The 72089-nt window shown below is 41.4% G+C and overlaps 2 protein-coding genes across 3 annotated transcripts; one reads left to right on the top strand and one right to left on the bottom strand.

The window, feature by feature from the left end:
• Positions 1-44350: 44350 nt before the first annotated feature.
• Positions 44351-46418, bottom strand: LOC147888803 (mannan endo-1,4-beta-mannosidase 8-like). 2 transcript variants are annotated; one of them, XM_087392411.1, is made up of 5 exons: positions 46110-46418; positions 45804-45998; positions 45547-45669; positions 45223-45437; positions 44351-45102 (listed from the first exon to the last, which is right to left on the bottom strand). In XM_087392411.1, exons 1-5 carry the CDS (start codon positions 46371-46373, stop codon positions 44691-44693), a joined length of 1209 nt encoding a protein of 402 aa, XP_087248537.1. In that variant the 5' UTR covers positions 46374-46418; the 3' UTR covers positions 44351-44690. The 2 variants fall into 2 exon arrangements, with proteins under 2 accessions (XP_087248537.1, XP_087248538.1); XM_087392412.1 differs by having other exon boundaries at positions 45804-45978; positions 46110-46307.
• A 21133-nt stretch (positions 46419-67551) lies between these two features.
• Positions 67552-69597, top strand: EDL2 (EID1-like 2). Its single transcript, XM_087393007.1, has one exon. The coding sequence runs from the start codon at positions 68108-68110 to the stop codon at positions 68843-68845; it is 738 nt and encodes a 245-aa protein (XP_087249133.1). The 5' UTR covers positions 67552-68107; the 3' UTR covers positions 68846-69597.
• Positions 69598-72089: the final 2492 nt, after the last annotated feature.

Genomic DNA, 72089 nt, shown 5'->3' with positions numbered 1-72089 from the left:
TTGTGAATTGCCTTCATAACGGATGTTACAACTTGATTGCTATCGTGTAGATGCAAGGAATCAATCCATATGTCTGCAAAAAACTTAAATCCGTGCACTAACACTCCACATAGATGTGTCTTTAAAAAGTATTTGCCTTGTAGCTTAGGTGGAGTGTTAACGAATCGAGGTAATGTTGTTGTATTTTGATCCATACCATCTACAATAATGCACATGTACTCATTTGGGTGAGAAATAGCTTGCTCCTTCCAAAATGCATATTTTATTCTAGAATGTCGAACAAGTCCATGATGAAATTCTCTCTTTCTTTTGTAAGCTTCTTTTTGTTCTGGAGATGTTGCACTCTCAAGTGCTCGCTTTAGATCATCACAGTCGTTGCACTTTGACATTTTTTGCCTCTTTGGGATTTTAACATGTCCAAAGCTTTTTTTCCAAAGAGTATACAAAGTATGAAAAGATGCCGGTGCATGCCCTCTTTGCCTCTGTGTTTCTCCAATAGAGTTAAATACTTCTTTTTTGGTCAAACCTATCAGAAGATGCATTTCTGATAGGTGGGGTTGTGGTAAAGCATTTTCATAAATGTAATCTTTCAAAATTGCTGTTGCCGCAACCGTTGAGGCTCTTGTTTTGGGCCTTCCTATGTTTCCATGAATGTTAAATTTAACTCCATACTTTGCTTTATTAGCCAAATTCCAATATGTGCCATGTGATAATCCTGTAATAATGCGATATGCATTATTGCATATACTTTTTCCATTTATAAGAGGCCTTATTTGATGTCCTGAACTTCGCCTTCTCTTATCATTTACAAGAAAGCAAGACAATCTCGTGAGTAGGTATTCATTTCTTCTGCTTCCTTTCCTTTGCCATACATGTATGCTTACAGCATGTAGATCGCATTGCTTTTAGCATAACATCTTCATTCATTACTCTTATTCTCTTTGGTTGCTTTTCTGGATCTGCCTGCACTCGTTGTCTTTTCATGCATCTGTATGTCCGTTTTGGGACCTTCTGTTCATTCTTATTTGGATTTGTGTAGTTCTCCTTGTAAGATTTATTTGTCACGTTGTTTTCATGAGATGTTGCATCCTTGATCTTATCACTCTGACAGTCAAATACTAAATATTCCTTTGTTGATGTCATCCTTGCTTTTGATACATTCGTCAAACCATTTGTAACATTTACAAGTTCACAATCAAAGTCAAACACCGAATAGTCCTTTGTTGATCTCATCCCTACTTTTGATACAATCGTAGAACCACTTGTCACAATGGCATTAGAGTGTCCCGAATGATCTTCAAACTCATCTATTCCTGAGAGAACATCACTCATTGATGCACTTTCTATGGATTTCATAACTCCATAGTCAGTGGTGATAGACTGTCCAGAATGATCTTCAAACTCATCTATTCCTGAGAGAACATCGCTCATTGATGCACTTTCTATGGATTTCATAACTCCATAGTCTTGAAACTCCTCTACTCCAGAGAGAACATCACTCATTATACTATCGTGCATGATTTCCATAATTCCATAGTTACCTGCTTTGACTCCAAGAACTTTATCAATATCCATGAAGCCATCCATGCTTGAAGATATAACACTTTTCACATCTTTGCCCAAGTTCTCAATGTGCATGAACTCATCCACCCCGGATAAGGCATCACTTGTGAAATATTTTTCTTTCTCGGTACCAATGAACTCATCGACTTCTGATAAGACGTCAGTGCTATAGTTGAGTGCATTGGAATCATCCATCTCTGAAGGAATAGAGCTTGGTACATTGGCATATTCTTTCAATTCTTTGATGTTGTAGTATACATTATGTTTATCATTAAAAACCACATGCCGAGTCTTTCCAATCTTTAAAAATTGCATGCTCCATCTCAAATCCTTACCTACCACATAATAGGGACCATCCAATGACATTGAGTTATCATCCATACCATCATCAGTAACTTTTTGAATTCTCATCTGCGCAAATGTCCAGTGTTCAACTTGTTCAAATCCCAAGACTTGACCTTCTGCTACATACTTATTTGTAAATGATAACATTTGTAAAATATCTCCCACTCTAAAATCCAAAGATATGCACTTTGTATTCCTGATGACATGTGTTGGATAAGTCTCATCTCTGTCCCATGCAATAAATGCTTTGTTGGAAGTATTATAGGGCATAACATCTCCAAGGATTTCCATATCCCCACACTTATGCTTTAGCTCAACATGTGCACTAAGAATCCTTGATACGATAACCGCTACCTTATCTTCGCCAAGTCTTCTAAAGTGACAAATAGAATTTGGATCACTTTCATGGATTGTAGCAAATGCAACTACTTCTCTTTTGCAACATAAAATCACCTCCATCCCCGGAATAAATTTTGTAGCCATCTCCTTTGTGAGTTTCCTCTGCAAACAAGCTGTAACAACCATTATAAAGAACATTAGTCTCTTCTCAATAATCTACTTTATTAATGATTTAAAAATCCAGAACGTGTTTGAAAATTTAATTAGACACTAACCAATAACAACCATAAACCCTAAACCCTAAACCGTAAACCAAAACAACCCTAAATCCTAACCAATAACAACCCTAAACCCTAAACCCTAAACCCTAAACCCTAACCCCCAAACCCCAAACCCTAAACCCTAACCCCCAAACCCCAAACCCTAACTCCCAAACCCTAAACCCTAAACCCCAAACCCTAAACCCTAACTCCTAAACCCTAAACCCTAAACCCTAACTCCCAAACCCTAAACCCTAAACCCTAAACCCTAAACCCTAACTCCCAAACCCCAAACCCCAAACCCTAACTCCCAAACCCAAAACCCTAAACCCAAAACCCTTAACCCTAACCCCCAAACCCTAAACTCTAAACCCTAACTCCTAAACCCTAAGCCCTTAACCCTAACCCCCAAACCCCAAACCCTAACCCCCAAACCTTAAACCCTAAACCCTAAACCCTAACTCCCAAACCCTAAACCCTAAACCCTAAATCCCAAACCCTAAACCCTAAACCCTAACTCCCAAAACCCAAACCCTAAATCCCAAACCCTGAACCCTAAACCCTAAACCCTAACTCCCAAACCCTAAACCCTAACTCCCAAACCCTAAACCCCAAACCCTAAACCCTAAACCCCAAACCCTAAACCCTAACCCCCAAACCCTAAATCCTAAACCCTAACCCCTAAACCCTAAACCCTAAACCACCAAACTCTAAACCCTAACCCCCAAACCCTAACCCTCAAACCTTGAACCCTAAACCCTAAACCCTAACTCACCAAACCCCAAATCCTAAACCCAAACCACGAAATCCTAAACCTTAAATCCTATGAGTGTTTTCAAGTAATATCATTTATTTAAGTAATAGTTTTAATTAGAATTTATAAGTAATAGTGGAATTGATAGTTGGGAGGGTGGTAGTGGGAGAAAGGGAGAGTGGGAAAGTGGAGAAAGGGAGTGTGGGAGGGTGGTAGTGGGAGAAAGGGAGAGTGGGAGAGGGAGTGGGAATGGGGGCGGTGGGGGTGGGGGTGGGAGAGTGGGAGTGGGAGTGGGAGAGGGAGTGGGAATGGGGGAGGTGGGGGTGGGAGAATGGGAGTGGGAGTGGGAGTGGGAGTGGGAATGGGGGAGGTGGGGGTGGGGTGAGGGTGGGAGGATGGGAGGATGGGAGTGGGAGTGGAAGGGGTGGGGTGGGGAGTGGGAGTGGGAGGATGGGAGTGGGAGAGGGAGTGGGAATGGGGGAGGTGGGGGTGGAAGTGGGAGGGGTGAGGTGGGAGGATGGGAGTGGGAATGGGGGAGGTGGGGGTGGAAGTGGGAGGGGTGGGGTGGGAGGATGGGGGAGGGAGTGGGAGTGGGGGAGGTGGGGGGGGTGGGAAAATGGGAGTGGGAGTGGGAATGGGGGAGGTGGGGGGGTGGGAGGATGGGAGTGGGAGGATGGGAGTGGGAGGGGTGAGGTGGGAGGATAAGGGTGGGAGTGGGAATGGGGGGGGAGGGGTGGGGGTGGGAGGATGGGAGTGGGAGTGAGACGTGTAGGTGGGAGGATGTGAGTGGGTGGGAGAATGGGAGTGGGAGTGGGAGTGGGAGTGGGAGTGGGAATGGGGGAGGTGGGGGTGGAGTGAGGGTGGGAGTGGGAGGGGTGGGGTGGGAGGATGGGAGTGGGAGAGGGAGTGGAAATGGGGAAGGTGAAAGAATGGGCGTGGGCGTGGGAGTGATAATGGGGGAGGTGGGGTGGGAGGATGGGAGTGAGAGTGGGGTGGGAGGATGGGAGTGGGTGGGAGAGAGAGAGAAGATAATCTAATAGAGAGGCCAATGGGAGAGGAGATAATGTTATAGAAGGACCAATGAGAGAGAAGCACTCAAAACCCTAGTTTTTCTTATATATACTCTCCTTCTCTCATTGTTTCTCTCATTTCAACAAGGAAGAGCAAGAGGAGAAGCAAAAAGAGGAGGAAGAGCAAAAGCAAGCACAAGCAAGCACAAGCATCGATTTCAACTTTTTTCCAGGTACTGTTTTTAAAATTTGTATTCTTTGAAATTTTTGAAGGATAGATTTTTAGAGAGAGAAAAGAAGAGAGAGAGTCTTGCTGCCTCGGCAGCAAAAGAGAGAAAGAAAGAGAGAGGGAGAGAGACGAGAGAAGGGGGGGGAAAGAGAGGGGAGAGAAAGGGAGGGGGGAGAGAAGGGGGAAGGGGGAAAGAGAGGGGAGAGAGGGGAGAAGCAGCGAGGGGGGGGAGAGAGAGAGGGGAGGGGGAGGCCGCTGCCGCGAGGGGGGGAGGGAGGGGAGGGGAGAGGGAGGGGGGGCGGCGAGAGAGGGAGGGGGGGCGGGGATAGAGAGGGGGAAGAGGGAGGGGAGGCGAGGGTGGAGAGGGAGGGGAGGGGGCCGCTGCCGCGGCAGCGGCAGCGAGAGAGGGGGAGGGGGGGGAGAGGGAGAGGAAGGGGGGGGGGGGGGGCAAGGGGGGGGAGGAGGGAGAGGGAGGGGAGGGGGCCGCTGCCGCTGCCGCGGCAGTGAGAGAGGGGGAGGGGGGAGAGGGGAGGGAGGGGGCCGCTGCCGCGGCAGCGGCAGCGAGAGAGGGGGAGGGGGGCGAGAGGGAAGGGGGGAGAGAGGGGGCAGCGAGAGGGAAGGGGGGGGAAGAGAGAGAGAAGGGGGGGGGGCCGCTGCCGCGGCAGCGGCAGCGAGAGAGGGAGGGGAGGGGAGAGAGAAGGGGGGGGGGGGAAAGGGAGGGGAGGAGAGAGGGAAGGGGGGGGAAGAGAGAGAGAGGGGGAGGGCCGCTGCCGCTGCCGCGGCAGCGAGAGAGGGAGGGGAGGGGAGAGAAGGAGGGGGGGGGGAAAGGGAGGCGAGGAGAGAGAGAAAGGGGGGGGCCGCGGCCGCTGCCGCGGCAGCGAGAGAGGGGGAGGGGGGGGAGAGGGAGCAGCGAGAGGGAAGGGGCGGGAAGAGAGAGAGAGGGGGGGGGCCGCTGCCGCGGTAGCGGCAACGAGAGAGGGAGGGGAGGGAGAGAGAAGGGGGGGGGGAAAGGGAGGGGAGGAGAGAGGGAAGGGGGGGGAAGAGAGAGAGAGAGGGGGGGGGCCGCTGCCGCGGCAGCGGCAGCGAGAGAGGGAGGGGAGGGGGAGAGAGAAGGGGGGGGGAAAAGGGAGGCGAGGAGAGAGAGAAAGGGGGGGGCCCGCGGCCGCTACCGCGGCAGCGAGAGAGGGGGAGGGGGGGGAGAGGGAAGGGGGGAGCGAGAGAGGGGGGAGAGGGAAGGGGGGGGGGCCGCGGCCGCTGCCGCGCAGCAGCGAGAGAGGGGGAGGGGGGGTGAGGGAAGGGGGGGAGCGAAGAGGGGGGAGAGGGAAAGGGGGGGGCCGCGGCCGCTGCCGCGGCAGCGAGAGAGGGAGAGGGGGGGGAGAGGGAAGGGGGGAGCGAGAGGGAAGGGGGGGCCGGCCGCGGCCGCTGCCGCGGCAGCGAGAGAGGGGGAGGGGGGGAGAGGGAAGGGGGAGGGGCCGGGGGCAGCGAGAGAGAGGGAAGGGGGAGAGAGAGAGAAGGGGGAGGGGCCGCGGCCGCTGCTGCGGCAGCGAGATAGGGGGAGGGGGGGGAGAGGGAAGGGGGGAGGGGGCGGAGGGAGCGAGAGAGTGGAGGGAGAGAGAGAGAGAAGGGGGGGGGCCGCGGCCGCTGCCGCGGCAGCGAGAGAGGGAGGGGGGGGGAGAGAGAGAAGGGGGGTAGCGAGAGAGAGGGGAGGGAGAGAGAGAGGGGGAGAGGGGGAGAGGGAAGGGGTGGGGAGAGGGAAGAGAGAGAGGGGGAGCCGCTGCCGCGGCAGCGAGAGAGGAGGGGGGGGGAGAGAGAGTAGGGGGGAGATGCGAGAGAGGGGGGGAGGGAGAGAGAGAGAGGAGGGGAGGGGCCGCTGCCCGCGGCAGCGAAAGAGAGGGAGGGGTGGAGAGAGAGAGAGAGAGAGGGGGAGGAGAGAGAGAGAGGGGATGGGGGGGGAGATCGCGGCAAGTGAGAGAGAGTGGAGAGGAGAGTGGGGAGCGCAAGTGAGAGAGAGGAAAAAGGTGAGGAGAAAGGAAGAGAGAGAGAGAGAGGGGAAATGAAGAGGAGGGGGAGAGAGCAGACTAAGATGAGAGGAAACGTAGACTAGAGCGGAGAGGAAAGAGAGAGAGAGAAGAGTGAGAGAGATGAAAATTTGAGAGGGAGGACACGAGAAAGTACCGGATAGAAAATCTTACCAATGAAGAGGAGAAATGAGGGGCGACGATCGAGACAAGATGAAGAGATCGAGATAGAAAATCTTACCAATGAAAAGGAGAAATGAGTGGGCGACGATCTAGACAAGATGAAGAAGCTAGTGTTTTGATGAAAATTTAGAGAGGAAGGGCACAAGAGAGTACGATCGAGATAAAAAATCTTACCAATGAGGAGAAAAAATGTGGGCGACGATCAAGAAGAGATAAAGGAGAGATGTTTTGATGGAAGAATTTGGGAGCTACGATCAATGAGGCATATTAGAGAAGATTGGTGTGTGATTTAGTCGAAACTTAAACAAACAAAACTATAAACCTTGGTGTTTGAAAAAGAAAACGTGTGGAAACTAGAATTTCAAAATTTCCCGCCTTTTTTTAAACTATGAATCCTTGTGTTTGAAAAGACAAACCTTGGTGTTTGAAAAAGAGAAACGTGTGGAAACTAGAATTTCAAAATTTCTCACTTGAATCCTTGTGTTTGAAAAGACAAACGTGTGAAAACTTGAAAATTGTGATAAAAGACAACCTTGTGTTTCAAAAGACAAAAGCGTGGATGTGAAAATTGTGATAAAAGACAACCTTGTGTTTCAAAAGACAAACGCGTGGATGTGAAAATTGTGATAAAAGACAACCTTGTGTTTCAAAAGACAAACCCCTGGATGTGAAAAGACAAATGTATGCTAAAAGCAAAACTTGTAGAAACTTCAATTTTAAATTTTTCTTTGTTTTTGAATTTAAAATGAGTTTCACTTTCATTTTTAATTTACTAGTTTAATTTAGACTATAATGCATTTTGTTTTGGAATATAAAGAGTATAATTTTAATTTTATTACATTTTAAATTAAAATTTTAAAAGTAGTTTAACTTACATTCGTTATTATTACTTTAATTTATTTCTTTTTAGGGAGAATATTCGTTATTATTACTTTAATTTATTTCTTTTTAGGGAGAATTAATATATTCTTCTAGGTAAATATTAAATTTTTAATTTTAAGTCTTGTTTTCTTTATTTTACGTTATTTTTTCATAAACTTTAAGTTAAACTACTTTATAGTTTTTATTATATAAATTCAAATTTATTAAGATTTTAACTTCTTATTAATGTGAATGTTCAATTCTTATGAGTTGTAAGTAAATTAAATATAAATTTTATCTTTTTTAAAATGAGAAGGAGAAGAGAGAGAGAGAGAAGGGGGGGTCGCTGCCGCGGCAGCGAGAGAGAATGGGGGGGGAGAGAGAGAGAAAGGGGTGGGAGGATAATGTGAATGTTCAATTCTTATGAGTTGTAAGTAAATTAGTTTTTGAAAATATAAATTTTATCTTTTTTAAAATGAGAAGGAGAAGAGAGAGAGAGAGAAGGGGGGGTCGCTGCCGCGGCAGCGAGAGAGAATGGGGGGGGAGAGAGAGAGAAAGTGGTGGGAGGATGGGAGTGGGAGAGGGAGTGGGAATGGGGAAGGTGAAAGAATGGACGTGGGCGTGGGAGTGAGAATGGGGAAGGTGGGGTGGGAGGATGAGGGCGGCAGCGAGAGAGAAGGGGGGGAGAGAAGGGGGGGAGAGAGAGAGAGAAAGGGGTGTGAGTTTAAAAAAGATAAAATATAAATTTTATCTTTTTTAAACTCACAACCTTAGTGTATTAAAAAGAATAATGGAAAGATTATTTTTTGCTTTTAATTCGCAACCTAAGGATATTAAAAAGAACAATGGAAAAGAAATTATTTCTTGCTTTTCTTCGCTTCGACGGTTGGTGTAGTCTAGATTAGCATAGATTAGTTTGTCCTTAGAGGAGAGAACTCCAAAAAAACCAATCAAAGCCATGCTCAAAATTTCCCGACTAGTTCCTAATCGGAGTCAGTCCATTCGTTCACATTCACATTCGGTTTCACAGACACAACAACCCTACCATTTAAGCAACGATTAAGGTTTTTAAACTTTCAAGATGATTGAAAGTTGTATCAGTGGACATGACAGATTACAGTTGTGGAAGTTGACAGAGCATTTTACACTTATATCAGTTGCGGGAGTTGACAGAGCATTTTGTACTTATATATGACAAACTTCAAATTTGTATTCAGAGATTATTGTAAATCCTTATTTTTTTTCACATTTATGCTCTAAGCCTTGTAAAGCCTTTTAGGCTATTCCCAAAGCATTTATGCTCTAAGCCTTGTAAAGCCTTTTAGGCTATTCCCAAAGCATTTATGCTCTAAGCCTTGTAAAGCCTTTTAGGCTATTCCCAAAGCATGAAATTGATACTTATATGATTGGGAAGAATACAAACTGGAGGTGTATTAATGGGACTCATTGTACTTTTGATTTTTCAAAGTAATTGTAGTTTGTCAAAGTACTTAAAATTTGTGTTGTGCTTGAATACAGGATGGATCTTGAGGCTACAGCATTTGTCAATGGTATGTCACTGAAATACAATGGAAGAATTTATGCCCCAAAGGACTTCACAAACTAGACAGTTGTTGACACAACAAAGAAAGCATGGTTCTTGGTCTTAAGTAAAGGAAATCTCATTCTAGTGATGACAAAGAGAGAGTTGGAGAAAGATGAGTGCGCATCAAATGTATCTTTCTCCAAGAGCAATTTGATTCAAGGGGGCACCTTAGTAGGAATAAAAATTGAAAAAGACAGCACTACAATGATGATTTACACAAAGTCAAGAATGAGCAACAGATCGTTTCTTCTTTCTAAGAAAGATGCAATGCACTTTGTGATGCCGCCGCCAAAAGCACCTAGATTTCCTGAATTGGTTCCTGCATTGGAGATCCTTCAACATGTGTGGGAGGAATTTCCCATTGAGGAAGCAAGAAAAATGCAGTCAAAGATTATCCTTGAATACTTTCAGGGTGTCATCCAACAAGGTTCAACTTCATTGGAGGGACCTAAGGTGCAAGAATCCACACATGAGAAAGGAAGTGATGAGACACGCCATGTAGATTTGGTTCATGGTAATACAAATGAGAGAGGAAGTGGAGTGGATGAGACAGAACACATTGTAGCAATGGATGAGGGTCTTGTACACGTGGATGCTTACAAGGGATCTACATCTGAGACAGGAATTGAATTGGTGGAGACCGGACATGCACATGCATCTCAGACAGAAATTGAATTGAGTGAGACACGACATGCATCAGATAAGACAGGACATGCACACACATCTCTTGTTCATGGTATTACTCACTTAGATGGTGTAACTCATGAAGTTGATGGAATAACAGAACAAGTGAAGCCCTTAAGTATACCTGAAGTTGAGGCAATAGAAGAAGAAGTAGGGCGATCTAAAGCAGTTCACATTGAGCCCCTAAAAAATAAACCTCGACGTCAAATGCAAAAGGCAAGTACTTCACGAGCTACAGTTCCAAGTCCTATAACTGGAAAAAGAGGTCGTTCATATACAAAGAAAGGGCAAGAGAAGAGGAAGAACATGAAGAGGATGCGGAGGGTCTTGAAATGGAGTCAGATCTAGAAGCAGAAATGTTATCAATGAAGAACCTAAATCTTCGCTTGAATGAGGCTGTGACAGATGAGGATCCAGGATATATATGGGGCCAGAAGACTCAAGTTATACATGCTTCATCAGTGGTCAAAGCAAGTGTCTTCACCAACAGCAGGACCTTAGATACAGCCTATGCTGAAAAGATTTTTCAGGCTTTGATTGATGGAAAAAAACCAGTTGTTTCTAATTTGGTACTCCGTCCAAGAACATTTTGGCCAGTCATGGGAGATTATAGTCAATCCATCAATTTCTCTCAGCCTATAGATTTTGAGATGCAATTCACTAAGTTCCTCGGAAAACAAGTTCCCTCACTTCAAGAAGGACAGAGTTCAGTGAATGATCCAGAACGACATATAAGGGATGCCAAGAGAAATTTCTTAGCTCATTGTACATTTGAGGCAATAGATGGTCAGCACTATGCCTATGCTTGTAATGAGCGCTCTAGAGATGCATACAAGAAAGGAGAAATTACTTATCAAACTTTCGCGAGTGTGCCTCAATTTCACTACTATTCTGCATGCATCTGTATCTTCAAGAACGAGAAGAAATATTTGATTGAGTCGGAAAGACTTAATCATGACATTTATGCACTACGAAAAATCACCTCCACTTCAGAGATGTTGCTCAAAGCTAGGACCATATGGAAAACTTTTAATTCTCCTTTGACCACTCTCAAAAGAACTGCAACTAAAGTGGAAGCGGATAATCTTGTTGACTTCTACACATGCTTGAGTGCCATTGTACCAAGGGGAAAGCAGGAAAGAGATGAGGTGATTACAAGCTTCAAGACAGTAAGGGATAGGTATCAAGACTACACAAGCATACTTTTCCGTAGTGATGAAGTTTTTCATCAGATCAAAGACGTGTGTCTTGCATGTGAGAAAGGAGATGTTACATATGAGGCTCCATCATTGATTAAAGAGAAGGAAAAGAAGATTGAGAAAAAAGAGATGACAGCTCAGATGTGGAGGCCTTTAAGAAACCTACCAGATAAATACGCAAGTCTTGCTGCAGAGAAATTAATGTCAAAAGAATGGTTTTTTGGCAAAAAGGATAAAGATCATTGCATGGAAGATAACATCATCCAACAGGTGAAGCGTGATGCAGTAAAGAGTGCAATTGAATATTTATTGGGAGAAAAAAATATTCCAATCAGCCAATGTAAAATTGATCATAACATTGTGAGGCAGATGGCATCAGCTTTACCGTCAGCTAAACAGAAGGCTTGGGCGCATAAATGGGTGAAGGTAGAAGATGATGGATCTGAAATTACTCCCTCTATGAGAAATGACATTCCGGAAAATGTGTATGCATATGCACAAAAAGTCATCAATAACCACACTCTCAGAAAAGAAAAGACTTTGAACAAGGGCTTTTATTTCATACATGAAATCATTTCAGAGTCTGGAAAGAGTGTTGAGTGCAAGGGAGTTTCATTGAGTGATTTTTTGTCCGACGACACTGCTTGGGAGAGACCTCAGCTTTTCTTTGTCTATGAAATATCAGCGGATGACATCCGTCCAGTCCTTGACAGAATATTACATACCACCATTGGTAGAGTGGGACAATGTAATATAGTCATATTTGCTGATAAAGATGACAAGGAACAAATGTCTGCTACCCTAGAAAAACAATATGGCAATGAGCTCAAGATTTACAATGGGATATACTCAAGAAAAAGGGACAAGAGAGAATGCGGTCTCAAGATACAGAGTCTGGAAACCTTTTTCTTGTGCATGAAGAGCCCTTATAATGATCACTCCTTACAAAACAATATAAGAGGGAATGCAAAGAGATTGCAACTACTGCTGGAAGAGCATGAAGCTCCAAGTCCCCTCCATCGCAATGCAAATCACTATGAAAGGCCAGCAAAAAGTGCTGATCTTTTAATTAGTATGATGGAATTTTTGCTACCGCCTGGATGGGAAGTCACATTGTGCCGAATGGGACATCTGTTCGAAGCTCTTATCAGAAAAGGACACAATGTAAATATTATTGAGAGCCCTGCTTGCTTGGAATACCTTGATACCGTGGCTTCTCTCACAATAAAGTTTGATAAGAAAGGTCCGATCTCACATGAAGAGGATGACATAGAGCAGATCATGTACGATGAGAGCAAGAAAGATGATGAAAATGATCAAAGCTCTGGATATAATAGTGAGGATACCAGCAATAGCAAGGAAGCAGAGGAAGATGGATATGACACTGACCTTGCCTCTGAAGGTTACATAAAAAGACCACGAAGATATGTAGAGGTATGAAGACTTATGTTTAATTTTCTTTATTCATTTAAAGGTCTTTTTAAATTTATAATTAATTTAAAATTTTGAATCTCATAATTATTTTATCCTTTTATAGGAGAAGGGAGAGGAGGAGGATGAGGACATAGTTGGAGCAGAGAATCATGAAAGCTCATCTCAAGAAAGCAAAGCTGCTCTGGCTATCCATCGGATGACTCTAGAAAATAATCATACATTGCAGCAAATGGAGAAGTCATTTCAAGTTAGGTTTCAAGTTCGAGAACAACCTCTTACTTTTATATTCGATGAAGAGGATATTTCAATCCTCATAAACTTCAAGAAAGAGGTCAATGACAAGGTTATAATAGCCATCCTCAGGTTTGACACAAACTTTTTACTGACTTTATGCTTTTGTATTTCCATTGGATCAAATGAACTAATATTCTTTTCTTTTTATTGCAGTATGGTTTTACAACAGCTTCCGCTATATATACAAAGATGTGCATATATGGTCGATCCTCTTGTTTCTAGTGTACTTAGCAATAAGGAGAAACAAGTTAGTTTCTGCGATTATGAAAATCAGGGAGCATCAAGACCAACCAAATTTCCAGACACGCCTCGCAGTGGACCAAAAGGACATGTTTAGTAGTGGGTGGAGAATTGCGTACAACTTCATGTTGTATCTCAATGACATTTTTGAACATGTCTCCATAGAAGCATATACCAAGCTCGAGCTACAAGATTTTGTGGCTAAGACTGTTCACTATCTAACTGCTATCATTGGGAAACAACATGATGGACTCAATGAAGAACCACTTGAATTAGAGACTCAATGCATTCTTCCTACACAAGAAGTGGAGACTCAATGTGCATCTACAACATCACATCTTGTAAAGGAGGAAGAGATTAAGTCTATCCCGATTGCACCAGAAGTAGAATCTCAATGTACACCATCCACACAAGTAGAGACTCAATGTACTCTTAGAGAATCACAGCCTCAAGAGAACTCATCAGACTCTATTCAGTTGTAAAACATGTAGAAAGAAACATGAGTCCTTGAAGATTTTTATCTTGTTTGTATCGATTCATGATAGTGTTTTTAAAACTTATGTTAAATGTTGCAATACATTAGGATATTTTATGATATTTTTTCATTACAATACATTAGGTTTTACTTTTTTGAAAGTCTAATTTATTATGTACAATACATTAGGTTTTACTTTTTTGAAAGTCTAATTCATTCTTATGTTCCATCACTTTATTTTATAGATTTCAATGTACTCAAAATCTATCATTTATTATGTACAGCAAGTATCTCATGATGAGATTCTATTAATTATATCATTCTTGTGTTCCATCATTTTACTTTATAGATTTCAATGTACTATCACTATCTTATATGTCTCAAATGACTCCCATTACGGTCTTGCATCCCATCATTTTATTTTATAATGTCTCGCATTACAATCTTGCATCTAGTCATCTCGCATTACGGTCTTGCATCTGTAGTTCTATAAATTCCCTAGTAGTCGTTCATCTTCTATATCTCACCCGCAGCAGACACTTCTTGCACTTTGCTCTTCATGATGAGATTCTATTAATTATATCATTCCTGTGTTCCATCATTTTACTTTATAGATTTCAATGTACTATCACTATCTTATATGTCTCAAATGTCTCCCATTACGGTCTTGCATCCCATCATTTTATTTTATAATGTCTCGCATTACGATCTTGCATCTAGTCATCTCGCATTACGGTCTTGCATCTGTAGTTCTATAAATTCCCTAGTAGTCGTTCATCTTCTATATCTCACCCGCTCCTCTCCTCAAGCTTGCTCCTTCCTCTCCTCAAGCTTGCTCCTTCCATTTTGCCCGCTAGTAGTCGTTCATCTTCTATATCTCACCCGCAGCAGACACTTCTTCCACTTTGCTCTTCTTACCTTACTCCTCTCCTCAAGCTTGCTCCTTCCTCTCCTCAAGCTTGCTCCTTCCATCTTGCCCGCAGCCTTGCCTCCTCTTCTCAAGCATACTCCTTTCATCTTGCCTTATCTCCTCTAGTTACCTTCCTCACTCTCGTTACCTTCCTCACCTCGTTCGTCTTCTATATCTTTCCTCACTCTCTTCCTCACTCTCGTTACCTTCCTCACCTCGTTAGTCTTTTATATCTTTCCTCACTCTCGTTACCTTCCTCACCTCGTTCATCTTCTATATCTCACCCGCAGCAAAAACTTCTTCCACTTTACTCTTCTTACCTTACTCCTCTCCACACTTCTTCCACTTTACTCTTCTTACCTTACTCCTCTCCTCAAGCTTGCTCCTTCCATCTTGCCCGCAGCCTTACCTCCTCTTCTCAAGCATACTCCTTTCATCTTGCAGCCATTATGGATCTTTTTAAGGTAATCGATTCTGTCGAGCAAGCCATTAGCAGCCTCAAAGAATGGATTGCCGAGAACCAAGGAAAGAGAGAGGAGAGAAAGCAAAATCCAGCTCCATTAACCCAGTACGAGAAGGATGACTTTGCTTGTCAGAAGGGCCTAGAGAAGGAAGAGGAAAGAAAAATAAGTATGGCTACTACTGAAATAGATAAATTGCAGTCATATAGGAGAGAGTTGATAGACTTTCAAAGTGAGATATCTTCGCGTGTGGCTCGTTATGGAAGATTTTCCCCCGAGGAAGCGCAAGCCATTCGGAATAAACAAAGTGTTATGCAAGAGAAAATTCATCAATCATTACTTCTCTTCTATAATTTTAACTACATCGATGAGGATGAGATGAGCTCAGCTCTTGAATGGGTTGAATTTAGGCTAAGGACTTGAAAATAGAAAATTCATCAAATTGAATGGCTGTAGTCTTGAAAATAAATTTGCCTTCCACTGAGAGTCTTATTGTAACTTTTGGTGTAATTTGCCTTCCAATGAGAGTCTTATTGTAACTTTTGGTGTTTTTAAACACCTAAATTATAAATATTGTGAGAGTTTGCTACTTCCACTTGTAACTTTTGAAAGTGTTTCCTAAACACTATTATAAATATAAAGTGAGTTTACAATTACTCTTTTTTGTGTAACTTATCTCAGGCTTAACTTTTGAAGGTGTTTATTAACACCATTAAATATTAAGAGAGTTTACAACAACCTAATCTTATTTTTTCATGTAACTTATCTAGATTGCGTTAAATTTTATAATTTTAGTTTCATGTCCTTAAAAAATATATAAAAAAATGCTTGTTTTTATGTTTTTATATGTGCTTTGAAGATTGGGTTTTTCTTAAATTTTATCTGAAAACTAGTCCAAAAGTATATGTAAAAATGAATTTGTACATTGACAAGTCCAAAATTAATGAAATAAGTGTTTCTAGTTCTTCCCCCTCCACTCATTTGCCATCTTCGGATGTTCCTCTTGTCCCACCTCGCCCCTATGATGGATAATGACATGACTTGCCCAGGACTACCATTCATCGTCATGCTAGTAGGATAGTGGAGTCATTATTTAGTGACATTATGCTAGCTTCATAGTCAGCTCTACTATCTTGTTGATAGATCCCCTTGCCTTGGTGGAGTGTAGGAGGTTTGCTGTGGTCTTGGTGCATCTAGAGATAAGGCAATATGTAGAGAGTTCCTTTCTAGTGTTCATCGGTCCTATGCATCCATCAAGCATAGGAACACTGCAGATGCTAAGCAGCATGTTGTGCCATTAAGGCTTTCATTAGTAGATCCCAGATGGCTGGCCAAGTACATACCACATTGTGTCTCCTTAACATTGCACCGTGCACATTGCGAGCAAGTATGATTAGGAGGCAGAGTCTAAAGGACCATGATGTTGATGGTCTTTGGGCTTCGAGTGGTCGTGTACCCCGTAGCGTGAATGATCACACTAGGTCCATCATACATAAGTTTTGGGAGGAGCATTGCAGGGCATCTCCAGTGTTCAAGAAGGTAGTGCAAAAGAGGGTGTCAGGTGTGTGTGCATTGAGCATGGTACATGTTTTTTGGAGTGTACCCAAACTGAGTTTTATACTCAGTTTGTTCAGGATTGGATAGAGGTTGTTTGAGCAGTGTAGGCCATGGTTTGTGCGGTGCTCTAGAGAGCGTGATACATGTTGTTGTCACTATCATGTTGATTTTGGATTGATGTATGACGTATTTTGTTCCCTTGATAGTGATAGGGGAGTGGTTCCTACTAGCCCTTGTGACTTCCTACCACTCCCTTGATTGTGTAGAGGGGAGGTGTACGGTGTGTGGTCACTTTGCTAGAGTGCCGTGAGTTCTTCTAGATGTCAGTGATGTGGAGATTGTGCGCATTGGTAGCAGTATGAGTACATCACATTGACATTATATGGTGGTGCACAATCCAGGAGGTTGCAGCTTGTGGAGCAACAGACTCGACCTATAGCTTTCATTGGCTAGTTATTGCCCAAAAGCACTCTAGTAACAACACTACACTGCTAGCTTCGACAAACTCTACATTGACATGATGGTGGCTATTCCCAACGATTTTCTCTAGAGCATGAAAATGCATGCTACAATGTCTTGGGCCGAAAGCATGCTCTTTGCAAGTCATCGTGAGTTCATTTATGGCTATAGGGCATAAATGAACATGGCATCAAATTCGTTATAGACATTAGTATGGTGTCATCACTGAAGGTTAGATGACAATGCATGCTAGTACAATGTCTTGGGCCAAAATCAATCTATTTGCATGCTTTTGGATTGCGTGGTAACACATGGTCCAAAAGAATGCAAAGAGCATGCTTTTGGCTAATTATTTCCCCAAAGCGCTGTGGCAACATCGCTGCACTATTATCTTTGGAAAACTATGGCATTGACATCATGATGGCTATTCCCAATGATTTGCTCTATGATAATGTATGCTACAATGTCTCGGGCCAAAAGCATACTCTTTTCAAATCATGGTGGCTTCATTTATGGCTCAGGGCATAAATGAATATGGCCTCAATTTTGGTCCAGACATTAATATGTTGTCATTACAAAAGGTTAGGTGACAATGTATGCTACAATGTCTTGGGCCAAAAGCATGCTCTTTGCATGCTTTTGGGCCATGTGTTAACATGCATCCAAAAGTATGTAAAGAGCATGATTTTGGTTGGTTATTTCCCAAAATCACTCTAGGAACAACACTTCACTGTTATCTTTGGCAATAACCAGAAGGTTCTCACATAAACTTCTCTAGTGACACATGTTATAGGCCATAAACAACTGTTGACGTAAACTTCTAGGCCATAGGGCATTAACATGATGGTGGCTATTCCCAACAATTTGCTCTAAAGCATGACAATGTATGCTACAATGTCTTGGGCCAAAGCATGCTTTTGGCTGGATATTTCCTAAGCCACCTGGTAGTTTTGTTTGCAGACAATTTATCCAATGGATCAAACAACAACATGACAATTTTCTAGACTATGCTTTGGGGATGTTATTATTTGGGAAAAAGAGGATGCATAGGCAATGAGTACATGTGCCTGCACATCAGTGAGGAGTTTCCATTTTGACATTTTCCCCCATTGGAATAGTGTTTTTTAAACGTTCTTGCTAATGCCATAACTCTATAGGCATTCAATCTTAATCGACCAACCTTGTGTTAGACAATGGGGCTAGTCCTATTAGGGAGGTAACACCTACCTTGTTAGAGTGCACAAGTTCCAATGGCACTCTAGCTTTGTTGAGCTACTTAAGGCATCCTATTCATGTTATCCTTAAATGTTTTGTAACCGATATGCCAAATAGTTCGAGTTCATTATTACAAGCAACAACTTTTCCATCAAGCTAATATGGCTAACGGTCCACCATATTTTGTACCAATGGCAACCATTGTCATTAATAGAGCTTGTTTTTTAAAAGCCACCTGGAATTTTTTTTTGCAAAAACTTTATCCATTTATATATTCCTTAAAGGTAGATCAAATGCCATTGTGACAATTTGGTAGACTACTTTGTTTCTAGCTCCTTGCTTGCCCCTAACTTGCACAAATAAAACTGAATCATATGCTAAAATTTAAAATATTCAAGAAAGAGGAGAAAAACATACCACAATCTTGTTATCATATCATCATGTTGACTGGTGCTTTGCAATCATGAAGCCAAGTTATGCTTTATCACAAACATAATCATAACATCCTTTTTGGATCTCAAGCCATCCTGGATTAAGAAAGTATTGAATATGCAATTGCATGCTTGAAGCTAATGTCATGGCCATCTACTTGACTAGAGGGTAGCCTCAAAGGCTACCAAACTCTCAATAGATTTAGCCACAAGAGACATGGTAGAAGATGAGAAACAGCAAGAGATCCATGGGGTAGCTGCGACATCATCCACAGATTATGTAGTAGCAAACATGCTAGGTCAATCTTCTAGGAAGACCATGCAAGTAGGCAAATACTCGCAGATGTGCAACAACCTTTTATGGGCTTAGATTTATTTGTAAACTTGCCATTCCCCTAGACTCAATCAATCTAACAACATATCCAACTTGGTCTATAGTTATGGTAGCCACTAGTGTAGGACTTCAGCCCACGACCAGCCTCAGTAGCCATTTCACCCACTATACCCTCTCCATCTCTAGTGCTTATGTGGGATGAGCTCTTAGCCATTAAAAATGGCTAGGTTCAGCCTTGAACAACAAACCTTGGCCTCCATAGTCAAGAATCAACCTCTCCATCGAGGAACCAAATGTTATATTTAGCCCCCTTCATTGAGCTAAGCCTTCAATTGTATTTAGTGGCTCATTGGGCATTGTCAAGGCCAACAGAATAAAGATAGTAGCTAGCATAAACTTTAGTCAAGAGAATATTCTATATTCTTGGTAAGCTGGCCACTAGTAGAATAAGGATGTAGTAGTAATATGTGCATTATTATTTGAAGATAAGTGCACCAAACTTGTAAATAAGGAGTGAGGCCCTATTCTCAAATGAACACCCCAAGATGCTCCACCTTGTGACACTAGGGACAAGGAACTAGTCATTGAGGTTTCTCTTCTAGGTAGAAATCTCAACTTTATTTTCTTAAAAATGTACCAAGCTTATGTCTAGGTTTATTATTGAAGCATTTGAATTAATTGTAGGGAAAAAGAAAATGGTGAAATATTTCATATCACCCCCCATCACCTTTGGATGGCCATGGAGACAGTCTATCTTTGGTTCAGTAGTAGGTGATTACATTACCATGGGACTATATTTTGCTACTACTAAGAAGAATGATGCTGACACAAAGGTACATGAGTTCTTTCTTTGGAGTTTCTATAGCAAGGGGAGGGATTATACTAGGATGAGACATAGCAATTGAATCTAATGTTTTGAGGCCATAAATCATCTACCAGAGAAGCCAAAAGTTAATAGCCACCTATGAAATTATCTTATCTGGTCAATGCTTTGAGAGTGCTCTCAACGGAAGCAAGAACAAAAGAGGAAGAGAGAGAAACAGAGAGCCACACAAGTTTTTGGTGGGTGCAAAACACCCTAATCTTCTTTTTCATTCATTTATATATGTGTTTGAGTATTGTACATAACCGGGGTAAAGGCACAGTGACCTTTAACCCCCACAACCTCCCACTTTAAAGGACAATGTGCCTTTAAGGGAGAACAACCAGTGAGCATACTATCCAATGCCCATCAATACATGACAATACTCAAACCGCTGACTAGGTAGACTCTTCGTCAGCATATCTGCAGGGTTATCATCTGTATGAACCTTGACAAGCTCTATGCGCTTGTCCTCAAGTACCTCCCTGATGAAATGGTACCTGACCTCAATGTGTTTGGTCTTTGCATGAAAGACCAGATTCCGTGCTAGCTGAATAGCACTCATGGAATCACTATGCAATGTCGGTACACCTGTATAAATCCCCAAATCTCCCACTAGCTGATCAAGCCATATAGCCTCCTTGCAACCCTCTCTGGCTGCAACATACTCAGCCTCTGTGGTAGACAAAGCAACGCACTTTTGGGCATGAGACATCCATGACACATAACCAGAAGTGGATCTCCTACTATCCACATGCCCTGCATAGTCTGAATCTGTGTACCCAAGTACATGCATGCCTCCTCTACCAAAGTAGATGCACATCTCCTTGGTACCCTTCATGTACCTCATGATGCACTTAACTGCCTCCCAATGCCTCTTTCCTGGATTAGCCATATACCGGCTAACAATTCCCACTGCAAATGCAATGTTTGGTCTAGTAGCTATCATAGCATACATAAGACTCCCAACTGCTGATGCATAAGGAACGTTGGCCATCATGGCCCTTTCCTCATCTGATTTGAGACTATCTGTATGACTCAGTTTCACATATGGAGGCAATGGAGTACTCACTACCTTCCCCCCCTCCATATTGAAATGTTGCAATACTTTTGTAACATACTCCTTCTGTGAAAGCCAAAGGAGTTTCCTACTCCGATCACGCGTGATGCGCATACCAAGAATATGACCTGCAAGTCCCAAATCCTTCATATCAAAGGCCTCATGCAACTTGGCCTTTAATGCATCTAGCTCATAAGTATTCTTGCTAGCCAATAGCATATCATCCACATATAGTGTCAGGAGTATTAGGCTATTATCCCTAGCCCTTTTAGTGTAGAGACAATGATCAATTTCACTCCTAAAACCCTGGGACCGAATGAAAGCATCAAAGTTCTGATACCATTCTCTAGGCGCTTGCTTAAGACCATAGAGACTCTTCTTCAGCTTGCAAACTAAATGCTCTTTGCCCTTTTCTTCAAAGCCTTCCGGCTGCACCATGTAAATTTCCTCATGCAAATCCCCATGCAAGAAAGCTGTCTTGACATCTATCTGCATAAGCTCCATATCCTCTGTTGCCACTAGTCCAAGCATGCATCTAAGTGTGGTCATCTTCACAACCGGAGAGAATATCTCATCAAATTCCACACCCTTCTCTTGCTTGAACCCTTTAGCGACCAAACGGGCCTTGTACCTAGGCACATCATCACCTGTGACCTTCATCTTGTAGACCCATTTACATGGCAATGCTTTCTTTCCATGTGGCAAAGAAACCAAGTCCCAAGTCTTGTTCTTCATAAGTGAACTCATCTCTGATTGCATAGCATACTCCCACTTGCATTGATCCTCGCGCATCATAGCCTCTCTATAGCAAGAAGGCTCCACGCAATCAGTAAGCATCACATAGTCTACCCCTGGAACAAACCTATCAGGCGGTCTAGACACTCTAGATGATCTTCTCAAGGGTGATCTTCTTTACTTCTGGATCCCAGAGACGATAGCCCATCTCTCCACTTTCACCATAACCCAAAAAGATGCATTTCCTAGACTTATGATCTAGCTTCTTTTGAAGCTCTTTTGGCACATGTGCATATGCCTCACACCCAAATATATGCAAATGAGAGTAAGAGGGCTTCTTGCCACTCCATGCCTCTTTAGGAATACCACCATCCAAACTCTTATTAGGTGACTATGTCACATGCATAGTCATTTCCAAGATGCACACAACCTGTCTTTCCACTGTCATAAGTGGAGAACCATTCCCTATGGGGAGTAACATGGAATGAAGCACCAAAATCCAAAATCCAATCCTTGGAATATGCATCATCTGAAGTGGTAAGCAACTCTGCAGATAAACTAGACATGAAGAGAATGTCATTGTCACTATCACATGTGACTGCATTGATCTCCTCGATCTTCACTTTTCCTTTGTCCTCCCTTGGACTCTCTTCCTTTTGATTTGCACCCCAATTTGCATTCTTTTTCTTATCCTTTTGCTCTCTTTTTAGCTTGTAGCAATCCTTTTTCATATGGCCCTTCTTGCCACAGTGGTAACACTCAATGTTCCGTGCCCTGGATTTGCTACGAGACTTCCCTCTTTCTTGGGACTTCCCCCTGAACTGTGATCTGCCCCTTTGCACATTTAAGGCTGCATCCTGCTTGTTGCCATCCATAGACTTCCATCTAATCTCCTCGGCCAACAAGCTACCCACAACATCATCAAATTTTAGTACTCCACCAGGTGCAGAGTTACTGACAGCTGTACAGAAGGTATCCCATGAGGATGGCAATGAACATAAGAGAAATATTGCCTTAGTCTCTGCATCAAAATTCATCTTCTGAGCCTAAAGGTGGCTGAAAATAATATTGAATTCATTCAAGTGAGAAGCAATGGAGACCCCTTCCTTTATCTGCAGCTCAAACAACCTCTTCATGAGGTAAACTTTATTAGAGGCAGTTTCCTTCTCATAAGTGGCACACAGTTTCTTCCACAAATCTTCCGTAGTCTTCTCATTTACTACTGTGAAATAAACTGACTCTGCAAGATGAAGTCTAATAGTAGACTTTGCTAATGCATCCAACTCATTCCAATCATCCTTAGACATATTTGCAGGCTTAGCTTCAATCCCTACCAAGGGTTTAATCTGCTTCTTTTGAATAAGCACATCCCTTATCTATTCTTTCCACAAAGAAAAGTTTGTCCCATCAAACTTTTTAATGCTGAAAACTCCTTTTCAGACATGGAAGAGGATGCCATGATGCAAATAAAGCAAAATCCCAAATGCTAGTGCCTGCAAGAGAGAATCACACCAAATACCAGGTGCACCCAAATGTGTATGCCACAATAGACTGAAATATCACCAAAACTCAAAAGCATCAAAAGATGCAGTTGACTCATGTGCATGTACTATGCATCCATATGAGCAAATCTGGCCCAAAAGAAAATGCCAACTGCAATGGCAATCCAAAATGCTAATAAGTGCCAAATGGCTCAAGCGTAAACACTGTCCATGGGCATATGCATCAATAATATCTCATCCAAGAGAGCATAGCACTATCAGTGCATCACCTGCAATGTGTCAAAGCTGTCCCTCAGCATAAAATAGCATCCATGTGCAAAGCGTCCATAAAAATAGCATCCCACAAGACAATTTGGGCCTATCAGCGCATCCAATAAGGACCACAATGCATCCAAATGGCCTATAAATCATCCAATGCAACCCAATGCACACCACGAATGAGTGCACACTACTCAAACTACAACCAGAGTGATCTACATAAGGTATGCTCAAGAAATCATAGTCCCACGGTAATCATGGCTACTGAAAATAGAACCTGAGATGCCTCAAAACATGGGCGCCATTGCATAATCGGACTCAGCAAGAAAATTTGCAAATATCTCTCTTCTGCCGGAACTCCAAAATCCCAACCGATGAGTGAGAAATGGGAGTCAACACTTATCCACTGCCATGTGGCATAAATCTAAGGTTTCAAAACCTTAGAATGTAAAATGCATAACAGAGAGATGAAATCAAATACACAGAGATCTATAACTCTGAAAATCCTCCATTGAATCGCGTAAGAAATAACAAGTAGGGGTTTTTGGGCATCCGGAATGCAATGGGACAGACGGCGGTTTTGGAAACCGTGGTCTCAATCACTGGGTCCAACACATGGACTGAAAAACGTTTTTGGAAATAGAGCTGTTTGTAAACTCCATCGGAGTGCAAATGATGAGCAACATAGAAGTTTTAGGACCTCCTGAGTCCACCGGAAGTGATAGATTTGCAAATGGTTGCTCGAAACTTGAGTTCCAACACCCGGGCAAAAAAACGCAGAAATTGACACAGTGAGTCATAAATCCAATGAAATGATCCCAGATTCAAGAATGAAGGTGTTTCCAAGCTCTTGAAGTGAAGTGGACACCAAAAGCAAGCAATAGTTGCCTCTACAAGTCAATACGGAGTCTCTGTCATCGAACGGAACAGGAAAAAGCTCAAAAAAATGACTTTTTCTTTGAAAATGCTTAACAGGCTCTCAAAACCACTTCGCAAAGCCAAAGTGACTTTTCCAAAGGTTCCTCCAAGGTCTCTATACAATCGGATGCAAGTAAAGTCACCCACAAAGCTTCCCACAGAGCTTCTCCTTCCTCCCACATAGCTGCTGAGCTTCAAGCATTCACGCATGCTCAGCTAGATCACCTGGGCTCTGATACTAGTTGAGAGTGCTCTCAACGGAAGCAAGAACGGAAGAGGGAGAGAGAGAAATAGAGAGCCACACAAGTTTTTGGTGGGTAGAGAACACCCTAATCTTCTTTTTCATTCATTTATATATGTGTTTGAGTATTGCACATAACTAGGGTAAAGGCACAATGACCTTTAAGCCCCACACACGATGCATTCAACTCTAGGGTGAAGGTGATTACAGCAATATGGGTTTGGATGAGTTTCTTGTGACCGTCAAAGTTTTTTTCACATTCCTTTACTAACATCACCATTAACTATCTAACTTCTACCTAGGAAGATTGATAAAAATTTGCATGAAGTCACCCGTGAGAGTTGCGCCTATCTCGATTAGTCTTTTGTATATTTCTCCTTGCCTAGTGGACCATATCTACTCAAATTTGAGCACAAGGTAGGTCTTGATGTTTCCCAATAGTAGCTAGGAGAATTGCTTGAAATTTGGAGTCTACAGGCCAAATTCATTGAAAGGTCATCGGACAAAGAATATGTCAGCACGGGCTATGGTGGGACAATTTTTGGGAATGCTTGGAGGGTCGCCTATAGCAGAGGAGTCTATGGATGAAAGGCTCTGGGAAATGATGCATTGAGGGAGGAGAATCAGTCTAATCAAAAATCGAGCAAAGAGGAGGAAAATGAGAGAGAAGATGGAGGGTGAAGAAGAAGGTGATGAGGTGGCAATAGGAAGCTAGGGAGTTCACTAGAACCTAGTGCTCTGATAGCATGTGTTGGGAATTGGTGGAAGAGAATAGATGCATAATGACTCAACATGTGAGAACACAAGATGAAGGCAAAATGGTGTTCTATTCATTGTGAGAGAGGTAATTCTCTTTTCTAGAGTGTGTGGGAGGTTGGCCTAAATTAAAGGCACCTGTCTTGCATCAAAGGAGATCACTCTATATCATAGGAATTCCTATATCATAGGCACCTCCTTAAGAGGGGGCCTTGCATTACATCATCACCCTCTCATCACCTGTGTCATGGTCCAAACACCCCATAGCACTAAGTGTGCTTCACTACACACACACACACACACACACACACACACACACATTTGTGTCTACTACTAGATGCACACATGCACCTTAGAGCAAGCCCTTGATCACAAATATCCCAACATTTTCACTATTCTCAAATTCTTGCTATTAATTGTACTTCTTGCCAAATTTATTAACATCTTTGATTGAATTACTAGCATGAGTGACTTAAATTACATTATTGACTTCATTACCATATAATGAACTTCAATGACTTAACAAATTACTTGAGTGACATTATAACAAATTTCATGTGTGACTTATATGCCATAACATGGAATATACAACCATAATATACTCAACAAGGAGAATAATGTGAGACCAAAAAAGTCATCCAATAGGACTATTTTAAATATTCATCAAATCAAAATTTTGTACAACATCCTTTGGAAATAAAAGCTATGGAGTTATTTTGAAGAAGCCAAAATGAGATGATTCCTCATAGGTGGAAGGTGAGGCATGTGCTACACCTCAGGGCATGCATCATCGACAAACAAAAGAGAACCACTTGTCATTCCAAGTGTGAAATCAAATTCAAGACCCTAATGACTTAGGCATAAGTAAGTGCCATGTTCTATTTTGGCTCTGTTGAAGGGATGTGTTGTTGATGTTGATTGGTGTATTGACTTTTTGTAGTGTTTGTAGCTTATCTTCTCGACCAAGGAGCCCTTGGGCTGATGTACTTGTGGTTTGTTGAGTGTGCTGTGTTGAGAACCTAAAGAGGACTAACAACCTATTTTCACCTAGTCCTATTTTCACCTAGGACTTCCACATGTGACGTATTGACCAATTGTGACCCAGACCTAGCGAGAACATCATTTTGTAGACCACCAAAGGAATAGAAATTGTATAGCTATACGGGACCTCATGTAAGTCTAATAATCACCTCAAAGAAGAGTCACTAAGACATCACTAGAGATCTTTGTTGGCGAGTAGTTGATAGCAATGTTGCTTGAAGTTCTTCGAGATCCTTGATTGCAGCAGTAGGTTCTTATGGAGCTACTCCATTTTTAGGAGTAGGTTCTTGTGGATCTACTATTGGCATGTTTCTTGTTTTTGGTGTTGCACCATTGAACATTGTGATGTGATTTGATAGACAGTGGCAAGTCCATAGAGAGCTAGGATTGTGTGTCTTGGAGCCAGATGGGCCCAAGAGGGTGGTAAAAGAATGAGAAGAGAGAGTGGTATAAAAAGATTAGGGTTGGCCCTCTGTTCAAAAGGTGACTTGCATAAAAGGCCAAATGGTTGACTTTGGTCTTGATTGTTGTATGCACAAGTTTGGAATACAAGCTCCCTCTTGTCTTTCAAGAGTGTCTTTGGGTGTTATCTTGTCTCCTTTGTAGTGCCTTTGTGTTTGCCACTCCATCCCCCTTCACTCTCTCTCTTCCCCTTCTCCTTCTCCCTCCCTTGTCCCCCCTCCCCTTCCCTCTTTCTCTCGTGAAAACACACTGCAACGAAAGCCAGTTGGGTGACACAAGTGGATGGCTCATGCTTGCATTGCTCTCACAAGGAAGTAGCTTGGAGTGGAGGCTCCATCATCATTCTTTCAAGATCCCCATGACATGTGAGTCACTGTCGAGACCACATTTTTGGCATCACTGTCGGGAAATGGAGGTATGCTTTTGCATTGCACTTGCTTTCTTTCGTAACCTACCCATTGCACAAGGCTTCCAGCTTAACTTGGAGCTTTGTTAGTGGAGTTGTAGGAGAGAAAAGAGTGAGGAAGTGTGAGTTTGGACAAAAAAGTGAGGAAAACTGTCATTTTCTGTTGGAAAGTCTTTTTGATAATTTGAAGTTTGTTTTTTATGTTTTTTAGTGTTTTGAGTTGGTAGGAAGATGGTTTGAAAGATTGCTAAGGAGTTTATGGTGTCAAAACTCACAAAAAACAACCAAGAATGAGGAATCAAGTTGAAATCAAAGTGGTTTTGAGTGTCGACTGTCACATCTTAAAGAAATCTCTCATTTTGCATTCAAATGTTGTTTTTCTTTCTTTTTTTTTTGCATTGGGTAGGTAGGTAGTTTAGCATCCCCCTATCACAAAAAAACATGAACAGAAACTTCCAAATCATCAAGAATCATAAAAAACCAATCGACAAAACTGCGTGTTCCTATCCCCACGGGTCGTCACTATCCTATCAGTCAAACTTGCGTTGACCCATCACCTTAGCGCTATCCCACCGATTTGACACATGTCAGTACCTAACCCATCATCCTAATTAAATAATGTCAATCAACTATCCCACCTATCAAATATGCATTGATCGGGTGCCATAAGCTATCCCGCCGGTCGTCGCCATAGCCCTATCCCCACGGGTCGTCGCCATAGCTCTATCCCACCAGTCAAACATGTGTTGACTCATTGCCATAGCTCTATCCTGCTAGTCATTGCCTTAGCTCTATCCCCACGAGTCGTCGCCATAGCTCTATCCCCACGAGCCGTCGCCATAGCTCTGTCCCGTTGGTCAAATAGGCATTGACTCGTTGCCATAGCTCTATCCCATCGGTCGTTGCCTTAGCTCTAACCCACGGGTCATCGCCATAGCTGTATCCCACCGGTTAAATAGCCATTGACTCATTGCTTTAAGTCTATCCCGCTAGCCGTTGCTTTAACTCTATTCTGCCGACTTGCTATCCCCACCATCGGTCATTACCATAGCCCTATCCCCACGGGTCATCACCATAGCTCTATCCCGCCGACTTGTTATCCCATGGGCCGTTGCCATAGCTCTATCCCCATGGGTCAGGACAGAGACATGGGTGAACCCTCTAATGTTAGAGCCTCAGTGGCTGTGAACTCCATCCCCACTGATCTCCACTCTCCTACCAAATCTACCGTAGCAACTGCATTAAGGGAAACCTTTTCCAATATCATGGGAAGGTTTGGATTGACAGACCCAGTAAAGTGGCTAAACCCATTTGCTAGATAGACTAGGGCAATGTTAGAGGCTCAAATGCTGACCCAACCACCAATGTCAAAAGCAATACTTAAGGAGCCAAGACCCACGATACGTAATGGCAATCAACCCCCATCATACCAATTCTTTGATGGCTATGAGAATCCTAGTGCAACCGCTAGGAAGGGGGGGCACCGCTCCACCACCAATTTTTCCAGGAAGGGATACCAACCCCTCAAGGAGCAAGCCTATCACAATCTCCAAGCTAATCACCAAGTTTCTAGGAGAAGGAGACCCAGTCTCCCATGTTGAGAGATTTGAACAAATCTATGAGACCTTTGGTGATACTGGGGATCTAGACAAGGTCAATGCTTTTAGCTTGAGTCTTGATGGCAAGGCTGGACAATGGTTTAGAGCCTTAAAACCTGAGGAGAAAATAAATTGGGACACATTGCATAAACGTTTCATTGTGGGGTTTGCCCCCAATGGTCCCAAGTGGAGCCCGCTTAACCAACTTTATGAGGTGAAGCAGGACATTGACTCCTTAAGAGACTACATTACTAGGATTAAACATCTGAACTCACGATATGAACCCCATGAGAGGATGAGCGATGTGCAGCTTCTGCCACACTTCCTCATAGGGCTACAAGATGCTAAGCTGCATGATCATTTGTTTGCTATGAATCCCACATCGTTTGAGCTATGCAGCAACATGGCAATACAGGGATAACATGAGGGAGAAGCCCGAAAAGGATAAATCCTTAAGTTCCTCTGATATGTCTCAAATAGCATAGGATTCAACCTCAGAAGCAACTAAGGATGCAAGCATGACACCCAAGGTGCTCGACATGGAAGAGTTGGCCATAGATCTATTAAACAAGCTGAGCCAACAATGGAAGATAGAAGCACCAAAAGATGCTCCTAGCAATCCCCATCTATTTCCACAAAGAGATAACATATGGTGTGGGGTATGCACTGGAAATCATCCCACTAAGGAATGCCCTCATCTTAGAGCCAAGCCAACACTCTACTGTGGCCATTGTGTTTGTTGGTGGGGAAAGCATGACACATCCCAATGTCATTATACTAGGGTGATTCCTCAACCCATTTATCAATAAAGGCTGCATCTACCATTGCCTGCACTACCCAATCCATCCAATCAGGCACAATTGGTAATACAAGGAGCCACATCAACAAATCAAGGGCAATTTAGGGCTCAAAATATTGCATTACCCCCGTTAGTAGTGGGACCTCAACCACCACTAGCATGAATTACTCCTTTGAATCAAGTATTGGTGGAAGAGATACCTAGTGATTGGGGAGACCCCAGACCTACCTTCAATGGACATAACTATCCCCAAAATGGTGACAATGCAAATTGGTCTAGCATTATAAGTCAATGCATTATACAAGGTGACCAATACATTCTGGTCTACCAGATGGCACCAATTCCTCAAAAAAAGGGATATATGAACTTGACCAAGACACAATCCATTCAATGCCATATGTGTCAAGGGCCACACCCTGCCAATGAGTGTCCATATAAGGGGCAATCTAAGCACCCAATCACATGTGCACCAAAATCTAATACACCACCACCATTGTGCATTGGGTGTGGTGTGGACCATCTTTTTAAGGATTGCTTGATGAGAAGGCCATCTAAGTCCACAAGCCTTAACTTGCGAAGAATTGAGAGAGGCCAAGTATCATCAATATCTTGAATGTAATCATGAGGTTGCAAGCTAAAGCCCTTAATAAAGAGCTTCACAAACAAGCTAAAAGGTCATTACACCTTTTTACACCATAAGTGTTGGGGTAAAGGGCAGTGTGCCCACCCACTTGTATAGTGCCCATGTATACTCATATATATATGATAGAGGAATAAGCTGGAGTAGCTTTTGCTCCACCACTTTTGGTGTCTCCTATCCCTTTGTGTGTGCTCTCCTCTCTCACAACTGGTATCAGAGCCCATGGTGTTCGATCTACGAGGAGCTCGGTGAGAGGAGAAGACGGGGCAGCCATAGCTATGCTTATCTGCTGATCTGAGCTCCGAGAGCTCGAGGAGAAGAGCCTGAGGAGAGAGTTAAATGGAGCCATCGAGGGAGCCCAGGCTGTTGAGGCACCCATGAGTGTGTGTTGCAGAACACTGTTGTAGAGCAGTGAGTAGGAGTGGTTGGAGAAGACATCATTTGGGAGCTTCGTTGCCTCGTTGATGGAGGCATTGCTTCGTAGATACTTGCTGGAGATCGTTGATGGTCGTAGGCTTGGGCTTGCTTGTGAAGTGTTTGGAGACTCGGAGATCCGATCGTAGGAGCGTCATTTAGGCTTGCTACTACTGCTAAGGCTAGAGCTTTGAGCGATGCGTTGTTGTTAGGACGTTGACTGGAGAGGTGTGATGCCGCGCGACTGGCGTTGTAGGAGTTGCTCAATGCAGAGGTTTCTACGTTGGGGTGTGCTGCAGGCTGGAGTTGAGGTTGAGCCTTCATTGGAGAGCGTTGTTTGGAGAGGGCTGTAGGGAAGCTCTTTGTAGCTGCAGCTGCTGTAGATGGCTCGTGAGCCACTGCGAGCTCTTAGATGGAGTAGATAGGAGTCTCTTTCTCTCCATACCCTTCTCCTTCCCATGAGCAAAGGAAGAGCAGCCCAGTGATAGCAACAACATCCACTTTGGAGAAAAAGAGAGTTCTTTGTTTTTAGTCTAGAAATCTGACAGTATTTCAGACAGTAAAAGTGAGCAGAATGCCATTTTCGACAGCAAGTATTTGCAAATCCATAAGGATTTAGGCTCGGTGCCCAACAGAGGAGTCGGAGAACTTAGAAGGGCTACGTTTTCTCTGTTGACAGCTTGGTCATCTGAGTTTACAGTACAGAGTTATTTACTGTCCAAAATAGGGACAGTTCGTGATCAGTGTGCAGACAGCCATTTTGCAGACTGTATATCTTTTCACCTGTGCAGAATCTGCCACTGCGTTCAACTAGAGAGTTGTAGATCCTTCAAAACACTACAACTTTGCTGTTGGATGCAAGTTGATCCAATTTTTGGATTAAAAGATATTGCTGTTTAAAGACAGTGACAGCACAAGTACAATGCCATTTTTCTTTTTGCAGATGTCACAAGGGTACAACGGATGCATGATATTGTCGCTTACTTGGATGCACAAATGATATAGTGGTACATGCCATTTGGATGCCATTTTGGTTGTCAATTGACACATTCTGGATGCATCATTCCTCACATGCTATGAGAGGTCTCAAGGGTGAGCAGAAAATACAGCCTTGGTAACATTTGTGAGGTGTCTTGATGCTGAGTTCAATGACATTGATAGTCACTTTGCACTGATTTGGTTGGGCATTGTACTTGCCATTTTGCTGGTGTTGCAATTGACATACGGGGTGATCTGCTGGATGCATTTTGACCATTTTTGGGGCTGTTTTTTTGCTGGAGCAGATGAGTGCTGTAAAGGGCAGCAAACATTCAAGGAAGCTGCTGTTGCTGTTTTTATGACAAAACAGTCATTTTTAGGACTGAATATCTCTTTCCTGGTGCGGAATTGCACTTCGTGCCGAACTGGAAAGTTGTAGTTCACAGAACACACTACAACTTTGCTTCGGAAGCAAGTTGATCCGGTATAAGCTACAGGAGTTACAGCCTCTGCAAAACCACAAAAAGTTGCAGTCTACTGTCTATCTGTGACCAATGTGCAGGAAACTATTTTTCAGGTGAGAATATCTGAGAATCCACAAGGATTTTGCTCTTGAGATCAACTGACAAGTTGTAGATCTTTCTACCAACTACAACTTTGCTGTTTACAGCTTTGGCATCCGGTCTTTCAGTGAAAAGATATCGCTGTTCATAAACAGGGACAGTGTGTTATTTTGCCCAAAGTGGCTGTGAGGTATTGTTGTAGGGATTTCTCTTGCACAACAGTGAATTGGGAACTCACAGTAAATTATATGAAGTGATTGGGATCTCACTTCAGTCCAAGGGCATTATTGGCATTTTGGCAAGTCACTTTGGCACATTTGGCAAGTGGTGAATGCTTGATTTTGTTGCCAAAGGATTGCGCGCTTGAGGTGATGCATTGGTGATGCAGTAAATGCCATTTCGATGCATTATGGATTTGCATTGGTGGATGCCGCACTGATGTTTATGGATAGTTGAGCTGGGCTCCTATTGCCATTGGTTGAGCAGGCATTGCTCATTTGGTTTAGTGCATTTCTTACCTGGATTGCCAGGCATTGGCAGGCTGCATATATTCTTATTTATGCCTCTTTATGGCTGAGTGCTTTTGAGCATTGGATCAGCCAATTTATTTGGAGACCTAATTGGTCTGGACAACACTATATTTTTTGGTCATTTGGGTTGCCTATTGCACTATACTGCTCTTTGGTTGTGACCTATTGTGCCACAGATATGGCATCTACAGTTGGTAGTGCCCTCTTTGATATTGAGAGGTTGGATGGATCAAACTTTCAGTATTGGAAAGAGCAAATTTATGATGTGTTAGTGCAAAAGAGGCAGCATAAGCCCATTCAATGCAAAGGTGTCAAGCCTAATAGCATTAAACAGAGTGATTGGGATGACATGGATGAGCAAGCATGCTCTATCATTCAAGCATCACTCTCGAAGTCAATCTACTTGCAGGTACAGGATGGTGTACAGGGTGTAGACTACCATGCATATGAGTTTTATACTCGTATATGCCGGATGTATGACCATGATAGTGTTATGTTACAGCATGATGGGCTGAAATGTCCTGATGGGCTGAATTATAGCCTTGATATGCACTCCAAAGGTCGATCAATTGGTAGAAACAGGTCATGTTCAAGGGGGAATTCCAAGAGCAAGTCTAGCTCTCGGACTTGTGTTAGATGTTTCTATTGTGGAAAGTATGGCCACATGAAAAAGTACTGCTGGAAATGGCTAAGAAAATGCAAGAAGAAGAGCAAGGTTAAGAATGACAGGAAGAAGGAGAAGAAGCATGTTGAGCTTCAAGGCGTGGATGCCAGGGTTTCCACTAACATTAGCAGTGATGAAGGCATTCTTTTGTCTATGTCTGACACCTCCTTCTTGGCCATTGATGTACCCATTCTTGATGATTGGATGTTAGATCCATGTGCTTCATGTCATATGACCCCTCATAGGTCATGGTTCAGTGCATATCAGGAATGCATTGTGGAGAGTGGTTTGATGGGCATTGATCATTCTATGGATGTCTATGGTTATGGGGATATCCACCTTATTATGCCTAGTGGCTCTATTCTTGTTCTACAAAGGGTTAGACATATACCAGGACTTGCCACGAGCAAGATCAGTACTGGACAGTTGGTTGAGGTAGGTTATCATGTCTCTTTGGGTGATCATACATGGAAGATTGCTAGAGGCAATCTGGTTATGGCTAGGGGATCACGGGTTGGATTCTCTTATGCATTGCATGTATCAGGTGTCCAGGATAAGATGCTTATGATTAGTAAGCAGCCATCAGCTAGTTTATGGTATGTTAGACTTGGACATATGTCTACTGCAGGTATGGAAGCCCTTACAACATTGAGATACATTCCTATTATGGATGTCTCTCAAATTTTATGTCATGATTGTGATGATGGTCAGTAGTCAGGATCCTCCTTTGTGAGGAAGACAGTCAGTGAGAGGTATCTTGAGCCATTGCAGTTGGTTCATAGTGCAGTTTGTGGGCCTATGCCTATCGTTTCACTGGGTGGTGCCTCTTACTTTGTGACATCTATTGATGCTGCTACAAAGTACATATGGGTCTATCCGATTCGGCAGAAGCATGATGTATATGATACATTTTAGCGCTTCTTGGGTAATGCTAAAAATCAGTCAAGAAAGAAGCTATTGAGCTTGATGACTGATGGTGATGCAGAGTTTACCTCTTCTAGATTTCAGCATCTATGTGATACACTTGGTATCAGGAGGGTGTTGACCACTCATCTTTCTGCTCACGATGCCTTAGCAGAACGCATAAATCGGATTCTATTGGACAGGATGGGTAGCATGCTACGGTATGCAGGTCTTACCGAATGCTATTGGGCTGAGGCATGTAAGACAGTTGCATACTTGCTTAACAGGTCATCCAGGAGATCTTTGAATGGTAGAGTGCCATTTGACTTCTTGGCAGGCAAGGCACCATGTTATGAGCATTTACGTGTGTTTGGCTGCGAGGCTTATGTTCATGGTTCCCGATCGAGGAGGTGTATCTTCCTTGGATATAGTGAGTCCAGTAAGGACTACAAGTTATGGGATTCTTCAACTAGAGAGTTGATACGCAGCCATAATGTCTATTTCAGAGAGGATGCTATGTTTGGACAGCCCAAGACTGTGGATAGCAGGAGAGTGGTGTTCCAGGAGGGTGTAAGTGCACTGATACCTCCGAATTCTATGCAAGGGCAGCCCATATCCCTTGGAGTGGGAGGTTTTTCCCACGGTGAACAGGTTATAAAGTTGGGACAGCCACGATTACTTCCAGATTTTGGTCAAAGACGATCAGATGTCTCGAGTATTCCACAGGTTTATACTCCTATGGAGATTGTTGATGCATCTTCTATGGACAGTTACAGTTTACTCCCAGGATGCGGAGTGCCTCTTGCAGATGAGGATGAGGCTATGCATGGTGAGGAGGATACCTTGGCTAATGATGCCTGGTATGATCCATTGGCTGGTTATGCTAGGACAGATGTGGTTTCTGCAGTTATTGACTCGGGTCATATTGCGCATGGGCAGGAATCATTGATATGTTTACTTCGTAAGTGCCTCCATGGCCAGAAGCAATCCCCTCGAGCTTGGCTTCATAGGTTTGATACCGTTATGAGAGCTCAGGATGTGATGCGCAGTGAGACAGGTTATGGTCTCAGTATTCAGGAGGTTGCTATCCTTCTAAGGTTACTTGCCATATGGTTCCTTATGGACAGGGATGCTTTGCAGTGGGAGCTGCATGATCTTGATGATGTTTGTCAGATACTTGGTTATTTTAGTATGGACAGGGGGAAGTTACTGAGTACTCCATTGCCTGTATTGGCTCCATACTTGAAACACAGCAGGTTTGATGATCACAGATCAGTTGAGCAGCAAGTTATGGTTGATATGGCAGCCATAGTACTTCATGCATCCATGACTGTGTTGAGACTTGGTTCTCACATGTTTGCCATTGGGGCTACACTTCCAGTTCTTGCTTCCGTTGCAGTGGGAGTTGGTAGCATGATTATGGTAGATTTTGGCAGTAGGGAAGCAGTTGTGGACATCAGGTCCTTATGCTTCCAGGAGCAGCATGTAGGTGATGCAGGTTGGGTAGACCAGCAGAGGTCTATTGTAGGGCATGTGCTTATGGTCACAGGTGGTACAAAGACATTTTCTTTACACAGTGACAGTTCAGGTGCTATGGACTTAGCACAGGAGCACGTGGTGGTGAGAGTTCACTCTCCAAGTGAGATCTGGCATGAGATCTTGGTTGACAGGCATCTACAGCTTGTCATTTTCTATCCTGCAAACCTGATGTCTGCTAGCAGCTTATCCTCTATGCACTTTGCACATTGTAAAGTGCCGATGGGCATAGGATGACGGTGTGGTCATCTTGTTTTTCAGCCTATGGCTGATTGTATTATATGTGTACTATACTCCCTTAAAGGCACACTGCCTTTAAGTGGGAGGTTGTTGGGGTAAAGGGCAGTGTGCCCACCCACTTGTACAATGCCCATTTATACTCAAATATATATGATACAGGAATAAGCTGGAGTAGCTTTTGCTCCACCACTTTTGGTGTCTCCTATCCCTTTGGGTGTGCTCTCCTCTCTCACAATAAGGGCAGTACTACCTAATGAAGTTGAGCCTGCAATTGATAATGTTATTGATCCTAATGAGATAGATACAACTCCATCTTAACTTTGGGTAGAGGTGACATCAGCAGGTGCAACATGCCAGATATAGACCATGGTAGATGGGCGAGTAGGCCACAACCTCATCTCCTAGGAGACATTAAAGCATCTTGGCCAGGTATGCCTTCAAGTATGTGATTCTGAAATTAAGTCCACAGATGGTACCTCTATTAAGGTTATTGGTTCTTTAATGTTGAATGTTTCCTTGGACAATTATATTGTGCCTTGCAAGTTTTTTGTAGCTCCTATAGGTACCTTAACAAAAGCTGCCATTCTTGGTGGTAAAAGCTGGATCCAAGACACTTACAAGTATGCTCTCTCTCTCCATTGCTCTTCGACATAGCAGCTGATTCACTAGGATGGCTAATTCAAAGAGAAATCGAAAAAGGGAGCAGCATGGGCATTCAACTAGAAGGGAACAAACAAATTGTGTGCCAGCAATTTAATTTGTTGATGACATGAACCTCACCTCGGTAAATGACCCCCCAAGTCAGTAGAATCAGTGCTAAATCGCCTCGATACCTTTTGTAGGTCAAAGGTCAGCCACAACAAGACTGTAATTTTTGGCACACGAAATTCTCTTCTGGCAATGGGGTGCAAAGTAATTAAAGAAGGTGAGGTTTTTAGGTTTCTTAGAATCCCAATGGGCTTCAGATGCTCAAACAAAAATAGGTGGGAATGGCTCACAAAATATGTGGGACAAGGAAATCCCAAAAAAACAATTGTGCTTGGGATGGCTCATCGTGCACAAGGGAGTCTGGACAGCGAGTAAAGCCCAAAGAATTGGGCGAGGGGTTAGAAAGTGTGCACATTATGGACTCAGAGATGCTCTGTTCATTTTTGAAATGATTTTATTGATGTTGCTCTCATGTTACTAACGTGGTGGCTGAACGTAGGAACGAAGAAAAAATTGGGAGGCACTTGACAGGATGACAAAGGAGGTAAAGGCGGGCTTTGAAAAGGAACAGCCACATGCAGACCAATAGGACTAGCTCATGCAAAAGGTGTAGGAATCATGGTGACCTACACACATGAACTTCGGGAGAAAGAGAAGGCATAGGAAAGTGCCCAAAGGCAGCAGATGTCTCCCCTCCCCATAGAACCAACGGTGACCCCTCAATCAACGACACCAAGTGCAACAATCCCCTCTCCTATCTCACCGAAAGGAAGCATCCTATATGTGCAATGGTCTGTGGCCCAAACCAAATCCAAGAAGTGCTACCTATAGAGTTTGGAATGAGAGTATAGCTGGCAGAGTCAGCAATGGCTCAACGCTTTAACTCAGGAAACACTGCAGAGATAGGTTGAATCCCCAGCGCAATGCGGGGCTAAGAAACACAGAGTAGACACACCAAGCTTTTGATGCTATTGTTGTATCTTTTACCTTTCATACTAGCATGTCTGTCCCAAAGGAAGAATATTATATTCTCTAAGCAGTGATGGTCGCAGTTCCTGAAAGGAACAATTGTATTTACTATAACAGTTCACTTTTTACTTTTTAATATAAAACCCTCCTTTTTGGGGGAAAAAAATAACCATTGTCAAAAATGTATTCTTATATGATATCTTTATGTGTGCGATGGTCATGAAACTTTTCAACTTGTAATTTGAAAGTTTTATAAGAACCAAACATGACCTATATGGTGGGACATGCACATTTCCTCATTTGGGCCTTGGATGGTGGTGCATAATCGCTAAAAAGATTTCACATTGGAAATCTTATGCCATATCTCTATGCATATGATGGTCATGAAACTTTAAGGATTGAACATACTTTGATGTTCGGACACGTACATTGTCTCATTTTCAACCATGCATTGATGCATAATTGTAAAAAAATATGCAACAGTATGCTTCTACTATACCTCCATGTGTGAAATCATCATGAGACTTCTCAAAGACCTTTTAATGAGTTGAAGTACCTTATATTCACAAAGTTTCATAAGGATGAGATGTCACCTGTATGGTGGAACATGCACGTTTTTTGAATTTTTAAGCACGCATGGTGCATAAATGCCAATCTATGTGTGTGATGGTCAATACAAAGAACTTTCAATGGATAAGTAACTTATATCATCAATGCTTCATATGGATAGGACATAACTTGTATGGCGTGACATGTGCATAATTGTCAAAAATTTGTGCATCAATATGCTTATACCATACCTCTATGGGTGGCCATGGTCACCTTACGCTCAATAAGTATTAGCTTACACTCATAAATTTTCATAAAGATCATACATCACTTGTATGGTAGGACATGCACATTTTCTCATTTTCGACCACACATGGTACATAATTGTGGAAAAATTATCCATTGGTGTTCTTATGTCATACCTTTATGTATGAAATGGTCATGAAACTTGGAAAAGACCTTTGAGTGTGATTTCCTAACACTCTCAAATTTTCATAAGGATCATGCATCACTTGTATGGTGGGACATGCATATTTCTAAATTTTGACCATGCATGGTGTATAATTACTAAAAATTTGTGCATCGATATGCTTGTACCATACCTTTATGTGTGCCATGGTCATGAAAATTTACAAAGACTTTTCAATTGTTAATAACCCTATACTTGAAAGTTTTCATAAGGATTGTGCATACTTGTACGGTGGGACATTTCTTGTTTTTTACCATTGATTGTGCATAATTGCAAAAAATTATGCATCGATATGCTTATACCATATCTCTATGTGTTTTATGGTCATGAAACATTGCAAAGACCTTAAAATAAAACGTCTTATTATATTTAAAAAATACATAAAGATCAAACATTACTTCTAATGGTGGAACGTACACATGTCGTCATTTTCAACCATGCATAGTAGATAATTGCCAAAAAAGTATGCATTGGTATGCTTGTACCATACCTCTATGTGTGCAATAATCAAGAAACTTTGCAAATACCTTTAAGTGAGTAATTTCCTTATACTTGTAAAGTTACATAAAGATTTTTCATGACTTATATGGTGGGATATGCACATTTTCTCATTTTCAACCATGCATGGTCGTAATTGCAAAAAATTACGCCTCTATAATCTTATGCCAATGGTCATGAAAATTTATGTAGACCTTTGAAAAAGTAAAAGTATTATACTCATATATTTTCACAAGAATATGACATCACTTGTATAGTATGACATGCATATTTTCTCATTTTTGGACCAAGCATAGTGCATAATTGCCAAAATGTTGTGCACCGATATGATTATACTATACCTCTATGTGTGCAATGGTCATGAAACTTTTACAAGAAATCTTAGATGATTTATGCCTTATAATCACAAAGTGTCATAAGGATCGGACATCACTTGTATAATAGGAAATGCACATTGTTTCATTTTCTACCATACATGGTGCATATTTTTCAAACAACTGTATAAGTATGCTTCTACCATACCTATACGAGTGCCATGGCTTTGAAACTTTGCAAATAGATTCAAATGAAGTAGGCCCTTTAGTAGCAAATTTCCAATATTTGCATAGTGGGACATGCACATTTTCACCTTTTCTACACATGGTCCGTACTTGCTAAATGATTGTATATCGTTATACTTATACCATACCTCTATGTGTGCGATGGTTTGAAATTATATTTCTATGAGTAAGATACTTGTACTCACAAAGATACTTGTACTCACAAACTTTCGTTAGGATCAAACATGACTTGTATATTGGAGCATGCACACTTCCTCATTTTTTGCCATGCATGGTGCATAATTGAAACAACTTCTCATCAGTATGCTTATTCCATAGCTTTATGTGTTCGATGATCATAAAAATCTGCAATGACCTTTGGCACAAGTTGCGTGGTTGGAGATGCACATTTCCTCATTTTCTACCATGCATGGTGCATAATCGTTGACAGATTCTGCATCAGTAAGGTTTTAATATACCTTTGTGTGAAACTTTTCAATGACCTTTAAATGAGTAAGGACCCTTGTAAGAACAATGTTTTTACTCATTGAAGGTCTTAGAAAAGTTTTAATATGCTTACATCATTAAAACTTTTCTAAGACCCTTGTAAGAACAATTACACATTTAAAGGTCATTGAAAAGTTTCAGGACTATCAAACACATAGAGGTATTACAAGCTTACTGATTTGATAATTACATGCATGGTAGAAAATGAGAGAATGTGCATTACACATCATAGAAATCATGTCCGATCCTTGTGAGTACAATGCTTTTACTCATTGAAAGATCTTAGAAAAGTTTGAATGACCATCTCACCGATAGTCGTATGGTATATAAGCATATTGACATCAATTTTGGGAAATTATGCACCACGCATAGTCAAACATGAGAAAATGTGCATACATATGTATATGTTCGATCCTTGTGAGTACAATGCTTTTACTCATCAAAAGGTCTTATAAAAGTTTGAATGACCATCTCACCCATAGACGTATGGTATATAAGCATATTGATGCATCAATTTTGAGAAATTATGCACCATGCATAGTCAAACATGAGAAAATGTGCATCTTATATATGTATGTATGTATGTATGTGTATGTGTATGGGTATGTGTGTGTATGTATATGTGCATGTGTGTGTGTGTGTGTGTATATATATATATGTATGTTTATATGTGTGTGTGTGTGTGTGTGTGTGTGTGTACCATACACGTTATGTGAAATCCTTATAAAAACCTGCAAGTATAATTTTCATCGCACACATAAAGCTATAATATAGGCAAACTGATGCATAGTTGAAATACGATAAAATATATATGTCGAAATACAACTGATGTTTGATGTAAGTCTATTCCTTTTGAATTTGCAATTGATTTTCTACTTCTTCTAGTCTCTTTTTTGTTGGAGGTGGTTGCCTTCACCCCTCCGTTGGCTAAAATGGAGCATGGTTTGTGTGTGGAGCTAGCATGATGTCGACACGTGGCAATTTGATGGGAGACTAATCCCATACGCATTCGTGCCCCCTTGGGGGGCTCGAATATAAAAGACTTGTTTGCCCCCTCTCTCATCCCTCCCGGGACTTTTTGGAGGAGAGAGAGGCTTTGTTGCATGGCTAGGGGGCAGGGCTTGGGACCCCTGGACCCGGTGCACTCGTGGCGCTTTCTGTGCCAACATTTTCTAGTAGGACAAACTCTTCTTTATGCTGAATCCTAGTTGCTAACTATTGTTGCATGTCAAAATTCAAACTTTCCAACTCGTTTTATTTTTTTTCTTAAAAAAATTGCTTTGTAACTTACTGCTCTTCAAAGGCATTTACTGCTTTTTTAGCTTTAGCTGTGGTTATATCCATATGAGATGTGGAAAACTTAATGTTGCTTCCAGTCTCACTTGATCTTTTTTTGATTCTGAATCAGAAGTTGTCGACTGTATGCTGAATTTCTCTCTGTTCAAATGTAACTTTGTGACCAGCTTTGCTACTGTTTGATGTGAGTGCTGTAGTATAGGCGACTTTTGTGTTATGTGTAGAGCAGTGAATACCATAATTTATCTTCTAATAATTCCTTTGGCTTTGATTGCATTAGCCCTTTTGCTTTTGCAGCTGTATAACCTGCCTCAAGGAGATCCTTGAACACCTTTGATGTATCATTCTTAAAACTGAGACTTGGAACTACAACATCTTTGTTTGGTGGTTCACCAATTGAATCCATTTACCTGGCATCCAACTCTGTTACCTTTGATGGAATTACTAACAATGAATTCTGCTTTTTTTGAAAGAGCACCGCCAGAATAGGTGCGAGTCTAGATATCTGAGAAGATTCTCTGTGCATAATTTCCCAATAATCTTTGCATGCACGTAACTATCCCACTTAATTTTCTCATCGTTTAACTAACAATAACACCCTCTCAAGATACCATGCAAGCTGGTAGCTCCTCTGTAGGTCAGTAACATTCTTCGCCGCATAATAACTTCTGGTTGTTTCTGGTACACCAATTTCTACAATCATGACATCTTCTGAAGATTTCTCCATTTGTTCTGATTAGTCAGAGGCAATTTTAACACTTCTGCCACTAGTTTGGGCGTAATAACAGAATTAGACTGAACCGTCCCTAGCATTGTTGAAATGAGTTAAACTGTGTTGGAGTACAACCATTCAGCTTCCATTTGTTGCATGGTAGGCTAAAATACTCACCAAGCCTGATGTGCTACAGCCACATTTGTTTTCTACCAAATTCACATCAAGATAAGTCCCAAGGAACACCAGATCTAGAGCTGCTTTCCTAGGTTTAATACTAGTTCAAAACTGTCATCATCAGAACTGGTAACACCAATTTCTATTTGTGTGCCTTTACTGTTACGGCTTGCATAAGTCTCCAGTCCAAGCAGTCTTTCATTGCCTGTACCACCTTTGAAAACCAGTCGTCAAATTTCATTCCTGTCACTTGATCCAGTACTCAGCTCAGCAAGCAATTGCGACAAATTTTGGCTTTGAAAGGGAAAGTCAACAACCAGAAATCACTTCAGTATATCAAGTCGAAAAAATCAGCCAAAATTTAAGAGTGCAGCCCTCCATATCCATTGACTTTTAGAGTCACTGAATATCTTATCATCAGATGCTGTTTCTTACATTCACATGTCCTAGCACACTCTCCAACCAACCTTTCCAAAAAGATTGTGGCAAGGACAATGGTATGCAGGCCTGCGAAATGGCGCACAAATCTTCCCTACCAGAGGTTTCCCCTGATGGAATAGGAGGGCAACATTCATCCAGATACCAGACAAGCCAAATAACGTGGGTTCATTTGTATCTCTTCACTGAGGAGAAACCGAAGGGGAAGAAGTCACACCTTATCGAGTTATTGGATACCATGGGATTAGTCACATCGACAGTACCTTGAGATGCTTATGGAGGTCTATTAGGACACGAACTAGACTATACAGGCAGACTGGCAGGTTATGTTCACTAGTTGACAATGGCATTACCTTGTTCAGCACAGCAGGAGCAAGATGCACCTCTCATCGGATGCCTGATTCCTGTTGACTTTAAGAAGAGCGGGATGTCACATGCATCAATCCTGCACATGATGCAACAAATGCTCCCCATCTGTCTGGACCTTAGTACACATTCTGTCCTCAAAAGGGAATATTTACATGTGAGCTCTGATCAGAGGGAAAAGAATGGGATCGCAGCAGTCATTCTGCAACAAAACCATGAGGTCATGAGCCGAACCCAACAAATTGATTCTTCAATCCAAGGAACCAACTTAGGATTATTGTTTAGTAGCTTGGCCATCCACAAAAACGCCTCCCCTGCTCACGTGTCATGCTCCCAAGTCAAGAGATTGGGAGAGTCTTGGACCGAAGACAAGAAGATACCTACACTTTTGAGGCCTAGGCTCTACAGTTACATGGGGTCTTGATTAGCTTCTCTTGGTGTAGCTCATTTCAGCAATGTGCCTCGCATGAAGTAAACAAACAATAAATACTCCCTAAAAGGGAAGGCAAAAAGAGGCTGGGGTGGCGGACGGACTCTCTCTCTCTCTCTCTCTCTCTCTCACACACACACACACACACACAATGTCAGCAGATCTGCTGCTGTTGGGAACGTAGAGTAATAGCAATACTTGTTCAGATGCAGGTTATAAACCTTAAGGAGTGCCAGCCTTCAGTAAATCACTGACGAATACAATAACAGCACTTATAATTCAAATTGAACTGTGAAGGTGACATATCTTTGCACAAAGCTCCTGCATAATATCTGCAGCCTCTCCATTAAATACCGCCCACCAGAAATGGTAACCAAATCCACCGCTTGCATTCTTTTTCTTACAGCTCTAAGATGCACAAACTATATTGACTTGGGTTCCAACCTTACACACACATTGGTAGCAGATCTTTCCTCATCACAACATTAATGACTCGTTCACTCATTCTAATTCCTAGAGAGCTGAATACTCCTCCAATACTCAACTAACTCTGGTTATTCAATAATTGAGTTCTCACTCTCGCCGTGTTGCAATCACACAAATAGAAGTTAGCATGTAGCCAAACCGATAATCTGCATTATTGAAAAATGAATATAAATTAAGTGGCAGCAAGTACCAAACAATGAGAACAAATGAGGCAGCGTGCTGTAATGTTGAATGAATATATTGAACAAATAAGTATACAAGTGATAGCATTAACAAAATAATGAGCCAGCTGCTGTAATGTTGAATAAATTGATACAAATTATGATAAAACCTATAACAAAGGACAATCTGTGGTATTGAATGAATGAATCAAAGTAAGGCTGATAGCGGATAGGATAGTAAGGGACTGAGGTGATTCAACATCACGTGGAGAGTGAATGTGCGGCTTACATATCGTGCAACATTTATCTCAGCAACTCTGCTTATTTAGAATCATTCTTCCCATTAATATCGACACAAGCAACATAGCTATGCAGCAAAGATGTAAGATGACCTCTCCCCAGCCATAAACACGACAAGCTTTTCCTCATAAATGTGCATCTACCAGCAGTTGAGCTTGATTGGACAGGTGGCCTTCCGCTTCTTAGGAGCAAGAGCGGTCAGTTCTTGCAGCCTCTGTGACTGCTGACCTATCAATCGAGAAATTGTGGGGTCTTGCGAGAGGATGATCTGGTATCCATCGCTGTAGTTCTCTAACCCTTCAGGAAACAGCTGCCACACAAGACCCCCTCCACCTGCTCCTCCGCTTAACGCCGATACATATAACACCGTATAGATCGTAGCAAGAAAGCTTTCTCTGTTCTCTGGCTTGTAATCCGGAGCTTTATTGGATATTCCAAACTCCCCTAATAGGAATGGCATTTGGAGGGTCATCGTGCAGTCGGATATGTGGGCTGCCAGCCAGTTTTGTACAAATGAATTGTGTTCCAATACTTTCGCATTAGATCCCAGCCTTCACAGTCGAACGCATTCATATTGGTTAGATAGAGCGGTTTTGATGTGCTTCTAGTAGGTTTTGGGGAAATCTGAGCTATACGAAGAAACAAGTGCAATCAAAGACTTCACAGCTCACCAGGAGTCCGGGTAGCCATGGGCTCCAGCAAAGTCGATACCAGCTACTTGGTGATTTCGCAAAAAATCCGTCCCGACTTGCTGGGCATAATCGTTGGGATTTGCGTAGCTGGCTCTAGCTGGGTCGGAAGGGCCATAGAAACCTTCCGAACCAATTCCCAGAAGATGGTTGCAATCGATTGCTTTAACATACCGTGCCATCTCTTCGACCCACGCCTATATTTTGAGCCCCTTTAGATTTGCAAGTGAAATTTGAAAGCACCCAGAATCATGCGAGTTTGCTGCGTGGCTACTTGTTCCGGAATTCGAATTCCAAAGACAATACCTGAAAGGTGTTTCCAGATGGATCGCTGGTACACCGAGGTTCGTTCATAAGTTCCCATGCCAGAATCGTTGGATCGTCCTTGTAAGCTACTCCAGTGATGGTGTTGATTCTTGTCAGCACCGTCTACACGCCAAAAACAAGGAAAATTCGAAGTCTGGTCAGCAAGCATTTGTTCAGAACCGCATTTTGAACTTCCACATTTGTGCAGTTTGAGTGAAATCGAGGAATGTGAAGGTGTAAGCATAGCAAGGTCACACCTTAACATGGTTCTTATAGAACCCTTTGACAGTGGAATCTGTGAAGAAATCATCCTCGGAGGCAAGGGAGGAGCCAGCATTGCGAGCCCACTGAACGTACTGCGGTTTTCCCCCGTAATCACCCCAGTTGTTGACGAGGGAGAAGATGAGCCGGAGACGCACAAGTCGAGCCTGACTGATGACAAAATCGAGGGCCTGAGGAAGCACAAAATGAGCGAGAAGGCGAAGGAGATCAAAGCTGAATGCGAAGATGGAGGCAAGAAAGGAGGGAAGAGGCAAGAAAGGTGGAAAATGTGCGAAGGGCACCTGGAAGACCTTCTCATCGTAGAGGCCAGGGGAGGTCTGGAGGGCCTGATAAGAGCCATCGTTGAAAGCCCAAGAGCGAACAGAATTGAGGCCAGAAGAGGAGGCTTGCTGGAGAAGAGAAGAGACTTTGGAACGAGTTAGAGGATCAACACTGATTGCCATTAGGAAGTAGGCATTGAAGCCATGCACATACAAGGGATTCCCCTCTACAAAGAACTGATTGCCATTTGTTGAGACAAAGGAGGACGTTAAAGGCCAAGCCATTGATTGCTCTCCTCGAGCCCCCCCTTTCCTCTCATGGCTCCTTTATTGTTGCTGCCTCTCCTTGCTTCAAGCTTTGTCCTTCTTGTTTGGCCTCTCCTTAAGCTTACTTCTCCCTTCCTTGTCCACGTTCTTCGCTTCTCGGCTTCTTCCCCCCACCTTCCTATGCAACCTCCCACCCACCATGCCATCCCTCGAGTGGTCCTCTTGAGAGTGCAGGGAAGCATGTGGCATGTGGCCCTACCCATGGCAGCACTCGATCGGTGGCCACGCCATGTCTCCAACATAGGTCTTCTCTCTACCTCTCACATCCACTCTTCATGAAAGCCTCGCCATTTTGTGCAAATTCATTGCACCTCACCATAAATAGCCAAGGCAACCCAATAAGTGCTACTTTATTCCTCAAATTTCTCCCTCACCAACGATTTGTGTGGAAGGAGTTGAGCCAAGAGAGTGAAGGTGAGTGGAGCAAAGTGAAAAGAGGCGTGAGAGAAGAGTATCAAACCTAAGTCAACTTCATGTTCAAGTGCTTGGCTTGTCACCCTCTTCTACCCACCCTTCACCCCTTCCCATCCTCCAAACTTCCCATTGGAAAAGCTTCATTTTTCATTGAAACTTTCAAATCTACTCAAGCCATGTTGCCATTGACCTTAGGCAGTCTCATGGTATAACTCACATGTGGCCATGACCACATCATGACACATTTTCCTCTTACAATTCCATGTCCTCCCATTTATTAAGGCATTCATGGTCAATGATATATTAGGCATCATATTCACATTAATGCTTTGACTTTATAATATAGTATCCCAAATTACAATGTTCTCACTCATGGCATTGCTCTCACCCATAGTCAATTATATATTGGGCATCACAACCACCCATCTTAATCACCTTAATGCCTTGACTTTACAAATAATATCCACTATGCTCTTAGCATTGCTCTCACTCATCTTAGCCATGGTAAACACTTGGAGAGTGGAACTCTTTACCATAACCTTTCCTAGACTATGGTGTGCTCAAAATCTATGCTATTATTCTGATAAGTAAATTTAACTTGCTAATCACATTCTTGGTGTAATGTTACATGTCAATCAACTTGACTTGCATAATAGAAGCCCATTAGAATATATAATAATTATTTTTCCATGAATATCCAATGTACCTAATTATTTGCTTTTATGGAATATCCCTCCCTTGTAATTCGTGTGACAAACATCCATTTGAAACCTCAAAAAATAAGTGATTGTGAATTGGGGAAAAATAAGCAATGCATAAAGTAAGCGATTATGCCATGAGCAAGGAAATAAGAATGGCACTTTGTATTCAATGAGCCACAAATAAGAATGACACTTGTATTCACATAGTCACAATTAGAAAAGTACATGTACATCTGATTGCAAAACTCACATACTAGATGTTATTAATGTTTATTCCATATTCGTTGAACAAAACATATCACAATTCCTTCTATAGTTATATGTTAATTTGGGAGCTATGAATGCAAACACCTTGGTTTTTACCCTTGTATGCACTACGTAGCGATTGCAACCTACCAATCGAGTGTTGAAGTTCCAATTTTCCAATCCTTGTGTCCATTGGCATCTCCACTTTTTGCCCTCATGAATTATGATTCTGTCATCACTCTCTCCACTGTTGCACCCAAGGATTTAGCTTTTGGTCCTCCGAACACTATTTTTGGAACCATGTTATTATTTGGTGGATTAGCCGATGATGAAGCTTTCTTAACTTGCCTTATTCATTCATCATAGCTTGGAGTTTTTGTCATGTAATGGGCTCCAGATGATTTGATTTTGTGTTTGAATCTAAACGAATCTCAAATTAATTTTCTAGTTGGGGGTTTTCTCCTTCCACGAAGGTCTATATCCAAGCCTACCATTGTTGCAAGTATTCATTCTATCTACCATTGCCATGAGTATTGCCTTTGATGCATCCTCCTCAAATAACACCACCTTGAAAGAATTCCATGTTGGTCATAATGCCACCAATCCTCAAGCTACTCAAAAAGGCATGCAACCCTTGGAGTGAGATCTAAGAGAGGTGGTCTGGATGGATAATTTCCTTCTAATACTTTGTTGACACGTTGAGTGAGTGAGGGAATTATAGATGAATAGATGGTTGCATCAAGGTAACCTATGTGATTGGAATGGTGTTGAAGGAGCACGATAAGCGGACTACACTTTTCTAAGCCCAAAGGACCTACAATGAATTAACTCTGCATGAGTATTGGCAAAGTTCTAAAAACAACAGGGGTTACATAGGGTGAAGGAAATCGAGGCACCTTTGATCAAGGTAAGTGGATGTGAGATCAATTGATCGATAGAGTAGGTGACATTGACTAAATCAAGTAGATACAAAAATAAGTGAGTCAAAATAAATGCTAAGGCATTCCCCAAATGTAGACATGTGGGAGCTAGGCGAATTGAAGTACATGGGATTTGCTCTTGTTCTTTAACATCCCATGGTAAGAGCCCTACAATGGTGACCACAATGTGCGGCTTCTTGGAAAAGCTCTTCATTAGGTGTGCTACATAAAAATGCATGCATTCTCTATGCTATGTCCACTATGGAGCTGCAAAGTGATGTAGAATATCTATCTCAAATGTCTTGTCTCTTCCAAAGGTATAGTACTAACCCCACTTGCTCTCCCCATTAGAACTCGTACATCTTTTTCTTGCTCTATTTATACTTGAGGTGCAGTAAGTTCTATGCACACCTCATAAGGACCCAAATCCTATGGTGGATTTGTTTCACTCATCCAAAGGTATAGTACTTACCCCACTTTAGAAGGGTGGGATCTTCTAGCTTCCTATCCTCCTTAAGTACCATCGCTCCCCCCATTAGAACCCGTACATCTTTTGCTTTCTCTATTTATACTTGAGGTGCAATAAGTTCTATGGGCACCTCATAAGGACCCAAATCCTATGGTGGCCTAGCTTGAGGACTCATTATGACCACGTGGTCATCATTGCAAGAAAGAAAACCATCAAGATCTAGAGGGATTCATTTTGAACACATGGTAATAATGAAGCCCATGGACCTCCCAAGGTTCCTTTATTGCAAATTATCCTTATTGATGACCATATAGTCATAATGTAATTTTTTGGAGCGCTCATTATGACCATGTGATCATTTTAAAAAAGATCAACTACAAGAAATAATCCCATCAAGATGCCTTTGAACCTCCATGGGATAATTTTTGCAAGAAATCCTTGCTAATGGAATGCAAAAAGCCTTAATGAGAGGTTCATGGAGCTCATGACAATCATGTTGTCATTTGGAAGCCCTTGTATCACCACCGACTTCTTTCTTACAATACATCCTTAGTAGCAACCATATCTTTGTAATGAACTTGGTTTGTGTGAGTACCAAGGGGTTTTCAATAAAGATACATTGAAAGAAAGAAGCTTGTGGAGATGTAAGATTTCACGTGGTCACAATTATGCCCTTTAACCTCCGTTGAATCCTTCTTGAAATAAATATTTACTGACAACCATGTAGAAGTAATGCACTTGGTTGGAGGTCTCATAATGGTCATGCGGTCATTAGTAAAGGTCCATTGCAGGAAAGCATCTCATGGAGTCCAAGGGATTCATTATGACCATGTGAGCATAAGGAAGCTTTCAAACCTCCATGTTTGTCTTTTTTGTAATACATCCTCACTACTAGATTGCAAAGGAGATCATCGAGGTTCAAGGAATTTATCACAACCAAGTGGTTATAATGAAGCCCTTGAACCTCCATCAATTTTTTTATTACAATACGTGCTTACTAAAAACCATATTATCACAACAATGATATCGGTTGGAGAAATCATTCAAACATGATTCCCATTGAATATCCATTGCAAAAAGAAGCCTGTGGAGGTCTAAGAGTCTCAATATGACCACAAGGTCATCATGCAAATGGAAGGCCAATGCTCCTTATAGGACAACCAAAAATGATTTGATTACATGAGTACTTAAATGAAAAATATTTTAGTACTATATAGATTGAGGAAGCATGTGGAGTATTGGATGCCTTGGATTGAAAATGACAACAGTGAAAGAGTAGACAAGTCATGGATCTCTCCAGTAATTGATTATAGGAACAAAGTGCTTTCTTGCATCAACAATCCTACTATGATTCACGAAGAACATTTCCATAGATTATGGCCATGGATCCAATGGAAAGATAGCATGTTAAATAATGCTAATGAGGTGAGGTAGTATCTCGAGGTTTTTGCTATTGATGACCTTGAAGATCACTATGTTGGAATAGCCTGCAATAAGCCAAGAGAGGGATTTGATCCTCTTTAAGATGTAAGAATTAACAATATTTTCTTGATACGGCCATGTGATCTTATATGGCCATTTGGATGGGTGTTGTAGTCACATTTGTAGAATAAAATATGTCATCAAAAAAGTGTTAAAAAGTGAGCTTAGGGTATTGAACTCCTGCAGTAAAGGTAGAAGGGTAGGCATTGATGTAGTCAGGTACAAGAATTGTTCAGCCAAGAAATGGCAATCTAGCAAGGAATTTAACTTAACAAGGTGAATACTTGTGAATTCAACTATTTGAAGCTAGAGGACAGAAAAAGCTCCCAATAAGAAATGCAAGTTTAATATACCATGGATTGCTTGCAAGAGACCACAAGCAAGCCTCTAACCTCTAAATGGCTCCCAATAAGAAATGCAAGTTTAAAATACCATGGATTTCTTGCAAGAGACCACAAGCAAGCCTCTAACCTCCAACTGGCAAATTCTATAGAAGATGAGGAGATTGTGTCGATATAAATCATATCCTATAAATTTGAGCATGTAATTTATTATTGCAATGAATGAAGAGAAGTTAGAACTTTGGTCACTATCATTGCCTCCTTTTTTAATTATTATAATTTTTTTAAAATTTATTGTCCAAATGTTTTACATTTGTTGTCAATGTGTTTTACTTGAATACAAAAAAATTAAACTAACTATGAATAATTGTTTTGCTCTTGGTGAAGGAAATACTTTTGTAACAATACTACAATAGCATTGTAAGTAAAGGCCAAGGCATTTTGTAAGAATATTCTTCAAAATGTAGAAATAAATAAATGGATCAAAAGGAAATCATAGTAAGCAATATACATAGACAATGACCATTTTGACCTTTGTGGTTCTACATTGTCATGCATGTGCCTACATACAAGAAAGCATATCATGTACTTAAATTATGGAAGACAATTATGCAAGCCCACAAAAACTCAATAGTAGCCAAAATCTTTTAAAAAAAATGAACCACTTACATGTTTAAATGAAAAGGAAACTCTTAACAATCATGTTGCTGTAAAATTAGTGATGAGGGAACATGAAGACTAGAATTAATATATCATTTCAAGGATCCAATGATGAGAGGAAAAATGAGCTATGATAAAGTGTTAAAATCTATTGCAAAACATCTAATTTAACAAATAGCATAGAGAGGGCTTAGAGTAGTGTTGCATGTCCGATTGACCAAAAAGAGATGATGGTGGATGCTAAAATCATTACTTTGCAACATTGCAACTGCATAAGTATAACGATACTATATAAACACATTATAAGGTCTCGTTTTGTTCATAGTTTCCAAAGTAGATAGTCTCAAAATCATTGGACTTTCTCAACATTCCTAAAAATGATGACATCATGAAATTTGCATCAACTTGTCTTATGAAGCTACTTTGGAATGCAATTTTGCATTAGTTTTTGTGACAATAACAATTGGCTTTTACAAACAAAAATTCTATCATTTATCATAAAGAAATGCCACGTACTAGATGTTGTTGACCATGTGGATATTTACATAAATAGAAAGGTATCTCAAAGAGCAAAATCATTTGCCATTCTAATCATCTCCAATAAATCCTTTTTGGGATGGAAAAATTGTAAGTACTATGAGAAATATACATCTATAGTAAGCCTTGCGGGCCTTTGCGATTAAGAACAAGATGGAGAAAGAAGGAAAGGAGCACTTCTTTGATGCTAGAATCCAACGAATGCTTCTTGCAAATCAAATGATATATGTGTGCTCTTCCATAGAGGCCACCGCGATTCACAGACTTATCCACTCACCCAATTTCTATTTGATGTAGCCATATATGTAATACATATGTGTGCTCTTCCAGAGAGGCCACCTATTCATATCCTTATGTGTAATATCAAGCAATATATATGTGCTCTTCCACAAAGGCCACCTATTAATACGCTTATCCGAGGCTTATCCACTCACCCAATTTCTACCTATTGTAGCCATATATGTAGTACCGCCCTTTAGCATGAATGTACATACAATAATAATCCATAAACCAAGGAACATGTGCCCAATAGCAAAAATTTCACACATCCTTTCCCCCCAAGACCGATGGGTGTACATTCATGCCTGCCATATGTCTTGACTTAACAATTTTGGCCTCGCTCCCTCCATCATAGTTACTATCCTCTTTAGTAATCAAAACATTTTTACAACCATGCAAGATAGCACTCTTGAGCCTCCATCTTTCTAATAGTTCCTACCAGCACAAAAGCATATCCTTTGTGAATACCAAGAGTCTGGAGCACTTCATTTGCGAAACATATTTTGCATCTCAGTTTGAGTACCCATAGGTATTCTTGTATCCACAATGTCTTCAAATAGACAAATAATGTATCAAAACCCACTCCACAATACTTGTGAGCATAGATAAATTCCTCGAAGAGGATAAGGCCTAGCATAGTCATTTGTAGATCTTGCCTAATGTATCAAAATCCATTTAAGTTCCAAGTGTCACACATAAGCATAGAAAAATCTCAAAAATCAAGCTACCAAGAGGCATTAACCCATAGAAGGCTTGGCAGATTCTAATCACCATAAGTGTTGCACATATCTGCTATAACATTCTCAAACAAACCAATATCCTCATCGTGTGCAAAAGAAGTAAAGGCATAAAGACACTCATCACTACCTGAATCTGTCACAACCTCTAGAAAAGAACTTGCATCGTACAATCTATTGAATTCATCCAAAAAAAGACAAGAATAGGATCTGACAGATACATTAATTGACTACTCATCCCCTATGCTTGAGTCTTCTTCTCTAAGGACACCAATATGTACAACTAGACTTGTCCTCGATTATAGGCATCTCACCAAGTTGGCACATCTTTTTCCACTCTATCAACAAACTCACACAAAGCACTCTAATCTTCACCACATGCAATCTCTTCGATTCTAGATTTATGAGGTTCCCTTTCTTTCTCACAATAGGCTTCAGAGTCATGCAACACCACATGAACCTCATGATCATTAATACAATGTACATCACTTAATGCCAAATGGGATACATAATATCCCATAATATCCCTCTCCTAAAAAATGCATATTCCCACATGCATTCAATTCATCATCAAACAAGATAGAGATGCAATCAAATCCTATTAGGTCCTGCTTGCTTAGCTTCCAATCACCACTACAATGCCAAAGAACACATGTAGTCTTTGATACAAGGCAAGCATCATGTCCGATTTCCAAAATCACTAGATCTTGGATCTTCATGAACCAAACTCAATCCCATGCTCCTCTCCATAGCCACATAAGCATCATGATCATTCCATGTATTATCAACATGTAACATAGACTCCATTATATCTTCCTAAAACTAGGTGAATCTAAGTACATCAAATCTATATGGGAATTGGTCATGACCCCAACTTTGCATCATCTATATAATCTCCATAACCATGGCTGGGCACAACACATGTATCATTAGCAACATTCTTATCATCAAAAGAGTCATGAGCGAAAATATTTAGGTAGGGATGATGAGAGATGGGGACAGACACAGGAGGAAAAGGTCCTCCTCCAAATCTAGCCTCAACTCAATGTACACTCGATGTGACACGACCCTCTTTGCATGGATTTGATGCTGACCTCTTCGAGAAGGACGTCTAGTACTTGAAGGTGATTTTGCTTGTGGTGACCTTGCTCACTTCCCACCACTAAAAGACACAAAACTTTCGCCTTCTGTAGAGCATGAGCTAACAAGAGCTGGCACTTTGGTCCCTCAATCTCCAACCTCTAGTAGTGGATTCCCAAATCGTCATTAAGGCCCTTGTATGCAAGCGTCGTCCAAGAATTCTGAGGAGGTCTTTTCACTCCCTCGTTCTCGCATCGTGCTTCTATTCCAACAAAGGTGAACACAATGAATCAATCGAGAAACGCATCTCCTTCAATCAATGATCCTCCCCCAACCAATGGAGACAACTGGGGAACATCAAGAGAACTGGGAGAAGTTATAAACAAGAGTCGAAGGACAGGCTGTATTGATGCAGATGCCTCGAGGGAGAGGTGGCTATTGAGCCAGAAGAAAGAGAGTGTGCAATCGCCCCAATTCCTACTTTCTATGTGGATTGTCATCTCACACAGTTAAAAGTTGCCCTCTAAAGAGGAATAGACCCAAACAAACTCAGGTTCTAGTTCAACAACAGGCCAGTCCCCCCCCAAGCCCACGTGGTCTATCAAAGGCAGACCAAAGAATCAACCTTTAGAGAAAAGTGCAGAAATAGGGACAGATAAGGGATAAGTCAAAGAGACAGAGGAACAGAGGAAGCCTGATACTCAACAAGAGAAAGAGAGAGTTACTTTTCCACTAGCCACCAACAATGCTTTTGAGGCACTCATTGACTAGGAAACAGAGAAATGGATACAGGATGCCCAAATGGAAGAGGCTGAAATTAAACCTGGCTGGTCTAGGGAGTTTGAGGAGGATGTCAAGCAAGTAGATGCCATTATGAGTGAATCAAGCATTGGGGAATTAGAGGAAGAACTTCCTCAAGCCACTACCCTGAACAAGAGAAGGATCTCTCAAGTCAAAGGCTAAAGTGCCCCACCCAAAAGCCCTACCCCCAAGGCAAAAAAGGGGAAGAGTAAGAATGGTAAATAAACCATACACTTTTCTCACACTCAATGTTTATGGGTTAACTGACCCTTGGAGGAGTCAGGGACTAGCCAGTGTGGCTGAGGGATAACTCTTTGTCCCCAACTTTCCTTGTTTTACAAGAGGTTAAAGTAATTAATGACACCTTGGAAAATAGACTAAAAAATGTTGACAATAGAAGAATTTGGTATTATACAAATCATGAGGAAGGTAGAGGAGGCACTACAATTGGGATACTTTCACACTACAAGGATTGTGTCATCAATTGTATGCAGGACTTAAATCACAAATGGATGGCACTATAATGCAAGATGAAAAGGTTTTCTTTTACAGCTGTGTTAGTATATGCCCCAACAAGATCCATGGAAAGATGAGCCACACGGGACTCAAAGATGAATTTGGGGAGTGACTATGTCATTTTGGGGGATTTCAATATGGTGAAGAATTCTAAAGACAGATGGATGCAAAAGGGCTCAATAGTTAGGGGTCCTAAATAAAAAATTTAGGAGGATCTCAAGGAAAACTTGCAAGTTGTTAACATTGGGACACTCAATATATACACATGGTGCAACAGATAGGTAGGCAATCTAAGGAGAGAAGCCAGACTGGACAAAGTGTATATTGCCCAATCTCTGATTTATCAAGCTCTAGAAGTCAAACAATCAACCTTCTCCTCTCTCATCTTGTCAGATCACAAGCCTGTGTTAGCTTGTATTGATTTGGGAAGTGGAAAGAAAGGAAATTCTTGGTTTAAAGCTAACCCATCCTTGTTCAAGCTATAGAATATCCAAAAATATATCTTTTTTTGCATCAGATTCATTTTCATAGGGTTGGCAAGATACTGTAGAAAGTGTCCAGACAATTCTAAAGGAAGCCAAAAAAAATAGAGCTACTATCAGAGCAAGGAGAATGGACAAACTAAAAATTGAGATTGAAATACTAGAACAAACCAAGATTTATTTCAGGGAATGGTGGGCAGGCAAGGTAGACAGACCAACCAAGGAGAATTTCATGAGGATTAGGAAAAAGAGGCGCTAAGAGGAAATTCCTTTACTATAGAAGGAAGATGGAGAAGTGGCCAGAACAGAAGCAGAAAATGTGGACATCATTGTCAGCCATTTCAAGAATCTATTGAGTACAGTGGACACAATGGATGACAAGGTCCCGGAGGCTAGAGACAGGTGTCAATTAGTTAGACAAATCAAATTGTCTAATTTAGACAAAATTCAGCTGGAAAATGATCTCTCCTACAAGAACTTAAAGAGGCAGTCTTTTCAATGGGCTGATGGCCAAACACCTGGATAAGATGGACTTCCTGTAGAATTCTACAAGTTTTTCTGGGACACTTTGGGACCTTCTTTATTGGTTGTTTGGAGAGAGAGTACTAATCAGGGATTTCTTCCAAACCACTTAAATGGAGGGGTAATAAAGCTCATTCCAAAAGAAGGAGACGGATCAGTTCTAAAAAATTGGAGACCCCTCACCATGTTAAATTGCACATATAAGATTTATGCCAAAGCCATTGATTTGAGATTGAGGTGTCAAATGGACAACTGGATTCTGTAGAAACAAAAAGGATTCATAAAGAACAGACATCTTCCGGAGGCAATTATCAACCTATCGGAACGTTGCACACATGCTAAGGAAAGCAAGCAAGAGATTTGTTTAATAAAAATAGACTTTTATAAGGCATATGATGGGCTTAATTGGGAATTTCTGTTACAGTCCCTTAACAACTTGGGACTGGGAACCAAGTTCACCTCTTATAATATCCATAAGACAAGGATGCCCATTGGCTCCTCTCTTATTTGCCATAGCTACAGATTCCTTGGGATGGTTGGTAAAAGACCAAGTGTCAATGGGTGAAATCAATGGCATAGAGCTCCTTCATGAAAGCATCTAGTTAACCAATAATTTGTAGATGATACTACTTTAACCATTAGAAATAGAGATGTAGATATACAAAGAGCTATGGACTATATGGACATCTTGTGTACTGCATCTGGATCCAAAATAAACCACTCAAAAACTGGTTATGCCCTGATATTTGGAGACCCCGAAAATCTTTTGGAGCAGATGGGCTGTAAGAGAATTCCTCATCGACAGATCTTCAACTGTTGGGTATCCCTATGGGTTTCAAAGTTAAGATGAAAGACAGATAGGATTGGTTTCTAGAAAGGTTTTTAAAAAAAGGACTCAGAGGTTTGTAGGCAAACTTAGTAGGGAGAAGCGTAGTACTAAACCATTGTATTTTCCCAATAGCTATCTTCTATCTCTCATGCTGGTGTCCTTCCAGAACAGGTTTTAAAAAATTTATAAGACTTTGCAGATCCTTCTTGTGGAGGGGGAGTGACATAAGAAGAAGAATAGCCAAGGTCAAATGGGCTTTCTGCACCAGACCCAGAAAGGAAGGAGGTTTGGAAGTTATAAATATACAATTGGTAGCATATAAATTAGTAGCCATAAAAGCTATCACTTCTCTTGAAAGTGATTGGGCTAACCTCCTTCTTAGAAACTTCAAGTATGTTCGACCCTACAGGGCCCCCAAATGGAAGGACTATCCCCTTCTCTTAGCCATAGGTAATCCAGAACCCTGCACAACCAAGGGGAGCCAACTTTGGAAAACGCTATGGTGGGCCTTTGAATAGATCAAAAGTCACATTATCCTCTCTAGAAAGGGGAGCTTCATGGCTCTAGATTCAATGTAGGTTTCTACCCTCTTCACCAAACAATAGTTAAGTGATGAGGACTTCCTGAATGCATGGCATTTGTCAAAGAAAGGGTTATCCTATTGGGGAGATGTGTGGGACCAAACCAACTTCAAGTGGAAGACATGGCTTGAGATAAAAAGAGAATTCAGACTCAGCAATGTAGACCAAGAGCTGATTATGAGTAGCATACAGTTGTGGGAGGGAGACATCACCTAGAAAGGGGGCACGGTCCTTAACTTCCCTAGAGAGTTTGGTTGGGTAGGCAATTCATCCCTCTTACCTATCCCCACTCCCTTTGAAGGCAAGAGATTGTGACCAAACTTAATGCTAGATGGAATAGTGCTGATAATGAAAAGAAATGGGGTAATAGATTTGAGCTGATCTGGTATAGAAGAATCCCAGAGATGTCCACTTTGTTATGGCTAATTCTACACAAGGCTGTTTGGACAAACTGCAAGAGCCTTAGGATTGGTAAGGAAGATGGTACATGCAAACACTGTTTTGGTATCAAGGAGGACATTTTCCATTTGTTTATAGCTTGCCCCAGAGCAAGAAAGCTATGGAAACTCGTGCAGTTAAGGATAGGGGAACCAATAAACTGGAGGTCTATTCTTTTGGGAGATGCACTCAAACTTCCTTATGCTACATGGGTTCACATCAGGGCACATGCATTATGGTTTATTTTGATTTCCAAAAATGCTTGTCAATTCAATGAAGAGGTCATGCATGCTGATCAGATATTTTTCAATTGGTATGAAAGATATTCTCTTACTAACTAAACACTATTTTCTGTGGTCCAAGACAAGTTCTTGTTGGACCAAGAGTTTCATAATTATAATGATCAGGTCTCACAACTGCAGGCAGAGCTTGAAGACCATATTAAGGATGTAGGGAGGTGTATCGATTCAAGAGTTGATCTACAAGCATAACTCCTACCATCTCTATTCCTTGTTAAATCAAAACCCTGTGTTTAAAGAGCCCTCTCTGGCACATCCATCCTCTGTCAGACTATCCCTCTGTTACCAGGTCAACTGCAGCAAGTTTTGCTACCAGGTCAATTGTAGCCTTTTTTGTTGCCAGGTCAACTACAGCAAGTTTTGTTACCAGATCAATTGCAGCCTTCTTTGGTATCAGGTCAACTGCAGCAAGTCTTGCTTTTTTTGGGTTGACAAGGAGGCAACACTACTAATCAGATAGTGAATTTGAGTTTTGGTTCCTCTCCTTTATGGCTACTAGATCTTTTGTTTCTCCCCTCTGAGCACTGGATTTTTTGTATGCCAGCTAGATATTCCACTTTAGAGGAGATTATTCTGTCCACTGTGAACTTCATTGTACAAATCATGTGATTATAATATAATCAACTATTTCTCTGCCCAAAAAAGAAGAAGTCATGAGCAAGTACTGCATCCAAGGACATACTAGCATCGACATCATAGGCATCTCACAAAGATCAGGATCATACTCACTTCACTAAAGGTGTTGATGATTATGTCAACCATTGGGACTTTATCACATAGCTCACATCAATGGCTACCACCTTTGCATGTATGCTCCTTCTTCTCTTTGTGCACAAGCGCTTACTGCATTGTTCCATTCTCTACATACCTTGGAGATAGAGAGATTAACTAGTAAAAAGTTATGTTAGCTATTCTTGACTTCAAGTCTAGTACTAATTCATATGGGCCAATACCTTGTGTCAAAGCTATATCCTCTTGCATAACTTCCTCTTTGATGTCTTTACATGCTTGGATTTGGTTCGCTCCTCAATATCCGCATCCTAGCTTAAGGAAGTCTCAGCTACCTTCCCTTTTATGCTCCTCATCCATTTATCCATCATGCCCTTGGGTTTCTCTTCTTCATTATACCAACTACCTCATGTCTTAGTAAAAATGCTATTGCTAATCCTATATTAGCAATTAGAAATTTCTTACTCCTTCCAATGTGAGCAATTTGCCCACACATGTCCTTGCTCCTAGCATTCAAAGAAAGTGACATTTTCCATGCCTTGTATTCTCTCAACAATTGTTGGTAATGGATTTCTCTGATCCTCATCTTCTACCACATGAAGTCTAAGATCTCTAAATTTTGAAACCACACGATCAAGGCTTCCTTGATTCTTCGATTCTCCCTTTGATGTTGTGACCATTTGTAGGCTCTCTTGATTCTCTTTAGCAAAAGATTTCTCAAATGCCTCTTGATACAACTTTGGACATTTCATTGAGGCCTTTGACTTCAAAACTAGTTCTAATCTAGCCACAAACTTGCTCATCTACAAGTGCTTAACTCTAGGAAGAGGCCTCTCATTGGCTCCTTGCACCTATCAAAGAAAGTCTCAACATATTGGCCAAACAATTCTCAATAGCATCAATCCATGCTAGACACCAACTCACCACCTTGCTCCTTGAACACTTCAATTGCTACAATAGATTCTCTATACCTCTTACACACCTAAAGCTTCTATTAGCATAGTCGAGAATTGCATCCTATCATTCTTAATGTCATCTACAAGGTTTTAATACCAACTAAGAGTTGGCCCTTACCAAGTGAGGGCTGATCCGGTTTAGCAAGATCTCATGCCTTTGGTCTAGTTTTCAAGTGTTGGTGTGATTGAATTCCCATAGATATGCCGTTGGGTTACTCTCATGCTTTTTATAGAAGGTTAGTACATCCATTAAACACTAGTCCTTAGCTCTTTATCTTGTTTCCAAACAACAAAATCTTTGTATTACAACAATTACAATGGACATACCTTCAATTTATATCCCAGAAAGGAGGTGTATATCCTCTATATATCTTTAGGCTTGTATATGATGTGCATATATCAAAGAAAAAGCTTGCATATATTTATCTCATCATTCTCAAGCAAAATTTCATGTCTCATCTTGTTAGGAGTGTAAAGTACAGAATTTAAGCCTACATAAAAATTAGAGCTAAATCATAAATTTTGAATTTTATAGTAGAGCATAGTCATGATTTTACTTAAAATTGTTAGAAAAGTCATGTTTTATAACTTCACATGGGATCTTCTACCAAAAAGTGATGCACACAATAGTGGACTTGATTTTTTGGGGGGTTATAGAAGTCGACTTGCTTTGTGGGATACCTCTATAGCCCATACTTGGTGTCTCCACCAAAAAGGATGTGAGAGAAAAGATGAATCATGAAGCTACATCAAGATGGAGAAAAAAGGAAAGAAATGCTTCTTCAATACTAGAATCCAAAATACTCCTTATGAATCAATATGTGTGCTCTTATGCAACTAAGAACTACGATATGTGCACAAAGTTTCCATCTCCCTGTGATATCTCTCTCTCTCTCTCTCACACACACACTCTCTCTATCTCTTTCTCTCTCTTATACAACATGATAATCTCAATAGACAATGAGGCTTAATACATAGAGAGAACATGAATCGTAGGAGAGGCATCCAACAACAACAACAACATGATATACTCAATAAACAATGAGGCTTAATACAAAGAGAACATGAATCATAGGAGAGGCATCCAAAGAGAGAGAGAGAGAGAGAGAGAGAGAGAGAGAGAGAGAGAGAGAGAGAGAGAGAGAGAGAGAGAGAGAGAGAGAGAGAGAGAGAGAGAGAGAGAGAGAGAGAGAGAGAGAGAGAGCACCAGTTAGTGGGTAACACTGTGCAATGTTTAGATACCTTCTATAGATCCTCAGACTCATGAACTAACCACAACAGAACCTGGGTTCATGGAACAAGGAATCCTCATGATATTTCTACTAGATATACCATGCAAGTTGTTAAAAGTGTTGTGAGATATTTAGATTATTAAGCATACCTATAGGTTTCAAGTGCATTTCCGAGGATAGGTGGGATTGGGTAGTGTGAAAAATTAAGGGTAAGATAGCGAGGTGGCAAGGTCTTTAGCCCACTTGAGCTAGAAGAAAAAGCATTCTAAACCATTTTATGTATTCCTCTTTGATCTACTTCATCTTGTACTATACTCGTCAAAGATGGGATTTGCTTAGATTAACTCATCATTTAAGACTTTTCTTTGGGAGGGAAACTAGGATAGAGGAAGGCTGCCAAAGGTTAATGGACATTTTTCATGATGTTAAAGAAATTGGGAGGATTGGGGATACTTAATATAGAAAAATCCTACACTAGATTCATGGGCTAGTGGGAGGCTTAAAGTTTTCTAAGAGACAAATTATATTTGGTCAAAATTAGTCTAAGAAAAATCCTCTACTAGATTCATGGGCTAATGGGAGGATTAAAGATGTCTAAGAGAGATTCTATTTGGTCAACAATAGTAAAAAAAACTTAATGAGTTTCAAACCAATACAATGTAGATATTGGAAACATTTCCCGGAAGCCTCTATCATGTTTGGCAAAAGAACCATGCATCTCAAAAGGATCTGAGCTATGGAAAGCAATGTCAATGTCTTGGGAGACACTTGGGTCACACCTTCTCTAGAAAGTTTTCTCCAAAAAAATGGGAACTTTCTCTAGCATAGACTCAATTCAATTATTTAGGGAAACACACCTTTAAAGGATGTGTAGTGAATGGGGCACTATGGTTAAATGAGAGGGGTGGTAAGATGACTTGCATCCAAAAACTTATCTTGCAACAAATTCACATTTCTTTTATTCCAAATATTCCATAGTGCATGACTTTTGATGCATGTCCAATTCTCTTTGATTGTGGTGGGCACATCCCCCAATAGGATATATGCATATTTAAAGGGAATAGAGCAAATATGAGCCTTGACAATTTTGCAAACATAAAGAGATTGATCATAGATGTGTCCCAAGGCATCTTTTGCACTTCCCAACTCCTTGTCTAGTCATCTTGGCTTTACTTGCTATCCACATTTATTTGTATACAATAGATAGGAATGCTTTTCTAGTATTGACCTTATCCATATTCTTTTAAATTTGTTTGACTATATTCTGAGAGAATTTGTCCGAGTTAGATGGTCCACTAGATCCTTGGAGTATTTAGAGTTTCCTTTTCTCAACCCATGGGTGAGGGTTGTTGTCTACCCCCCATCCAAGTTGAGGTCTTTCTATCCCAAAGACTCCTTCGTTTTTGTATTAACACGAGGTCATGCTAGATTCAACTTATATATCCTCTACAATTCACTATCCTTAATTTATCTATGTTTATGTCTGCAAGTGCATACATGCTCGAAGTGAGAATCTGGAGTACTATGAACACTTGGTCCATGAGGTATATAACTGCCTCAAAAAAGATGACACTGGCTAGATGCCATGTGGATTTGGCTAGTTCCACATTCTACTGGATGTATTGTGGAGATGCTATTTGATATTTCTTTTGAAGACCCAACACAACGAAATGGAGATCCCCAAGGGGACAATTGGTAGAAAGATGTCCAAGATGGATTGGATCAGCAGGGTATTGTCCAAAACACAGTTATGCCCAAGCTAGTTTAGCTTTTTGGCCTACTTGGAGTTTTCACTTCAGAAGGAAAATTTAGAAATTTGAAAGTAATTCCTTTTACTGCGGGGTGTACATGTGTGCATGGCTTTTTAGGATTAGTCCATGTTTCACTTTCTATTTTCTTCCATATAATCTCTCTCTCTCTCTCTCTCTCTCTCTCTCTATCTCTCTCAGTTTTCCTCCCTCTTTTCCATGCTATGCATCCAATTCATGTTCTTTTTTTATCTTGGGTAGGTCTTATGAATGGTATTCATCATTCATCTTGTTACTTTGGAGATGTTGTTCTGTGATCTTGTTGTGCTTTCAAATTGTTACTAGATGCTCTATACAGGGGAGAGAAAAGATTGATGTAAGCAAAGTTACTTTTGATACTTTAATGTAAACCCACAATTTACACACAAAAAAGAATGTTGTAAGACTAAAAGCCAGCCTTTTTTTATAAAAGAGTGTTCTATGATTTTTTAAAAAAATGTTGTATGACTAAAAGGCTACCCTTTTTCCATAAATATAAATTTGTTACAAACATGAATTTTTGTTGAATGCATGTGATAGTCATATTTTTCACTTCATGGCGGAGATTTTTGGCAATTAGATTGGTGGTTTTTGCAAGATATATGAGGCATATATGGATTTGAAGTAGAGATATGAGGCATATAAGGATTTGAAGTTAGGACCAATTGTGACATACAAGCATATTGATAATGTAAACTAGTGTGAAACTTCTGGCAATACATAGTGTAGGCATTCTTTTCAATGTATGGTATTTTAGATTGGAATGAGGTATGAAAACTTGCTATTGATGTGTTAAGTAGAAACTTCACTTTGCACAATGCATGATACCAAACCTTTCAACACAATGGATCATTAAGGTTGCATGTCTAGTAAGGATTAGTAGGATTTTAAGTAACATGGATTGATGGATCTACATCCTTACATGACTCACATTACGTTGGTAGAATATGATATCCATTTATGTAGTATGGTTTGGTTGAGTGCATATTTACTTTAAGTCCACAACTCCATCCTGTATCCTTGCATATGCTATGCCTACTTCATTAAAAGATGTAAACCACTTACAACAATTCATAAAACATGATAAAATTTAAAAAATCTTTATAGTATGTTTGTGTCACTCACTTTGTGCATCTTACACCAATGGCCTTAGGCCTCTCGTAACACCTCCAATATGAGCCTACAAAGTACACGAATTAAGTTTAGAAGTAAACTTACTATATATATTGTTAGATATAAGTATCAATACTCTTTAAATGATAAAAATAGGACTAACTAAAATAATAGCATTGTTTTACTGAATTCCTAGAATAGGAAGTATCAAACTATCAAAACAAAAATAGACTTAGAATTCTTCCGATAGGAACTTTATTACTGTCAAAAGTAAAATAGAATTAGAAGTATATTAATAGAGGGAATACTAAAGGAACAAATAAAAGCTAGCATGAAACCATATAGTATTTAAAGGTGGAAATTCTACCAAGTCAAAAGAAATAATACGTTTTCATCTAGTACAATTATATATATATATATATAGTTTGTGTGTGTGTGTGTGTGTGTGTGTGTGAGAGAGAGAGAGAGAGAGAGAGAGAGAGAGAGAGAGAGCTAAAAAGCAAAAGGCAAGAGAGAGAGAAATTTGCACTCCATTCTATCCATATTCATCATAAACCTCCCCCCCCCTCCTGCCCCCTTCTCCGTGCATAAGACACAACTTTATGTGATTGCTGTCATAGCTAAATGAAAGGATGGACTTTTGTGAACTAGCTCTGATGATGCTTATAGAAACCACATCATGCAATAAGGCTATGAATATATCAAGAATCATATTTTTCAAAAAACGTGAAGCTTGATGGAGTTGTCCCTGAAGGTTTTTGCGCACACTTAATGAGTGGATCTAAAATACATGCATTTAAATTCTTGAAACAGAAACTTGGTTCTTGGGTCAATGAGATAACTCCTAACTCATCCAATGATGCGCTCTAGACTAGCCATATAATTTGCACATTTGCCTTCCTAACTCTTATTTAAATACTAATAGAGAAAAACATATGATTGCCTCATGCTTATTTAAAGGTTTCTCACATGATATTAAGAGGAGCCGTAGTTTTGACTTTGCGATCAAATTATTGAGTCATTCACTACTTGAGAAAGGAACTTGAGATGTATGTATCATAAATGGACTAAAGGTGCCATTTTAGGAATTTGAGTTTGACATGCTCGTAGATTTTTATAGTGTAAGAAATGGAAATGTAATTTCATTAATCAATTGGGTTTTGGATTGATGGGAAGGTTGCAAACATGTGGATTGATGGGAAGGTTGCAAGCATGTGGATTGATTCGAATACTTAAGGTGAGGACACTTTTACAAAGTGGCATTGAAAGATCATTATTGTTGTCCTACATACATCAGACAATGCACATATTGGGATGTGAACCATTCTTTTCGTCTTTAAATTTAAGGGATAATGCTCCATGGAAAGAATCCTCATGTTTAGTGGGGTCTCCTTGCATGTCGTTGATAACTACCTGCTTGGTTGAGGAAAGGGGAATTTCAAATCGTGGAATTGTAGTGTGTGTGCAAGTGCTCACAAAAGCTCAAAGGTGGACATGGTCAAACTAGTAGGACATTTGTTTAATGCGGAGGTAAGAACAAAGGAGTCATGGACCACTTTATTTGAATAGAGGGTTGATTACATGCCTTTTATGAATGCCCAAGGGGTAGTGTGCAAGAGGCGAGCACCAAGGTCATAGGTTGGCATGGTAGCTTTCCCTTGTGTGATTGGAAGCCTTTTTCCTAAGATGGTGACTTGTAGGAGGAAAACCGGGTTTGGTGAGGTCCATGATGTTATAGGGAGTCATTTGGGGAAATCCCTACAAAATTGTGGGCACACCTACGGTGTGCTAAGTCTCTAAACACCTTAAGGGGGGTTACACACCACCTTGTGCCTACCCAAGCTTGGGCGTGCATCGGTAGTGTATGGATTACACACCAAGCCGGCAAGATAAGACTAAAAGAGACCTCCATTTATTACAAGCATAAGAAAGCACACCTATTGTTTAGGTTGAGGGAGTTGTGATTGGGAGGTGCGAATTCAAATCCTCTTGTCAAAGGTTGGGTGGGCTATGGGTGGGGGGTAGTGCCGACCTAAGACAATGGAGGCACCCCTTTTTTCACACGACAAATTGTGCCTTGCCACATGGATGCCATGTAAGAGAACATTACTTCATTAGCTTGGGCGGGTGTTGATGTGTAACCACCCTAAGAGCAAGTCCCCATGCATTGGGGTTCTAGACATTTTGAGCTTGGATGCATGAGCAACTCATTCTAGGGGTTCGATCGACCTTTGGCACGTAGAGATCTCTACTCTTTGCTTTCTACCCCAAAAACAGGAGAGGTATTGGTTGCATTGTCAGTGAGTAGCTGTCTTCTTGCCATGGTGATTGGTCTATCCTTTTATTGTAGATTGCTATCACTAGTATGCATACTTGTTACTAGTAGTTATGGTGCACTTTCATGGAAAATTGATATGGCTAGCGTGAGAGGTCATTTGTCAATGCATAGAGGAAATACACATAGAATGCCAAAGTATGATGTATTTCCCGTGTTTACTCTTCAAGGTCAATGCTAGCAGAACCCGAGATTTTCAAATAAGTGCCACGCATCTTAACATTTCCCAACGCTACACTATATTGTGTTAAGACTTAGTGATCCGCAAGTGTACGATGACTGCTTTCTAGTGTGCTAGACGATGGGCACCTAGGTGAGACGTTGTGACAGATATTCACCTCTGCATGGGCATGCAAAAAGCATCAGGCAAATAAGATCACCCACCCATTTGAGTTGATGGAGGGGCATCCCACCATCGCGCTACTTGCAAGCAGAATTTGATTGTGGAGTGGGGTCCATAGGGGAGGGGCAAGGTGGAACATTGGGAAGGAAGGAGAGGGCGAATCTAGGCGGCGGAAGAGAATGAGAGGTGAGGGACCCCGAAGAAAGGGGTGAGAGCAAAGGGAAAGAGGAGCAAGAGAGTAGTACATGATGCAGTGGCAGAGGCAGAGCCTGCTGATCCTGAGGCTTGGCCTTTGCAGGTGCCTTTTAGCGAAGTTGCCTATCTTTGAATGGAGTCCATGGAGTCCTCTGCCATCTGAAAGCCTCTGCCATCGCCACCTCCCCTGCTCCTCTAACTCTCCACTCACACCCATCCCGTCCCTTCTCCCTCCCCTGCCTCTCCCTCATCTTTAGAGAGATTCTCTTTAGCCTTGCATCTTCCCTTTCCTTCCTCCTCCTCCTCCTCCTCCTCTGCCTCCCTCCACATGTTTAGATCTTCGTCCTTGCCTCTTTCATCAAGCCCCGCCGCACCTCTTGCATGTTGCTACTCCTTTTCCTCTTCCTGAGCAACCTCCCTCAGCTCGGTGCCTGATTTCTCCCTGCTCTGATCTCTTGTTTCAGGTAGCGGCGCCTGCAGTACGCGGTTGAATTAGTGATACGAGCCATCTGCCTGCCCTGGTTTACGGCTGGCAAGTTGTTCAAGCTGGAGATGTAACTAAGAATGCTTTTGCCTTCTGATCTGGCCGTTGCCCGCTTCCCCCGGGCTCCTTCCGAGAGAGTCCCAGTGGCAAGGTCCTCCTGTGGGTGCTAGAGAATCTAATAGAGATGCAGGCGCGGCGTAGACCGTGCTTACACTCGCGCTCTTGCATTTGTGGCAATGGGTTTGTGAGTGAGGAAGCGCTCCGCCTGGTTATCAAGACTACCAACTGGAATCCGTACCTAATCGTTTCCACATCGTGTGTCTGCCGATGGTTCCGAGATTTTGCCAAGCGCGTGCTGTGGAAAGAGTTTTGTTTGTCAAGGGGTCCTAGGATGGTTCCGGATTTAGCGAATGGGCAACATCGCATCGAAGGTGGTTGGGATGCTCTGGGGAGGCTTATGGTCTATTGTGCAGGGTGTCGTGAGTCCAGGAACGTGCGTTCAAGAACAGTTCCAGGTCATTTTGCTCGGACAACAAGGTTTTCCAAGACATCCGGCCGCAGCTTTCTTGTGCCACAGTGCAGAGCTGATATTCTTTACATCAGTGATCCGTGTGAACATCTAGTAAAAAATGGGGAAGATGATATAGGTCTTTTTAGGGGTATATTCAGGTCATTCTCAACGTCTGCAACGAAGAAGTTCCTAATCGAGCGAGGTGTGATACTTGAGCCCAAACAGACATGTCCTTACTGTTTTGCTAAGGTCTGGAGTATGTTTCAAGCAAAGCTAATCCCCGCAAGCGCCCTGAGAAGATTAGGAGCTTATGGTGATATTGAATATTTTGTATGTCTCAATGGGCATCTGCATGGCCGGTGCTCCCTTCTCCATCTTTCAGAGTCGGATGTTTCTTCTGAAGAAGATTGAGTTAGTGCTGATGTTTGGGCTGAAGGAGATGGGAGTTATCGAGTGCCGTCTCATGTGTCTGCTGCAGAAATGCAATTTCATGTGTCTACTGCAGAAATGCAATTCGTCATTCCAGTTTGCCCCTGCTTTCCAAGTCCAGTCCGATTGACTTTCCCATCAATCTCACTGGCTTGTGCATGCGCTAACTCTTACAGTGACTTTCTCCTGTAAAATGGTTTTGCATCTCCTTGGAAGTTCTGCATCACGATCTTCTAATATAAATTGCACCTCGATTTACTGAGTTTTCTGGTTCATTGAGTCTCTGAAATCAGTATAGTGGTGAGACATACCCTGGGTTCAACATGGAAATCGTCTTGAAAAATCTAGTGCTGATGGGCATAACATCTTTACTGATTCACAATGAAAAGTCAGGTGAATCCTGAGAGCTGAGTTCCAAGCAAGGCTGGACGTCTGCCAAATCCCAGAATCTTAGCTTTAACACATTCTGGGAGAACCGTGCCTAAGAAGGAATTTGTATGCTGCCCACATGGCGAGATGAACAATTGGGTCCCTTGTTTGCAAATGTTGTGAAAGGTGGTAAAGAATGAGGCATCCGGCAGTAATGGTCCAAGGATGATATCTATATTGCAAAGCTATAAGTTCGTTTCCCTCAAGGTAGAACTACTTGCAATTGACCTATTTTCAAGCCAAGGGAAATTTTTTCCCTCCCCTTCCATCCTCTTCCCTTTCCAGTTCCTTCCCTTCCATCCCTCTCTCCCTTCCCCTAGTGGAACGTGATCTTTCTCCTGCACGTGGATGCATCAGAATATGCAATTGGTATTATATTGGCATATCCAAGTGGTAGACTAGACTACCTAGTTTGCTATGCTATTTGGTTGATAATGCCATTTGAGTGCAGCTTTAGCACCACAAAGTGTGAAGACCTTGGGATGTTTTGAGGTGTCAGAAATTTAGGCATTATTTGCTTGGCAACACATTTATTTTCTATGTGGATCACCAAGCATTGTTATGTTTAATCAACAAAACAATGATTTGGGGACATTTGATGAGATGGATGCTATTGCTACGCAATTTAATTTCAAGATCATCCACTAGGTAAATATTGTGGAGGAGCAACTTGCTTATTGCAATTGCCTACGTCAAATGAAAACCTAGTGACAATTGAGCTCTCATATGCCCATTTGTTTGATGTGGATTTTTTTGAAGTATGAAGAAATATTAGTGTCTATGACAAGGTGCATTCCCTAAGCCAATACCATGGAACAAGCACAAATAGTTGGATTTCAAATCTTGAAAATATGCTTTAATTTGCGGTTAGATACATCTTTGAAGTATTGCGCCTTTGGGTCCTATGAATGAGCAATGGTATCGGGCCGTAGCAGGTCATTCTAGTGGCAAACTAGCCACTCAAAAAGTTATACAAGTAGGTTTATGGTGGAGTATCCTATTTAGAGAGGCACATGCTTGGTGTGTTAATTGTGATGCTTGTGAAAGAACAAGCGATCTACTTCCACAACATCATATGCCATTGCAATCAAGCCATCTAGGGGAAGCTTTCAAGAGATGGGGCTTCGATTATATTGGGCTATTCAATAGTACACACATAACAAGTACATCATTGTTACCACTGATTATGCTACAAAGTGGGTAGAGGCTAAAGCAGTTTGGGATAACTTGGATTGTAGCACAACCGAGTTTATTTTTGAAAACATTATTTGTAGGTATGGTATCTAATGAAATTTGTCAGTGATCAAGGGATGCACTTTGTGCCTAAAGTCTTCTAGTCTCTGTGACCAAGGAATTCATGGTGGTGTAATGAGCTGCCATGACCTACTACCCTCGGTGCAATGACCAAGTCGAGTCCATTAATAAGACTCTCAAGTAAAAAACAATCATCGAGGAGATAGGGACACAAAGCTACTTGCCTGCGGGCCTATAGGACTGCAACTCAATGCAAGTAGCAGTGCTAGTGTAGGCATTAGAAGGGGTAGCAAAAATAGACAATGTAGATGAGGAAGGTCGAGCAAAGAGAGATTTAGGATTAAAAAAAACAAAGGGGCCATTTAGAGAATTACCAAAATATTAGAGGCCTAGATAAGGTAATATGGAATCTATCAAAGAGATCATGCCACTGTAACAAATGCTTCCTAGTTCTAGGGAGCAGTCCAATGTCTTTCCAAAATACTCATAAAAACATTGCCTTTGGTAGGCCTAGCCTGACCATGTTAGGCCTCGTTGTTTTCCTCACATCCAAACATATTCCCTAACTAGAACTATGCTCACATTTTCCTTTTGGTTCAATCATTTATCCTAGAACTTTGAATTCCAAAGAAACTCTCTCATTCTTCTCTTTCTTTTGAAGAATTTTAACTCTTCCATGCACTCTCAAAATTTATTCTCGCCACCATCCAATAGCTTGTTCCAAACTATCTTTGTTCCACTCTTGTTTAGTAATTTCCCCTCCTCTTTGCCCACATTTTTCTTCTACCTGCAAAAATGTCTCAGAGAAAATTTCCATCAAGGCTATATTCATGTCTCTTCTCTCTTATTTTGCTATCAAGTCCATCTTGTGTGTGTGTGTGTATCTTCTCTTAATAACCAAGAGTGCAACTTAACCGTGCTTCAAAGGAGTAAGAAAAATGACGGTGTTATCATTTTTGCACCTTTATCTCTCTTATTAAGAGTCATTAGGGGAGATTTGGGGTCTCTAAAGGGCCTCATAAGGAATGGATTAAGAAATGGATTCAGTTAATTGGAAGTGAACCTACTATGGTAACCCATGTGCTAATTGCCCCATAGCAATAAATCAACTGACATGGGTACCTTTATTTTGAAATAGGGAAACCTTGGCCTAGGATGTCTTTGGTGGATGGTGGATGGCCTTTGGCGGGCTCCAAGCTGCAAAATTTAACTTTAGGGAGGCCTAATTAAGAGGGAGAAGGCACTTTCAATGTGGACCCTTGATCTAAATCTAAGATCAATGGCTAGGGTGGAAGCGCCTGTTTGGAGGACTAGGGTGCAAGAGGATTTTGGATGGTGGAGATCAACATTCCAAGATCAATGGACCGGATTAAAGTGCCTGTTTGGATGGCCTGGATTTAATCGCCTTGTGCACTAGCCTCCTCCTTGCTGTTGGTCAAATATTCTTGGGAAGAGGTTTGGCAGGGGCATTGTTGTTGAGGCTGGCATTTCTTTATCTTGCATTCATGTTGGATGCGATTGCACCCGGATCATTGAACTTGTA

The sequence above is a fragment of the Dipteris shenzhenensis genome, chromosome 21 (assembly GCF_047967505.1).
Source record: "Dipteris shenzhenensis isolate YYH24624 ecotype China chromosome 21, Dip_SZ_1.0, whole genome shotgun sequence".
In the NCBI taxonomy this organism is placed as follows: Eukaryota; Viridiplantae; Streptophyta; class Polypodiopsida; order Gleicheniales; family Dipteridaceae; genus Dipteris; species Dipteris shenzhenensis.
The sequence above is the reverse complement of the archived record's forward strand: the minus strand, read 5'-3'. Positions and strand labels throughout refer to the sequence as shown.

Bases quoted from the DNA above. Each gene is read 5' to 3' on its own strand.
- LOC147888803 (XM_087392411.1), bottom strand. From the start codon at position 46,373: ATGGCTTGGCCTTTAACGTCCTCCTTTGTCTCAACAAATGGCAATCAG. The intron at 45,670-45,803 runs GTGTGACCTTGC...TTTGGCGTGTAG, and splicing joins TCTATAAGAACCATGTTAAG to ACGGTGCTGACAAGAATCAA. The intron at 45,438-45,546 runs GTATTGTCTTTG...CTCAAAATATAG, and splicing joins CATCTGGAAACACCTTTCAG to GCGTGGGTCGAAGAGATGGC.
- EDL2 (XM_087393007.1), top strand. From the start codon at position 68,108: ATGCAGGCGCGGCGTAGACCGTGCTTACACTCGCGCTCTTGCATTTGT.